The 72089-nt window shown below is 35.5% G+C and overlaps 2 protein-coding genes, 3 long non-coding RNA genes and 1 pseudogene across 6 annotated transcripts; 4 read left to right on the forward strand and 2 right to left on the reverse strand.

Moving 5' to 3' along the window:
• The first annotated feature begins 18165 nt into the window (after positions 1 to 18165).
• LOC133880911 (paired amphipathic helix protein Sin3-like 3) lies at positions 18166 to 19605 on the forward strand. 2 transcript variants are annotated; one of them, XM_062319870.1, is made up of 4 exons: positions 18166 to 18290; positions 18367 to 18432; positions 18505 to 18857; positions 18907 to 19605. In XM_062319870.1, the coding sequence occupies exons 3-4, from the start codon at positions 18743 to 18745 to the stop codon at positions 19326 to 19328; spliced, it is 537 nt and encodes a 178-aa protein (XP_062175854.1). In that variant the 5' UTR covers positions 18166 to 18290; positions 18367 to 18432; positions 18505 to 18742; the 3' UTR covers positions 19329 to 19605. The 2 variants fall into 2 exon arrangements, with proteins under 2 accessions (XP_062175854.1, XP_062175856.1); XM_062319872.1 differs by having other exon boundaries at positions 18512 to 18857.
• A 1889-nt stretch (positions 19606 to 21494) lies between these two features.
• On the forward strand, positions 21495 to 23675 carry LOC133881204 (L-type lectin-domain containing receptor kinase IX.1-like; annotated as a pseudogene).
• A 3554-nt stretch (positions 23676 to 27229) lies between these two features.
• On the forward strand, positions 27230 to 29359 carry LOC133882793 (uncharacterized). The gene is made up of 3 exons (XR_009902725.1): positions 27230 to 27616; positions 27702 to 28474; positions 29102 to 29359. It is a non-coding gene; the product is annotated as an uncharacterized LOC133882793 (long non-coding RNA).
• A 938-nt stretch (positions 29360 to 30297) lies between these two features.
• Positions 30298 to 47558, reverse strand: LOC133881006 (uncharacterized). The gene is made up of 3 exons (XR_009902483.1): positions 47265 to 47558; positions 45515 to 45587; positions 30298 to 30490 (listed from the first exon to the last, which is right to left on the reverse strand). It is a non-coding gene; the product is annotated as an uncharacterized LOC133881006 (long non-coding RNA).
• A 17490-nt stretch (positions 47559 to 65048) lies between these two features.
• LOC133882877 (uncharacterized) lies at positions 65049 to 67807 on the forward strand. Its single transcript, XR_009902745.1, has 2 exons — positions 65049 to 65273; positions 67195 to 67807. It is a non-coding gene; the product is annotated as an uncharacterized LOC133882877 (long non-coding RNA).
• Positions 67808 to 68806: 999 nt separating this feature from the next.
• On the reverse strand, positions 68807 to 71060 carry LOC133882240 (L-type lectin-domain containing receptor kinase IX.1-like). Its single transcript, XM_062321365.1, has one exon. The coding sequence runs from the start codon at positions 71021 to 71023 to the stop codon at positions 68954 to 68956; it is 2070 nt and encodes a 689-aa protein (XP_062177349.1). The 5' UTR covers positions 71024 to 71060; the 3' UTR covers positions 68807 to 68953.
• Between the last annotated feature and the right edge of the window lie 1029 nt (positions 71061 to 72089).

The following is a 72089-nucleotide window of genomic DNA, read 5'->3' on the forward strand; positions in this document are numbered from 1 at the left end:
GCCGAGGAAAAACTTTTCATCCGTGACCCAAAAAATCCCGAGCCCCCAAAATAAATTATAGTTTTGCTCTGTTTTCAAGTTTCAGTTTGTTGATTATAAACATGGCCATCGGGCTTTTCCCATGACGTTAGCTTGATATGATTTTGGATTGTATGGATTGGATTGTTCTTCTTATTTTTGGTGCATTTTCCATTTTAAATCAAATATATTTCGGTTGTTCTTCAGTACATAGTTACAGAGCCATTATTATATGGGGCTCTTTAAGAAATTTGTGGGGCTTTTAAAACCATTATTAGCCTTCAATTCCAAGCAAAATCATATTTTTTTATTTTATTTTATCCTTTTCTGAGGTTGCACAAAAGTCATATTTCTTGTTGAAAGCAAAAAATAAATGTATATCATGTACAAAGAATGTAAAATAAAGCACATATGTGACAATGTTGGAGAAAAATTGAACACTTAATCAATCAATAAGAATCTCAAATTAAGTGTACCTCTTACCAATTTAACGTGTATGCAGAAGCGATGCAGATTGAGAAGTTGTAGAGGATGAAGTGAACAAAGTGGAATTGGTGTAACTATTGCCTGAATATTGGTTTTGTCCCCCCTCATAATTAGTAACAGCACCGGACATAGAAAGTGACATTGCATGTCTATTCACTGCTGGAGCAAGATGTTCTAGCCTTGACATATTTGATGGGAGAACAGGCAATGGAGTCTCAAAATTGAGAACATGAATTGTTTGTCTTATTGAAGGCCTAAGGTCGCGATGGGGTGAGCGCACCAAAGCCCAACAATCATCAAGCGCTCCATTTGCTGCTCATCAAAATCTCCGCCAAGCCGTGGGTCAGCTGCTTCAAGTACCTTTCCTATTCCATAGAGCTCCCAAACCCACTCCACCAATGACTACTTGATCTTCAGGGGCGTTGTGCTTGATTAGTTTTCTTCTGCAAACAATTTTCAGAGTGACAATTCCGAAACTATAGACATCTGACTCCTTACTAGCCTTCCCAGTTGTGACACATTCAGGAGCCATATAGCCCATAGTGCCTGCCAAAACAGTGGTTTGTAACCCTTTCAAGTGGTCCATAAGCATAAGTAGCTCAAAATCTCCAAGTTTAACATTAAAGTTTGAATATAGCCCATAGTGCATGCCGACACTATGAGCCATATAGCCCATAGTGCCTGCCTGCCATTGAACATTAGTGAGTTGTTTCTTCTCTCCAAATAATCATTTCACAAAGAATAATACAAGCATGTAAGAGTAATTTAAGAAAAAAAAGAAAAAAAAAAAAAGGGTAAAATATTAACACAACAGATGTCATACCCCAACATTGTTGTATTCCCAGAGCTTATGAACTCCATAATCCACAGCCTGCACCCATTTCAACAAAATACTATAAGAAACCTCTCAATTTTAACAGTAACATAGACACAGGGCACATTAATTACCCACAAAATTACGCAAGAAAATCATTTTAATCCATTTCTCTTAATGCTGCTATCTCGATCAACACAAACAACCAAAAACGATTAATAATTCTCGAACCTCTATTTGGTTGTTCACAATATGTACGGTATCAAATATTGCAATTTTAAATTTGTAGAAAAATTACCATCAAACAAATCATTCAGCATTTTTTCTTTTGGTTACATTTATAATCTGCGGTCTCACGGCAATCAAAAATAACATAGCCATATAATGGATCTGACCTCACTGCTAGACTTAAATTGATGCAAGTAAACAACACATTTTCTTTTTCTTTTTTATCCATTTGCAACGGACCATATAGATTTCCAATACCGAGATAAACAACATATGTTGATTAGAAGAACAAAATAAGCCCAATAAAAAGTGCATAAGCGGCAAAAAAATAAAAAATAAGGGTGCGTTTAGAATTGCAATTTTGTAGACAATAAGTGCGATTTTAAACCAAATCCCAGAACATAAATCGTTTGGAAACTGCGTTTTTAAAAATTGCAATTCGAAAACCCAGAAAATTCTGCTTTTTCAAATTGCAGATAAGATGATATTTTTTTAAAAACGCAGAATTTTAAAGGCTAAACTGCGATTTTACCAAACACTTAACTGCGTTTTTAAAAATCATTTTTTTTTTCAGATCGCACATTTTAAAATTGTTATTTTAAATCGCACTTTTTGAAATCAAAAACCCAAACGGACCCTAAAAAAAACGTTGAGGCCCAATACAAGCAAAATAAAAAAGATGGCTTAGAAGCAGGTCTCTCCTGACAGAAAAACATAAGAACAAAAGCAAAGATTATTATTCTAAAACCCAAAAGATAGAAGAAGAAATAATTGAAAATGGACCTTATATGGAGAATTTTTTGAAGAACAGCTGCATCTCTTGACCGATTGGACAGATACAAACGAGGGCACTAATTTTTAACTCCTCCATGCTAGTATTTCTGTCTCTTAATAGAGCGAATGGATGAAATTTTTGCGAGAAAATCCAGCCGGCTCTCTGATAGGGTTGGTACTCTGCATCTCTGAAGCATCAATGGATTTTTGATAAGAAATCCCTAAAAAAAAACCAGTAAAATGTGATAATTTTTTTGTTAAAAAAGAAAAAGAAAAAAGTGATTGATGTGATGTAAAGTAGATAGAATTTATATGAAAAAGTGAAAAAAAAAATTGTTTTATAATGAATTTTTTTTATTTAAGTAATAAAAAAAATTATTGATGTGTTAAAAAATAAAAATATTTTGAAGTTGATTTTTTTTTTTTTTTAGAGGCGAAAATAAGAGGAGGAGAAGGGAAGGGTTACTAAACAGGCCATACATTGCTTTAATGTCCTTTTTCTTTGGTTTGGGGACTTTTTTAAAAGGATGTAAATTCCTAAATTTTTTGTAGTGAGGGCAGGTAACCAGAGGTTTTTTTTTTTTTCTTCTATTCGTCCTTGTTTCTGTCGAAGGAGGAGAAGAGAAGCAGATAGAAAAACCAAAAAGAAAGGAGAGTGAAATGTCTAAAAAACCAGGTAAATATCTGATTTGAATGAAAACTAATAAGGGCAAAAATGTAAACACGCGAGGGATAAAAAGACCAAAATATTCCTTAAAAAAACTCAGCTCTTTGCAAACTCAAATGGCAAATTGGTAATATTAAGTAAAAGTCCAAAATACCCAGCAAGTTTTTAGTCAATCGAAGGGTAGAGAAGGGCAACATAGTAATGTCAACAATCTAAGAAAATGCTGAAACACAAAGAATAATCCTGCCTGGTTTACCTCTAAAGAAGAAAGAATAAGAGCAGAACCGTAAATTTGAATGAAGAAAGACATAAATAACCCTGCCTGGTTTAACTCTGATGAAAAAAGATGAAAGGCATAATGGTAAAACTGCATGTGTCTAAGAAAATGCACTGCATGTGTCACTTATTTACTTTTAGTGCGGTTAAAAGCTTCTGCTATTACATCGATGCATACTTTCTCAATTTTTGTTTAACTATGATTATTGTTTTTGTAATATGCTTCATGAATGGTTTGGTCCTTTCCTAAAATCAAAAGCAACATCTTACATAGAAAGTTATATTGCATGTCTATTCATTAGGAGAATAGTCAACGGGGATTTAAAATTGTAAACAATAACTTTTTGCCTTAGTGAAGGCCAAAGGTTGACATCAGTGTGAGCTCGCCAAAACCTAACAATCATCAAACCCTCAATTTATTGCTCATAAAATGAAATTCAGACCAGAGAAAACTTATGTTTTTAATTATGAAATTTAAAGATTCGAACCTTATTTATCATAAGAGAAATTAGGACTAATCGAATTGTCGCAAATCATTACACATAGCAAATCTCTATTGTCTCTATTTTTTTTAAATGGCGTGACATTATATATACCGTACCATTAAATGTATCAATTTTAAAAAACTCCGAATCCAATAAGAGATTTTCGGACTGTCTCTATGAACTACAGTTTGCTCCAACTCCTCGTGTAAATATAAAACCCCTTACGCCAAACCTTTGACGATGCTGAACGTTTACTCCCAGATCAGGATTGCTTTAGGCTCATCAAAGAGGTACTTCTCCGAGCTTCCATTCTTCCAAGTCCGCTTCAGTTGGGGCCATGGGGCTTGCTCGATGGGAACAATTCATGCTCAAACCCTCAAACAGCTAACTCTTCGTCCTTCTTATTTTTCTAAAACAAACACTGTTTATTTTCTCCCGCGCGTCATGTTGTTTGAATAAAAATAAATCTTGACCTTTGAAATTTTAAACAGCAGATGTCTGGTTATTTAGTTATTTACAGCATACAAGTTGGATCCAGATTCTTTACAATTTAATTGAAATTGTAAATTTTCAAATTATGTGAATTTATGTCGGTTTTTTTGCATTGAATGGCTATTAAAAATTGGACACATTACCAAGGCCAGGCATTCAAAAAAATAAAAAAAACATTTCAAAATATTTTTTCCTTCACTTTTGTAGATACGCTTTTTTTTAAGTAAATCAAAATACAACTTTTTGCTCAAAACTTTTCTATGACATAAAGAGTAAGTAACCGATAAAAATATACTCAATTCTCATTAGTAACATTTCATATTTTTAATAAGTAGCATTTTTCACGTTATTCGATGAGACAAAAAAAACATAAATTCACGTAATTTGAGAATCTACAATTTTTACGGGGGATCTTATCCAATCAACTTACCATTAGCTGGCTGTTATATGTAGCATATGATATTGTTATGGTTATGATGTCCAATCCATCACAAAGTTCACAATTTGGGACTGTTATGTTGTGTATATATGTTTTGTACGAAATTTACATTTAAGGCAGAAAACACATTAACATGTAGATCATTTACACTCTAAAACATTTTGAGCATTGGTTAAACAAAAAAGTACAATGAACAACAAAAAAGTGATAACATAAGAGATAAATTGAATACCTAATCAAACAATAAGAATCCTAAGTTTAGTATACCTCTAACAAATTTGGTACGAAAGCAAAAACGATGCGAATGGAGGAGCTACATCGTATGAGGTAAACAATGAAAAATTGGTGTAACTATTGAAGAATCCATATTCAAGCAATTCCTCCCTCATAGTTATTAGAAACACTAAAAATAGAAAGTGACATTGCTTGTTTATTTACTGCTAGAGCAAAATGTGTTGGCCCCGGCAAATCACAATGCCACAAAAAAAACGAGATAAAAAATTTCTCTTAATTAAATAATTAAAGTAAACAAAAAAGTCTTCGGCCAATCATGATGCCACAAGTTTCTCTCGAATAGATTTTTCCACATTCTTATCCTATTTCAATTTAATTGACATTAATCTATTTGACTTGACTGTTTCAGCCTATGGCGTCCCCCTGTTTAGACCTGTACAGATCACCAAACTAACGAATGGCAATTTTTTTTTAAGCAACAGCCTCTAATTAGAGACAAACAACAAGCTCGAAGCCTTCACAGTTTGAGGTAATTATTTCTTTCTTTTTATCAATTTGTCAGTCATCATCTAATGGAATTCAGATCAGATAAAACTTATGCTTTTAATTATGAAATTTAGAGATTCGCACCTTATTTGCCAGAAGAAAAATGAGGACAAATTGAACTATAGTAAATCATTACACATAGCAAATCTCTCTTCTCTAGGCCACTTCAAATTGAAATAAAATCATTTTTTTTTAAATGACGTGACATTATGTATACTATTAAATGTATCAATTTTAAAAACGTGTCAACATTAACTTTAATTACAATATTAAATACACCAATTTCAAATCTTAACTATAAAATTAATGTTCTTCATTTTATTTGAAACGAAGACTATCTTTCCCTTTCGAAGTGGAGCTAAAAACCAATTGAAAACAATTGGAGAAAAATAAATAAATAAATAAAAAGAAATAGGTCAGCAAATTGGCTTTTTTGGTCTAATGACCGACTCTTGGATTACTTATAGACTACCACATTTAAAAAGATTGAAGGTGAATTTTCATGCGCTTTTGCCAACAGATACGTCACTCCAACCAATTGATCCCTTAATAAATATATGACAATTACTCAGATGGTAATAATCAATAATTTATGATTAAATACTTACCTTTTTGGGTTACAAAATCGACTTACCATTGGTTGGCTGTCAGAGCATCTCTAGCAGAGTTGCTACTTTAACCAGAATTGTCAAATTTAACTATTTTTGGATTTTTTTTCTCCCCAACAGAATAGGCTTTCTAACTTTTTTTTCCTAACCGTAAACAGTGAATAGCTAATAAGGTTGGTTATTCGAGGGCTGATTGGCAGGGGACGGGTTTCCGTCCCTTTTCCCGCCTCGGGCCATCAAACCATACAAGGAGAAAACCCCTACAACAAACCATACAGGGAGGAAACCCCTACAACAAACCATACAGGGAGGCAACCCCTACAACAAACCCGATCATGTCTCTCGGTAACACAGGGGGTGACTCGGTTCAACTCAAACCAGATCAACTCAAAGTGTTGTCTCCCTCGGTTTGAAACACAACCGGCTCGGAACACACACCTTGATCATGTCCCTCGGTAACACTGGGGAGACTCGGTTCAACTCAAAGTGTTGTCTCCCTCGGTTTGAAACACAACCGGCTCGAAACACACACCCCGATCATGTCCCTCGGTAACACGGGGGTGACTCGGTTCAACTCAAACCAGATCAACTCAAAGTGTTGTCTCCCTCTATTTGAAACACAACCGGCTCAGAACACACACCCCGATCATGTCCCTCGGTAACACTGGGGAGACTCGTTTCAAATCAACCCATATCAACTCAAAGTGTTGTCTCCCTCGGTTTGAAACACAACCGGCTCGGAACACACACCCTGATCATGTCCCTCGGTAACACTGGGGAGACTCGGTTCAACTCAAAGTGTTGTCTCCCTCGGCTTGAAATACAACCGGTTCGGGAAGGCAACTAAGTCACTTTGATTATCTCCCTCGGTAATGATTCAAATACAACCGGTTTGAAAGACAACTCAGTCACATATACGAGCTACCTTACTCGGATTGTACGGTACCACGGTCAAATAATCAACACCCTCGGGAATAACTCAGACAACTCAGTCAAATGCCGGCCTTGCAATTTTTCTCGTTGTTTTCAACTAACCTTGAGCTCCTGATCCCAAGTCTCTCTCAGTCAATCCAGAACACTCAGTTCTTGATCCTGAGCCTCAAAAGTCGAACCGACGTTGAATAGCATTAAATGCACCTTATTGCATACGTTAGCCGATCCTGAAATCCGAGATTTTAAATGTGAGAGAAAATTTGAAATTTAGAATTTGAAAAAGTGTGGGCCTCCGGACCAACACTCTTTGGGTGAAGTAACGATTGAAAAATTGGAACCTTCCCAGTAGCATGCACCATACTCAATTTTGGAATCTGCAGTAAGTTAAGGCCGCTTAATTGTTCCTAAATTCCCTTACGAACAAAATTTGCATAAGAGAATTGTGGGGTAACTGTTAGGGAAAATATTAGTTTATCAAAGCCCATCAAAATCATTTGGGCCCAACTGGTTCAACTGACCCGACCACCCGACTCGGGTGGTCGACCCGGATACCTCGTAACACCCGAGTCCTCAAACATCTTGGTATTACCCGAGATTTAAGGGACACGACGCACGATACATAACTAGATCGTGCGCCCGAACTGTCTCGACAAACATGTCACCCATAAAGGATCGTGCGCTTGAGATAGGCGGTCATGGAACCCGAAATGTCCGTGCACCCGAGGCCACGTCTTCCTTAACTACCAATCCTCGTACAAACTGGGAACAATCCTAAAAGCTCCTCAATCTCTATAAATATCAGAGTCTCTTTAGATATTAAGGTACATGTTATTCTATGCTTCTAAAAATTACTGCTTATATTCAAACTATCATCTGACTTTGGCATCGGAGGGGGAACGTCGGCACCCCCCCGGCGCAGTGTTTATTATTTTGCAGATCATAAAGAACAAATCGAATCTTCAGGCGAATCATCATCCGACACGTCACCATGCTGGAAACTGTATCAACAATATCTAAAAACTAGTTATGGGGTTAATAACCAATTTTTAATAACCGAGTAATTGACGGTTGGTAAAAATCACAACCGATAGAACAATTACAAGATCGGTTGCGATTACAATTATTGAAATGAGAATAATCAAATATTTTGATTGTGTTACGGTTATAACCAAATAATAACAACCGCTACCCATTATACACCCTTCGCCCGTACATCAAACATTTTATGTCAAACAAATAACAGAGTGTGTTTTGAACAAGTAGCTTAACTGTACGGATATTTAACATATGCTTGACATCATAGGAATCATTTTGGTATTGAGACCTAATCATTCATGCCTGACTAGGTATTTGGAGCTCGTTTTCTTGCCAATTTGTGTATTAGAGATGTTCAAATTTATCATTGAATATGTAGGACCACATGTAAGTTTTACAAATTTAATGATAAATTTACAAAAAATAAAAAAAGTGCAAAAAAAATACCAAACACATTTTATTAAATTAAATTGAAAGTTGAGGTTAGCTAGTAGATATGTTAGGGATACTTACATCTAGGTAAACTTCCCTAACATATCTACTAGCTAACCTTAACTTTCAATTTAATAAAATGTGTTTGGTATCATTTTTTGCACTTTTTTTTTTTTTTTGTAAATTTATCATTAAATTTGTAAAACTTACATGTGGTCCTACATATTCAATAATAAATTTGAACATCTCTTGTACACAAATTGGCAAGAAAACGAGATCAAACATTTCTCTTAATTAAATAATTAAAGTAAACTAAAAAGTCTTCGGCTAATCATGAGACCAAAAATTTCTCTCAAATAAATTTTTCCACATTCAATTTAATTGGCATTAATCTATTTGATTAGCCCGGAAGGACCGCATTGGAGAACTTTCCATTTTTTTGACTTGACCCTCTCCGTCTCCCTGTTCAGACCTGTACATATCACCTAATCAATGAATGTCAATTTTTTTAAGCAACCGCCTCTAATCAGAGAGAAACAAGCTCAAAGTCTTTCACAGTTTAAGGTAATTATTTCTTTCTTTTTGTCACTTTGTCTGTCATCATCAAATAGAATTCAAATAAAGAAAACTTATACTTTTAATTATGAAATTTAGAGATTCAAAACTTATTTGTCAAAAGAGAAATCAGGACTAATAGAATTGTTGCAAATCATTACACATAGCAAATCTCTCTTCTTTAGGCCACTTAAAATTGAAATAGGTTCATATTCATTTTTTTTTAAATGATGTGACATTATGTATATTATCAAATGTATCAATTTTAAAGACTTGTCAATATTAACTTTATATACACTATTAAATACACCAACTTTAACATTTAACTATGAAATTAATACTATACATTTTATTTGAAACGAAGACCATCGTTCCCCAAGTGCTATAGATCTAGACCTTTGGCTTTTCTTGTCTCATGACCGACTCTAGGATTACTTATAGACTACCACATTTAAAAAGATTGAAGGTGAATTTTCATGCACATTTGCGAAAGTATTGACCCTAAACTGATCTTCTTCACAGTGAAAAATCCATCAATGTGTATGTCGAATTAAATCCGTGCATATACGAGTGACCCTTCACTATGTTAATAGGACAATAATATCGATTTGCATAATCACTGCATGGATATTTTGTCATATCACATACATCTACACATTTAACTGCCATTCTCATGAATTCTTCAACATCTTGTTGAAATTGCTTTGAACAACGGGTAGTATCCCGCATTCAACTCCTATCCATCTCAACGTTCCTATAAAGGTAACTTCGTACTTACATATGTAAACACATGCGTAGGTAGAGAGAGAGAGAGAGAGAGAGAGAGAGATCTAGAGAGAGAGGGATTAAAAAAAATTAAAAAAAAAAATGAGGAAGGATCAATTCCTGCGCTCAAGCGCAGAAGGGATATTTCATGTGCTCACAGGCTTTTTTTTGGGTAAGCCTCACCCTTACAGAGTTAAAATTGTGGGGAAATCTAAACTTGAGTTTCCTCAGCAATTATTGACATAACTACCACAGATGCTTTTAATTACCAATTTATTAGACAAAGTACATATCTAGACTCAGGCTCGTAACACTCTGATCTTGATTGGCTTTACAGTTCTTTTTGAATGATTTTTAGATTCTCAATCTGCTGAGCTCTCCAAAAGCAATTGCGTAATATGGATGAATAACATCTAGTTGACTACAAGCTCACTCTTGATAAATAAATAGAGAAAAATCTTTTGTATGCTAATCCTGGACCACATTCTTATGTTCTTGTACAAACACACCCACACTCACGAGGAGATTGCTTAATTAATTAATTAATTAATGGAAAACCATGTGATGGCCAAGTTATCTTCTGGATAAGCATGATGGCACGTCCTTTAACCTTTTGTTTTTTGGAGTTGTCCCCCACGATATGCTTTCTTGCCTTCTTGTCCCCATGTTCACTAATTTGTTTCATTATCTTTTAATTAGGTAGAATTTTGAACTCTCATCTAACTTTCAACGGCCACAAAATTGTTGGGTCAAGTTAGTTACAGAAATTTAAGAATTTTTATTCATTATTCGTAGTTTTCTAGACCTCCATTAAAAATTAACAAGTAGTTGGAGGAGCACATGTATTTCAAGAAGTACCAAAGAAATGAGGGAGCAAGTTCAGATTATTCAAATTTACCGTGTAGATTTTGGCTTAAACACCACGGACCACTCATGGTCAATCCACCGAAGCTGGGTTGCCGGGAATGATGTAGTGGATGAGAGAGAGAGCGTGAAAGAGAGACGTGATAGTAGAGAGAAAAGGGATAGTTGATCGAGTCGGAAAAAATGAGGAAGATAAGGATTTTGTGCAACAAATAGTAGCGCCAAGAACACCCACCTAATTTTTTTTTTTTTTTTCAAAACAACGTAGTTTATATATGAGCGGTAATTTTTATAATTTTCAATTTTTGCAATTTAAAAATTGTTTAAACCTATTAAGTTTTTGTTAAAAAAAAAAAAAAAATTAATATATATATATAATAGAATCCTATTAAAATTTTAGAAAAATAAAACCTATAAAAAAAGTATTTATCATAAACAAAGTTCATACAATGAAATCACAAATTATGTCTACTATGTTACCTCCATGGACTTAAATTTGGAATTTGTGTGACTATTGCATGTCTATTCACTATTGGAGCAAGATATGCTGTACGGATATATTTGATAGGAGAATAGGCAATGAAGCTTTAAAATTGGGAACATTAATTTTTTGCCTAAGAATCATCAAGCCCTCTATTTGCTGCTCATCAAATGAAATTTGGACTAGAGAAAACTTAATGGCTTGTTTGAGTATGCAATTTTTTTGAAAATATTGCGAATACGGAAAAAAATTGTTTTTTAAAATTATGTTTGAATAGTTTAAAAACTTGTGACAAAATTAGAAAAAATTGAATAAAATCTTAGTAGAATTTGAATTCTAAAAAACTATATTTGTAAAATACTTGTCACCCAAACATGCCAATGTCTTTAATTATATACCATAATTTTGTTCCACAACAGATTTGGACCTTATATACCATAATTTTATTCCACAACTATCTCACAATGTTGACATGGAAGTTCCAACCAATTCTTGATTTTTTTTTTTTTTTTTTTTTTTTTTTTTAAGAACTAATCTAATAGTTGGTTGAAACTGTCACGTCAACATTATGGGATATTTGATGAATAAAAATGCGATTTCTTGCATTACTCTTGTCACAAATCATTATAGATAGCAAGTCTCCCTTGCTAAGAGTATTAGTAACAGCTTCGCTTAGATTTTCGTTAAATTTTGAGAATCAAACTACATTTTGCTTCCCTATTTAAATAAACTCTATAATAGCTTCTCGTATCATTTTTCTATATTATTTAAATTAAATGCTACAAGAAAGCGAGAGAAAGAGAAAGACTTTTATATTAAAATTATGTTAAGGGAAGTAAAAGTACTACCCTAGATTTAGGGTATCACATTTGGTTATCTTGTTTTAGGAAACACCAAAAGAGTCTATTGCATGTAATTTTTTTAAAAAAATTTCTACATTTACAGAAACGGTTACTAATGCTCTAAACCATTTTAAATTAGAATACGATTATCTTTATTTCATAATTAGAATTTAAAGCTATTGCATTTACCACCAACTATCTAATTTAATACTGTTGCAGAAAGTATATTCATTGACTTGACTCAGCGACTCTTGAGGAAGCAAGCTGGTCAAGGTCGGCAAAGTAAATTAAACTAATTATTTTCTTTTTAAAAAAATAGGTCTTCTGATTAATGTAGAAATAAAGATAAAAGAAAGGAAGAAAAATAATAGAGGTCCTTACTCCCGTACGTAGTCTACACGGACAATTGTGAGACCCATAGACTTTGGTCTTTGTCGTCTCTCATGAGTCATGGCCGACATACTTTAGACTCTAGGATTACTTTATAGACGACCACATTTAAGAAGATTAAAATGTCTTTGGGACCATTGATTTATTATTAAAATAAGAGAAAAATTATGTTTAGTCTCTAAATTTTTATTTTATTTTGGAAGGTGAAGCAATCAGTTCAGTTCCTCTTTAATTAATATTTGACGACTGACAAACCAAGTCTCCGTTTTTTCCAAACCAACAAACACGTCAAGCTTTTCTCAAAAGCAGTTCATATTGAAATGTCCAAGTAAATTGCCTAGTCTTTATTATTATTATTATTATTATTATTATTATTATTATTTTTTTTTTTTCTTTAATAAAGGAAGAAGGAAAACAAGAAACATCAAATTAAGCGGGTAAGCCCCGGCCGCTGAAAAAAAAAAAAAAAAACTTAAAAATAATTAAAAATTAAGTGCGAAATAATAAAATAGAGATAGAAAATTTTACGCGTTTTAGTTTATGACCTACGTCGATAGGATAAAGCCCAAAGTGTTATATTATACTCTTATTTACTTGATGAGTTTACAATAAAAAATGATCTATTTATAGAGCTTGTGAAATATAATCCAAATAAAATCACTTAACTTTTGATGATTCAATATCATCAAATCCCTAAATTCAAGGTAATATAATATTTATCAAAAGTAATTACAATTCTCATCAAATCCTTAACTTTAGCGTGGCCTCGTTTGGTTCGCAGAATAGACCACTGGAATGGAATAGCCATTCTTTTGTTTAGTATGGGTCTATTCCTTGAAATAGGTATTCCCATTGAAATACCTATTCCTTTACGAAGAGGAATACCTATTCCTCTAAAAAATGAGAGGAATATGTATTCCTTGGGGTAAATGCAATATTTTACAATATATATATATATATATATATTTATTTTATATTTTATTATTTAAAAAAAAAAACTAAAAAACCAAAAAACGAAACCCTTCATTGGCTGGCTGGCCACCCCAATGGGTGGCTGGCCAGCCAGTATATGGAGTCGGGGGTGGTGCGACCACCCCCGGAACACCTCGCGGTGGACCCCGAAGGCGTTCCGGGGGTGGTGCGACCACCCCAGGCGCTTTTGGGGGTGGCCGGACTGGCTTCGGGGGTGGCCACGACCACCTGCAGAGTCCCAGCCACCTCGGACTGGCTTCGAGGGTGGCCGGCCACCCCGGACGAGTATTTTGGGGGTGGCCGGAGGGTGGCCGACCACCCCATGGGTTTTCTTCTTCCTCTTTTTTTCCTTTTTTTTTTTTTTTTTTTTTTTTAATAATTTGATTTTCTTTTTAATTTTTTTTTTTTAAAAAAAAAATATAGGGTTTTTTTAATAATTTTAATTGAATTCCAATTAAAATATATGTGTTTTTACCAAACTAAAGATTATGAATAGCCATTCCATTCCACCACCTTTTATTCCTAGGAATAACTATTTATTTTCCTAGTGGAATAGCCATTCGCGCAAACCAAATGAGGCCTAAATATACTCTAACATCCACAACCATAAAACCCAAACCAAAAAAAAAAAGAAAAGCAATACAGATAGAAACATGATCAGTAGGTAAATTGTCAAGTCTATTCCCTTGCAGTGGGCCGTTTTTGGTTCACACAATTTTGGCGTTGCAATCTTAACCAACGATTCAATAATAAATTGAAAAGAATAATATTATTTAGTAGACTTTTATAAAATTTATATCCAGCTGGAATAATATGGCATTGAGAACCAACTATTTTATTAGCACATGTAAAAAAACAAAAATTTTAAAAAAACAAAAGTTATATAATAGCCTATTAAATAATATTAAGCAGTTAGGAATCATTATATTTCAAAAGCAAGTAGATTATTGTTGCTTTCTATCAAAAATGTTTTTGCTTACGAGAGATCAATCACAAATATGGTAAAGAGATAAGGGAAATGCTAAATATCCTCCACTCATCTTCCCTTCATCATCTTATTTTCCTTAAAAAAATTGATTTTTATTAAAAAGTTGTCTCTGATGTGACATCGAAGACAACTTTTTAATAAAAATCAATTTTTTTATTATAAAAGCATGATGAAAGGGATGAATGGAGGATGTGTAGAAAGGCTCAAGAGCTAAACCACAGGAAAAGCAACTAATATTGTATGGGTGCCAAAAGGCGGCCAAGACATGGCATCACTCCATACGCCAGTCTCCACCATCCATTCAAATTTATGATGCTGGCGTGTACGATCTGTTAGAAATAAAGATGTGAAAAGTACAGAATTAATGAAATTAAGCAGAATAAAAAGTGTATGGGATGACTGCACTCTAGTAAATTAAAGCCATTATCTATATGTCTCTTAAACAAATATTCCTTTTTACTTATAAAATAAATTTTGTAAAAGAGAAAATAACAATTTTGTGCTCAAAATCTAATACTGTTCAAATAGAGTTTACAAATTATAAATTCTGAACACTACTTTAAACAAACTATTGAGAGTAATTCGACCACTCTGATTTTTTATTTTGTTTCCTTTAAAAGAATGAGCACGTGATGGATCGGAACGACTTCCAAGATGACACGCATGTTGCCGAAGGTTGGGTGGAGGGGTTTTTTTTTTTGTTTAATTTTTTATTTTTAATTTTTTTAATATCGTGGTACATGAACCAAGAACAAACAAAAGAACAGAGAAACACTAAAATCAAGCATAAACAGAGAAAGGATGTGGATCCTTTCAACTGACGATAGGAAGAAAGGAAGCACGGGAAGAACAATGAAAATGCAGTCACAAAAAGATTTTAATACGGCTTAATGTATGACATAATGGGTATGTTTGGTAATTATTTGTGCATAACAGAGTAGTGGGTTATTAATTTTGAAATTAGTAAAAAGTTCTTAAAAAAAAAAAAAATACAATTGTAACTTGTAAGGAAAAAAAGGATAAAAGTGTAAAGTAAAATGCTAAAATATAGGAAGGCCGGAAGGATCTAGAATCAAAAGTCCACGTGACTTTTTCTTGTTCTTCATTTATTGGTTATGTTTACGAAACTGCCCCATATCCTTCTTCTTCTTCATTTACTGGTGTTCTTCTTCTTCTTCTTCTTCTTCTCCTCCTCCTCCATTAACCACTTCTAATCTCCCAGATCGATTCCGCCTCTCTGAGTCTGACTAAGATCGATCTCCCTCCAAAACCTGCAAAACCCATCAAACCCGCACCTGCAGAAACCGCCCCACATCCCCCCCGCGAACCTGCGGCTTTGGTAAACATAGTTGCGGCTACGGGTGCGATGTTCGCAACCCGCAGGGATGCAGGGCAGGGGCAAAAAGGACGGAAATCCGCCCCGCCCCGCCACGTGCACACCCCTAATAGAGAGAGAGAGAGAGGGAATTAGACTTGGTGATTTATGTACCTGGACAGGCTGGACATTTCAATATGATTAATTATATGAACTAGTTTTGCGCAAGCAAAGCTTGGCGTGCTCGTTGGTTTGAAAAAAAAGGGACATTTGCTTGTGAGTTGTCAAATTAAAGAGGAACTGACACATGCAGATTAGTTGGTTACACCTATTCCTTTATCTTCCATTGAATTTGATCGTGGAAATTTATATCTATCACATCCCAACTTGTTTCTACATTTATAGCTATCACATCCAATTGATCAGAGGTATAGTTATGTTTACCTACCTACCTACGCAAATATTTTTTTTCTTTTAAGCAGTCAAAAATGTATTGTTGTTTTAACGTACACTACTCTCTTTCATATATAAATATGTGACATAGGTGTATCGAAAGTAACAATTTAAGATTTTCTTTTTTCTTTGGATAGCTTCAAATTTGGTTTAGGTGCCATAAAAAACATACAGCGTTTATGTTATATACTACAAAAAAAAAATAACATTAATGGCATTTTAAATGCTGGTGTTTATAAAAAACGCCAGCTTTGCAAAAGGTTGCTGGCATATTTAAAATATGCCAAAAAATTTTATTAAAAAGCCTGGCATAAATTCTTATGCAATTAATGAAATAAGAATTGCCAGAATATAATGGTGGTCTCTTTTCTGGCATATGAGTATGTGCCAGGAAATCATTTTTCCCAAGGAGTGAAAATCGCGCGGGACGCTGAAAAAAAAAAAAACCTGCTTCCTTATCAAGTTTGTTTGTTTGTTTGTTTGTTTTATTTTTTTTTATTTTTTTGAATAACACGCGCGAACGTGCAAGACCTCGATCTCTCTCTCTCTCTTTCGATCAAGTATATATCAGTTTTCTTATATAAATGCATATATCTGTCTCTCACAAAAAAATTTCACTACTGCTCTCTCACAAATCTCCTCCTGAAATCCGCTCCACCATCGTTGATCGACGCCGCCAGCCCACCAGCTCGCCTCCCTCTAATCAGTAGGTGTGTTTCTTTAGCTTCAATTTTCTGTGCATGGATTCTTCGGTAGATTTCAACTTATGAAAACCCCTATATTTTCGTTTAGTGAATACGGTTGAATTTGTTTAGTGAATGTAGTGGATTTTAGTTCAATTAGGTGTAATAATTGTTGGAGGCTAGCTCATTTGTGAAAACCCCTATATTTTCGTTTGGATTGGGTTCATTTGTTTTGGTTAATTTTTCGTTATACATAGAAGATGCACATGTTTTATAAACATTAGAACAAAAGGGGTTATAGTCCCTGTTGCTTGGCATTTGGACATGATTTCGTTGTATAGTTTGTTTTGGGTTTACATAGATTGGGTGTTTGCTCTGTATATATACGGGTGTTAGCTTTGATTTTTTTTTTTTTTTTTTTTTTTTTTTTTTTTTTTTTTTTGGCTTTAACGCATCACTATTTGTTACCAACTTCAGATATTTCATCTATTATAATCTGGCGACAAAGTCAAAAAGGCAAAAGGCACTCAATGTTTCATTTTTTATTTTTTTTTTGGAAATCAACTCAAGATGATACAGTACGTTGCTCCCTTTTTCTGTTTTTTTTTTTTTTTTTTTTTTTTTTTTTTTTTTTTTTGCTTTAACGCATCACTATTTGTTACCAACTTCAGATATTTCATCTATTATAATCTGCCGACAAAGTCAAAAAGGCAAAAGGCACTCAATGTTTCAATTGTGTATGGCCCTCAAAATGAAAGGAAATCTAAATCACCTGCTGACTGTGAGTAATTTTCGCTACTTACATATTAGAGCATCAAGCATTGTAGTTGCTTTTAATACTTAGTTTAAAATCACTTGATAGATAGGTACATTAGTCAGTTAACATTTCTAATAAGTGATACAAAAGTTGAATTTTGAAAACCTTGTTTAGGTGTTAATTAGTATGTGGAATGCACAGGGAGCATTCTGCATGAGTGTTACTGTGTTGAACTTTGTGCATTGGTCTATGGTTGAAAATGGGGTTTCTGCAAATGATACTAATGTTTACGGTTAATATGTGTAGGTTCTTGGTCGGAGTGGGATGGAATGTGAAGGACTTGAGATATTATGCATTAAGGACCAAACACTTACAAATGAAAGTATGCTCTATTTTATTAATATCTAGACAAGATGGTTTGCCAGTTTTAGTATGTTTTATTTTAACCTTTTAATCTATTTGTATTGTATTGCAGGTGCAGAGAAAGTAGTTGGATGGGCCTTAAGCCATCATCTATGAATTTGTGAATTTGTTTATGAATTTGTTTAAGTAATTAGTTTATCAAGATTTGTGTATGATGTTTGTTATTTTAGGGGATATTGCTCTATATTGAATCTCTCTCTCTCTCTCTCTCTCTCTCTCTCTTTTTCACACACACACACACACACACACACACATACGCACACACAGTTACTGATCTTCGTTTGGACACGGGCTCGGAAGACTTGGACAAGTTACTTATTAACACTTTGTTTGAGGTAGCTTTTTTTCTCCCTGTTTTGTGCTTCTTTTTTTCATCATCTTCTTGATGACTTAATAACATATTTTTCTCAGGTTGTAACTAGCGAAAGCAGAAGCTCACCTTTCATTCTATTTATGAAAGATGCTGAAAAGTGTATGGTAGGAAATGTAGACTCATATCTTTTTCCAAGGAATCACGTTAATTACATTGATGCTAGTTTCTTCTTGAAGGTTGAAGATTCAGAGGCTAAGAGGAATCTGTGCACTCAGCAGGATTTTCCCTACATGAATCCTTGATTCAGTGTAGTTAGTGGTACATGTATTGGGTTGGAGCTCTATCAGGGGTTAATACATTCCCTGTTTTTCACCTCTTTTTTCCCCCACATCACTATCAATTTGCTTGAATTAATTGCAGTAGTATCGCAGTTAGTGACCTTTTTGCAATCCTGCTGTCAGGTTCGAACTGGACATGTTGTTAGAGTCTGTGAATGGAACAACCAAGCGTGTAGAAGAACTATTGGAAAAAATCAACAATGATACATTGAAAACAGATGATCCAATTCGTATCAAGGAACACTTCACAGGTTATAGCTTGATTAATAACCAACAAAATTCCAGCACTGAATTTTGCAGCACTGAATCTCAGGTGCATTGAACGTTTATATGGTGACCATGGGCTTGATGTGATGGATGTGTTGAAGAAGAATCTTCTTGCTTTGCCAGTTATACTAACGCGCTTGAAGCAGAAACAAGAGTGGGCTAGGTGTCGTTCTGATTTTAATGAAGTCTGGGCTGAAATTTATTCTAAGAGCTATCACATATCACTTGACCATCGTAGCTTCTATTACAAGCAACAGGACACAAATTCAAGGAAATGGTTTCACATGTTGAGCAGAATATCAGAGGCACTGGCCGTGGTGCATGGGCAGATGGTGGGAATAAGCTTGCTCCACTTCCAGCCTATGGAAATGAGTCAGATGTGTTATGTTTTGACAATGCTGGTGCTTGGAGTGGTGAATTGGGTTGTGCTGCCAGCGAGAGTAGTACACTGGTGAAGAGTTAAGGAATGTTGTGGGTGATTCTAAGTCTGCAGGGCCTATCTCTATCGTGGTAGTCAAAGTTTATCATTCCTGATCATTTCATATGTAGTATTACTGTGACATAGCTTTGGAAGTAAGAGCTTGGATGCCTTTGGCATTTTGGTGGATGTAAAGGGGGAAAACCTGTGTCGTGATCAAGTGGTGGTTGGTTGTCAAAATGTTTAGGGTTGGGTGGCAATGACTGATGCTTGTCTTTTTTGTTTGATCGAGTCTGTTGGATTTTTTGAATCGAATGAAGTGATGCTGAATCCTAATTTAATTCATGTTGACTCAATTTTATGACATTTGTTTGCACCAGATAACTTCTTAGCTCATATATTCTTTAATTGTTTGTTTCTGAAGAATGTTATAGTTTTACTAACCCTGCACTAGCCAGAAAAATACAAATTACTGGCCAGAAAAATACAAATTACCGTATAACCAATTTTTTTAATATATTAAATAAAACTGGCGCATGCCCAAAACAAAATGCTTCCTGGCGCATGGGCATGCGCCAGTGGGTTTGTTGCACCCTTTGGCGCATGGGCATGCGCCAGAGGGTGCAACAATGCGCCAGGAATTATTTCCTGGCGCTTGTTGGTTCAATCCTGGCAATAATTTTTGTGCCAAGATATTCTGGCATATATCACATATGCCAGTAACTATACATTTCCAGACACTGCAATTGTGGTAGATGCAACTGCCAGGAATCAAATGTCAGGAACTTGTTTCCTGGCATTTATTGATGCATTCCTGGCATTTTTTAAATGCCAGGAAGTGTCATTTTTTTTTTTTGTAGTATATAATTGTTTCAATAATCAAAATTTAATTTCAAGAGTTTCATGAGATCGAAAAGAAAACAAGTAAAATTAAATTTGGTCTTCAAGAGGTAGCTCAATCGGCTGGAGACCACTCCTCATAAAGCGAATGTCACTAGTTCGAATTATTTTTTCCCTCTTGTGTGGACTAAAAAATAAAAATAAAAAATAAAAAAAAATATTAAATTTGAACTTTAAAAATAATTACAGCATAATCTGTTGTGTTCTTTTAGGGCATCGTAAGCCAAATCTGCTAATGTTTACCGTGTTAATTTGAAGATGTATAATGGTTGGCTTCTCTCTTATTAAGTACTTCCACTCTATTTTAGCTTTTCATGTTACATTGTGGCCTTGTTTGATATCTCCTTCCCCTTCCCTCTTCCTTGAGGCGCACTGATAGGACAGGCTTTTGACACGAGGTTGAATTTTTCTCGATAGGACAGCCATTTTTTCCATTTTATCCCTGTACACATCGTTTATATTGCACAATTTTTTTATCCTGCCAAGGGTAAAATGGGTAAAAAAAAGCCTGTTTTTATCGGGCAAAATACATGCTCTCTTTTTTTTTACCCATTCTACCCTTATATACAATTGTTTAAGCTGCTGATTTTTTTTTCATATCAGGGGTAAAATAGAAAAAAAAAGAAAAAAAAGAAAAAAAAAAAAGGCCAGTCTTATCTTGGAAAATGACTTGGGGCATGTTTTACAAACTATTCCTAATTCTCCCTCTTTTTCTTTTCACTTCTTTCAAAAAAATCAAATAAAAAGCATTCTAACTTTTTTACACTTTTTATATCACACCAATCATATTTTATTACTATTCAAACAAAAAAACTCATTGCAAAATAAATTTTTTTTCACTTTTTTATAAAACATTCTCAAATTTTATATCATATCAATCACTTTTTACTATACAACATACAAATATTCTACAACACAATTACTTATCAAACACAAACAGACCCTTAATTTTTTCAGCCCTCCTGCCAAAATTTGTCCATCAGTGCGCGTCAAAGAAGGTGGAAGGGCACGTTCACGTTCAAACAGAGCCGAGTCAAATCATGACCCAACCTTCCTTCCAAGTTCAAATCACGACCGAGTCCCGGAGAATTTCCTCACACGCACTCCCTTCCGACTGAATACATAATGTACGACTTGACTTGAGTCTCGTGACTCCCGTTTCAGCCTATCGGTCTCCCTATACATAATCTACGGCTTGATTCCCGTTAATGAGACTTTTGTCTTAGAAGACTTTCTTTTAGAGTACTTCCACTCTATATATTTTAGCTTTTTCCATTACAATCTGCAATTTCAAGCTCCAACCATGGCTTCTTACAACTTCAAAATCGAACATTTCATTTTTCCGAAGTCCCTAAGCCTCTTTTATCTCTTGATGATCACCAATTTCTTCTCAGTACAAAGCCCAGTTACCAATGCTATATCCTTCAACTTCCCCAATTTCACTTCTAGTGACTCCCGTATAAAATATGACAGAGCTTTTGCTGAAGGCCAAGTCATCCAACTCACCAACAACAAGGTCGTGACGGGGTCTTTTGGTCGAGCCACGTATGCCAGTCCCATGCACCTGTGGGACAAGGCATCTGGAAGCCTCACAGATTTCACTACCCATTTTTCTTTTGTCATTGATTCGCGAAAGAATACTAATTACGGAGATGGGCTTGCGTTCTTCCTTGCACCTAACGCCACTGGTTCAACAGTAGTTCCTAATAATGCCACGAGTGGTAGCTCTCTAGGTCTCACTAACGATGACCAACTACTAAACTCGACGGACAATCCTTTTGTCGCTGTGGAGTTTGACATCTATCCAAACATACCATGGGATCCGCCGATTTCGCTCGGGTGGCCCAGCGCACATCTAGGTATTGATATAAACTCCATGAAATCTGTTGCTAATGTGTCGTGGCAGGGGTGGTGGAGTAATACTTCTATTACTCAAGGGCTAATCAATGAAGCTTGGATTACTTATAATTCTACTTCTCATAATTTGAGTCTTCTTCTCACTGGTTTTATAAACAATTCTACGGTAGAGCAGTCTCTTTCTTATCAAGTTGATTTGAGAGATCACCTGCCTAAATGGGTAACTTTTGGATTCTCAGCCGCAACAGGAGCTTCTCCTGCAATGCATACCATCTGCACATGGTATTTTAATTCAACTTTGGAAGATACTAATATAACCAAACCAATAGTGGCAACCAGTCCGAGCCCGAGCCCGAATCCGGATCCGGCCCCCAACCAAAAGAAAAACAACAGATTTGGATTAGCCATGGGGTTGGGTGTTGGAGGGTCTTTTTTGTTTTGTGGGTTGGCTTTAATTCTATTTTACATGTGGAAGAGGAGTAGGAGTCACACCGAAGAGGATCTTGCCCTTGATAGCTGCATGGACGACGAATTCCAAAGGGGAATAGGACCAAAGAGGTTCTCATTTCAAGAATTGGCTCATGCCACGAATAATTTTAGTGAGGAAGAGAAGCTAGGCCAGGGTGGATTTGGTGGGGTTTATAGAGGATTTTTAAGGGATTCAAACTCTTTCGTTGCCGTTAAGAGGGTGTCAAAAGGGTCTAAACAGGGGATAAAAGAGTGTGCATCGGAAGTTAAAATTATTAGTCGATTGAGACATAGGAATTTGGTGCAACTCATTGGCTGGTGCCATGAAAGAGGAGAACTCTTACTTGTCTATGAGTTCATGCCCAATGGAAGTTTAGATTCATATCTTTTTACATAAGAAAGCTTATTGATATGGGCAACGAGGTACAAAGTTGCTCAAGGATTAGCGTCAGCATTGCTTTACTTGCACGAGGAATGGGAACAATGCGTGGTACATAGGGATATAAAATCGAGCAACATTATGCTTGATTCAAACTTCAATGCTAAGCTTGGAGATTTTGGATTAGCTAGGCTTGTGGACCATGTGAAAGGGTCACAAACCACTGTTTTGGCGGGCACCATGGGCTACATGGCTCCTGAATGTGTCACAACCGGTAATGCTAGCAAGGAGTCAGATGTCTATAGTTTTGGAATTGTCGCTTTAGAGATTGCTTGCGGAAGAAAACCAATCAACGCCAATGCCCCTCAAGATCAAGTAGTCTTGGTGGAGTTGGTTCGAGAGCTCTATGGAATAGGAAAGGTACTTGAAGCAGCTGACCCAAGGCTGGGTGGAGATTTTGATGAGCAAGAAATGGAGCGCTTGATGATTGTTGGGCTTTGGTGTGCTCATCCTGATCGAAACCTTAGGCCTTCAATAAGGGAAACAATTCATGTTCTCAATTTTGAGACTCCATTGCCTATTCTCTCATCATATATGCTGGGGCCAACACATCTTGCTCCAGTAGTGAATAGACAAGCAATGACACTTTCTATTTCCAGAAGTTCTAGTAACTATGAGGGAGGACGGAATCCATATTCAAGCAATACTCACACCAATTCATCATTGTCTACCTCATACGATGTAGCTCCTCCATCCGCATCACTTTCGCATACATGCTAAATTGGTAAGAGTTACACTTAACTTGGAATTCTTATTGTTTGATTAAGTGTTCAATTTTTCTCCTATATTATCACTTTCTGGTTTTTCATTTTTCATTTTTGTTTAAGCATTGCTCAAAATGTTTTAGAGTGTAAATAATATACATGTTAATGTGTTTTCTACCTTAAATATAAATTTCATAATATATATATATATACACACAACATAACAATCCCGTGAACTTTGTGATGGATTGAAAATCATATTTGGCGCTTAATGATATGATATTAATATTTGGAACCTAAAGATTAAATGGAAATAAGATAAAAATTTAGATCCTAAATGTAGTTTTTTTTATAAATTAAAGGTACGTATTTAATGTTCAACAACCCCGAAGACTTTTTAATCTTCTTAAATGTAGTCGTCTATAAAATAATCCTAGAGTCTAAAGTCTATAGCACCCGTGTAGACTATGGAGTAAGGACCCTCTATTATTTTTCTTTCTTTCTTTTTTATTTATTTCTACATGAATCAGAAGACCTAATTTTTTATTTTTTTTTTAAATAATTAGTTTAATTTACTGCCTGGCCTTGACCAGCTTGCTTACTCAAGAGTCATGTCAATGAATATACTTTCTGCAACGGTATTAAATTAGTTTGGAGCTCCAATTAGAAGGGACAAAGATAGTATCAATTTTTTTTTATTATTAGGATATTAACATATATTTTTTAAAAAAATAAAATGATGTGGCATTACGTACGCTGTTAAATGTAATAACAAATTCTGATCACATGAAATAAAGAGGATCCTACTCTAATTTGAAGTGGCTTAGAGTACTAATAGTAGCTTCTTTAAATTTAGGAAAAACTCTTAAAAATTATATGCAACAAACTCTCTTAGTGTTTCCTATTAATAAGGGAACCAAATGTGATACCCTAAATCCAGGGTAGCACTTTTGCTTCCGTTAACATAATTTTAATGTAAAAGTCTTTTTCTTTCCTCTCACTTTCTCCTAACATTTAATTTAAGAAATATTTAAATCATATAAGGAAAGGATAAGAGAAGTTATTGTAGAGTTTATTTGAATAGGGAAGCAAAATGTAGTTTGTGTTGCTAATGGTAAATACTTTTAGCAAATGAGACTTGCTTCCTATTATAGTAACTACTCTCGTAGATGGTGCAGTGACACAGTGATATGCCATATTACTCAAAGGATTAATTGATGATAGTTAAATTGAAGAGAAAAATGCAATTTAGCCTTCCAAACTACTTCACTTTTTTCAGATGACCCCCAAAACTACCAAGACTTGCACTTTGGTCCCCAAAACTACCAAAATCTTTGAAAAATACCCATTTTGGAGAAATATCTCTATAATACCCCTGTCATGTGTCATTTTTCAATTCAAAAAATTCAAAAATTCAAAAAAATTCAAAAACGAAAAAATTTTATTTCTTTTTTCTTTTCTTTTCTTTTCTTTTCTTTTTTTTTGAAAAAAAATGGGTGTTTAGGGTGGCGTTATTTCCCAACCGCGAGCTGATCTTCCTAACACCTCTTCGATCACCGTCTTATAGCCCAACTCGACGAGTTTCGATTTGCAATCATCAGCTCGCTAATCTCGACTAAGCTTAAGCTCGCCCTAGTCTAGAAAATATCCTCCACCTGAGAGAAAATCTTGTGATCCTTAAGTCCTAAGTGGCTATGGCCAACGTTTTGAATGCCAAAAAATCACAAAGAGGAAAATGGATATGAACATCAACAAACAAGCTCACAACCATTGATTTCTTCGACAAAAACCAATCGAGGTCTTCCACAACGATGATAGACTTGTTCGTCGTTTGTAACAAAACAAAATTCAGATTGAAATAATTCATAATCTTTAAAAGATCAATATCATATACATCGAATGATAGGAAATTAGCCATATCTGCATTCGGAGAGGCAGGGACGAGTTTGCCGAGCTATAGGCGAGCATCGTGCCCAATGATGATGCTGGAAAGAAATAGTACGTTCTCCGGTCGATTGCAATTTTTTTTAAAAATAAAAAATAAAAATGTTAGTTTTTTTTAGTTTTTAATTTTTTTAATTTGTTAATTGAAAAATGACACGTGGCACAAGTATTATGGGGATATTTTGTCAAAATGGGTCTTTTTCAAAGGTTTTGGTAGTTTGGGAGGCCAAAGTGCAAGCTTTGGTAGTTTGGGGAAACATCCGAAGAAATTGTTGTAGTTTGGAGAGCTAAATTGTATTTTTCCCTAAATTGAATCAATGTTCTAGTTACTTAGGACATTAGTGTTGATGACAGAACGAATAAAAGACCATGGTACCATATAAGGTTAGTACCATACATGCTTTAATCGATGAGTCGAACCCATAAAATAGATCATAGTACTATATTAAATGTTGTACCTAGATAAAGAATTGAGAAAATAAAGATGTTATTTTCTTACACCCTTTTGGACAATTAAGAACGATCACCTGTTGAAGTTGAGACTTTAGTTCATGAATAAGATTCACTCCTAAGAATGATAGATGAAATTTCAATAAAAGAGAATAAGATAAAAGACACTAGTAATTAAAATTATGAGGAGATGATTGATAGAAAGAAAATATACATTATTTTCTTACATCATTTTTTTCTCAAGATATTTTTAGATGATTAAGGATGGAATGACCTATTAGAGATTACACTTAAAATTTGTGTCACTAAGTAAAAAACTTAAAAATTAAGTTTTCTTTTAGGGTAAACTTTATGCGAAGCATAGTTTACGAATTTCGAGGACAAAATTCCGTTAAGGGGGAGGGATGTAATGCTCCATATTTTAAGACATAAAATAAGACGTCTTAAATTAGAATTTAAGACCTAATATAAGGCACAAGAATAAATATGAATATTTAGGAAAAAAAATAAATCCATTAATTAAGAAGCGTTTATAGTTTCAATTTGATAAAAATTCAAACAGACCTTAAACTTTGGAATGACGGAAATAAAATCAAACGAACTCCATTTTAGTTGATTCAAAAACTAGGAAGCTCTATTCGAAGTCTTTTATCTACCTTTCGAATTTTGTAATTTTTGAACTTCATTAAGGGCACAAAAAAACCTACGAAACATAATACCCTTGTTTTGGATGAAAATTCGTATATATCATTATTAATTATTGGGCCTTTGATTTTTATCAAAATCATCATTACCCATTGATGATTTTGTCCATCCATGAACTTATCCCCTTAATTTTCAGCTTTTAAAAGTTATGAAGGCTATAGCAAATTAATTGTTTAGTTAGATGTTAAGTACTAGTTAAGTTCTCTAAGTTAGAAATTAAGGATAGTTATAGATAAGAAATATGATAAGGTTAATGATTACTTAAGATTCTTTTGATGAGTCATATGCCTAGGTGAAGCCCTTCACGCATGAAATTCTATTCTCTTCCCTTTCTCTGATTCTTTCTCATATCAAGTTCACGATTACATGGACACCTCGCCATTAGGTGCAGCTCCCTTGTTCACATGGTTCTCTTCTGTTTAACTCTTCACACATGTCATGCAACACCTCACAAAACTTGCTGCCCAAGAACCTTTCTTCACATCAAAATCAAGCTATCCTAGCCATCCATTTGTGTTTACAAGGAGAGCACCCCTCCCTTCACATTTCACGCCAATTCCCTTCTTCTTCTTCCTTATTGTTCTGTTTTCTCTCGGCTAAACTGTAGCAGCCCTATTCTCTCTTTTCTCCCTTTCTGTTTCTCTCTCAGTTGGTATAGCAGCAGCAAGAGCACCCCAAAAGAATCCATCCCCTTCTTTGTATACAATAGCAAACCAGAAACAACAAGCTCTTCTCTTCTCCTGTCTGTCTCTATTTCTCTCTTTAAATTCCTGTAGTTGCAGTGGGTTACCCGAACAACTCTCCTCTCTTTTGTCTTTCCTTACTTCCAGCAGCAGTTTATGTTCTTCATAGAAAACAGTAAGCTTCATCTCGCTCTTTCTGTTTCTCAATTTCCAACAAAAGAGGTTAACAAAGAAAGTCCTTCTCTGTTTCTCTCTTGCAGGAAAAGGGTCCTTGTGGTCCTTCAGTTTCTCTTTTAATTTCAGCAAGATCAATCTCTCAAAACTCACTGTTTTTTTCTCTCTCGGTTGCAGTAGAGAAGAACTCTCAAAGAAATCCCCACTCTTTCTCTGCTTCGGTTTGTAACAGAAAAAGGAAAAGGGAAAGTTCTCTTAAACTTTCTTTTCCTCTTCTCTTTTTCTGTTTGCAGAAAAACAGCAGGCCACCCTTCCTTTTAAAACAGCAAAGCAAAGAAGAAAATAATATCCTCTCCATTTCCTCTTCTGCTCTCCCTACAGCAAACAGGTTGCAGAAACTATGTCTCAACCCTCTCTGTCTTCACGGTAGCAAGACCCAAATAGCAGCAGCAGAAACTCTCACTCCCTAACTTTCACCCACTCGGCCAGCACAAGAAGAGCGTCAACGCTCTCTTATATCCCTCTTAAACTCTCTGTTTTTCCTATGGACAGCAGCTCCTTTTCTTTAAAACAAAAAATAGAAAGAACCACTCGCTTCCCCTCTTTTGGGTCTCGGGCCAAAAGTGCAAAGAAGCTCGGTTCTCTCTTCTCTTCTCTCTTTTTCTCTCCGTGTATTAGGTCTATAGATGGAAAAAGAAAAGAAAAGAAGAGTAGGAATGAAGAAAGCAAAGAAAAGAAACTCTCAGTTTCTCTCACGAATTGCATCTCTTTTAAAAGGAAAATAAAAAAGTTCTCTCTCTCTCTCTCTCTCGTGTATGCAGCAAGGGTGCAATTTCAGCCATTTTTCTAGAAGTCTTTGGTGAGCCTCTATAAACCTAGCTTATGGTTTTATTATTAGGTTGAAAATAAGTGTTTGAAATATATTTGTTGTGAAAACAAGAATATTTTTAAGACGCCGTTATGCTGCTCAAATATTTTAAAACATTACTAGACATTAGATATATTAATTTTGTTATTCTGTCCAATGATATAAAATTATAAAGGTGGGAACATAGGCTCCGTGAAAGAATTAATAATAACAAAACTGGATTTATAGGTCTCTAACATAATCTAATAAGCTTTGAGCTTAGGCTCCTAATAAAAGAAGCATAAGCTTTAAATATATGAAGCATAGACTTCAATTGGACGGAGCATAGGCTCCTGATAAAAGGAGCATAGACTTTAAATATATGAAGCATAGGCTTCAATTGGAAGGAGCATAGGTTCCTAGAATAAGTCGTTAACCGAGCAATGGCTATAACTAGAGGTATGCAAGAAGAAAATGGTTACTAATTAAATAAGACTGTATATATAAAACTATCATTACTTCATTGCATTGTGTATTTCTTAAATAAATCAGGAATTATATTATTATTGAAAACAATTGACTCACTTATGGGTATATGGAATTGTGGTATTATCCACAAACTTATGAATGATGGTGCAGGGACTGAGGACGGGGAATACCAAGAGTACCAAGACTGTTTGAATCTTTATTTAGGTGGATGAGGCTATCTACCGCCTCTTGGGTGTGATGGACTACCCTGCTTAGTCTATCCTTTTATTTATATGCATCAGACTCATTCTTCTATCTTTCTTTGGTGCTGTAACAATTATTACAGGATGGTTGGTATTTTATAACAGTGTTGTATATGGCATATATGTTACTATTTTATGATGTATTTATTATGTGAGAACATCAAGTTACAATTAGAGGTAATTTATTTAGCTTTGATGTGTTATATTCTCTAGTTGTTATAAAAAAATAAAAATAAATAAAAAAATTCCGCTACCAATTCTTAACTCTGATGATGTCTATGACGTAGAAATCGAATTTTTCACTTACACCTTCTTACAAAAGGCGGGGCGTTACAATCAATTCCTTTTGATCTGACCTAATGGTTGAGAACCATTCTTGGGCTCCAAAAAGAATAAGATCTTTGCACAAAATATCAACAAAGAAGAAGCCTGCGTGATTGAGGGCTTCACTTGGGTTGTAACTTTTCTTCAATATGTATATAGACTGCTGGGCTGGTTCCACGGGCTGGGCTGATGGACTGAGTTCATGTAGGAATAAAATGGACCCATTAATTATTAATGTTAAATTTTCGTCCAAATCAAGGGTAGTATTTTTCGCGGGTATTTTCATGCCCTAAACAGAGTTCAAAAATAATGAAATTTGGAGGGTAGCTAGAAGACTTCGAGAAGAGCATTCTCGCTTTTGAATTGACCAAAACAGAACTCGTTTGACCCTATTTTCATTATTCCAAAGTTTAAAGTTCGTTTGAACTTTTATCAAATTGAAACTATAAACACTTCTTAATTAATGAATATTTATTTTTATAAATATTCATATTTATTTTTTTGCCTTATTATTAGGTTATAAATTCTATTTTAAGATATAATATTTTATATCTTAAAATATGGGACATTATAATGGCGATCCCAAGATTCAGTTTCCTTTCCAAATAAAAGGCCCGCAGCTCCAAAACGGCGGTCTCGATCGCTGTTTTGAGGTTGTCTGCAAAGACAACACAACAATAACTCACTTCCCATCTTACAGCGACTTGGTTGTCAGATCCATCTCTTACAACGACAAAAGACTCAATCTTCTCAACCCTAAAAGCTTTGTCCACGAAGTTTTTCTCAACCTCGATCTCTCTCCTACGCCTTTTCGTTATTCCTACGGTGTCAATTAGATAAATGACGAAGAAATGGTAAACCCTGGTTTAAAAATTTTGCAGAAACAAACAACAAAACTTGCTTGGTGCACTGTGTTTCCATATTTAGCTCAGCCCCTTCAGCCTCTCTGGTCCTTCTCTGGATCACACCGACACTGAAAAAAAAGAAAGCACCATTGTTTTTTCAATTCTCTACTTTTATGAATAGCCGTGTGATGTTGTTTGACTTGAATATCTCAAAGCTTGGTGGTTTTGGTGTAAGTGTTTGCTCCAACTATGTTCTTGTATCAACTGGACGAATTGAATACCAAAACAAGGGCAAACAGAGCAACCTTGAAACATTGCAAACAGAGCAACCTGGAATCACTGCTATTCCTAGTTTTTAGCCTAGTCATGGCAAACAAAATTCTATGTGATTCATGTTGTATATCCACAGTGCCACACAACATATTGATCATTATCTTTACTATAGAACAAACACGTGAAACCGAAAAACATGCTAATTTGTTATATGTTCTGCATTTTCCATTGGTTCAGGAATCACTTTTCTAGACATAGTTAAACTGCATTCTTTGATGCGAACTTGTCTTGTGCTATATATCATATGTTGTTTCTAAGATATCCCATGCTTCCTTAACAGTTTCACAATGAGAAATTTGTAAGAATTCTGATGATGAAGGAGCTTGGCATATAGCATTCATGGCTTTGTCATTCACAACACGATTGTATCTTTAAGGAATAGTCCACTCAGTAATTGTTGTCTTTGGTGGAGTTCATCCAGTTTCAACAATTTGCCAAGCGTCTATTGATTTTAAAAAAAATTTCATGCATGCTTTCCAATAGTCATAATTGGATCCATCAAAGAAAGGAACAGAATTTAGAGGAAGAGTCATAATAAGAGGAGTCTGGGATCACACTCAAGAAATTAATCAAAAAGTAGTGAACCCGCTCTGATACCAATTGAAAATAAATTTAGACTCGTAAGTAACTTCAACCAAACAGTTAAACAAATATGCAAAGCAGTAAAACAAATTAACACAGATATTTAGTTATGAAGTGGAAACTATTTGCACCAAAGAGAAAAATCACTCCGGGTAGCCAAACCCATGAAATCAATTGTTAGAAGAAATAACTAATTACAAGAAGTTCGTACTCACAACCCTTTGTAGTAGTCACTCTCTTAAATTCTAACAAGCGTCTATTTGTCTGCCTCTCTCCTAGACCCTTCTGGAGAGTTTTTTTTTTATAAGTGCCTTCTGGAGAGTTCTTCTATTGACTTCCCTAACTGGAGCTCCTCTCCAGTTAGACTTCAACAGTTGAATGGTTACAACAATTAAAAAAAAAAAAAAACCTCTTAAGAGAGATACATAACGTTTATGCCTAATAAACCTTCTCTTAGCACAATGGAATTCTCTACAAGAATTATTAAAGGAACACTTCCTACAAGCCTCTTTAAATAGGCTATGAAAATCCTAAAACAAGTTAGGAATGGATTTCTAGGCGGTGGTATCCGGATAGGTCAACGCATGTCCGGACATCTATCAGTAAGTGAATATTTTGTTGAAGCGTGTCGGGATAGAAGATCTGATCGATCCAAATTTTTACTCCAATCGATCAATCGTCGGATTGAATCTATTGAATTAGTCTGATTAATCATGATAGAATTCGATCGATCAAACTTGACATAGTGAAGGTTTGATTGAACGATCCTAGTGTAGTAGTTGGATCTATCATGATAAAATAATATGATTGATAGACCATCCGATCAATCCTAGTGCATTAGTCTAAACGATCGTGATAGAGTTCCATCAAACAAACTTGATACGATGAAAGTTCGATCAAACGTGCGATCGATCCTAAGTACTATTCTGATCAATCATGACAAGATCATAGGATCGATAGAAGATCTGATTGATCCAAGTATATTACTTTGATCGATTGAACATCCAATCGATCCTATTGCATTAGTCTGATCGATCGTGATAAAGTTCGATCAATCAAACTTGACACAATGAAAGTTTAATTGAGTAACTCGAGCTAGTCTAATCAATCATGATAAAATTAATCGAGCAAAATGATCAAATGATCGATCAAACTTGACACAATTGATGGTTTGATCAAATATCTAATTGATCCTAGTGCATCCGTCCGATCTATTGTGATACGATCAAATGATCAATCAATCAAATTGCATTAATCTAATCGATCGTGATATGATCGTTTAGGGGTATACAACCAGCTGCAGTTGTAGTTACTTCAGTAGTCCGATCGATCCTAGTACACTAGTCTGGTCGATTGTGATAGAGTTCGACCAATCAAACTTGATACAATTAATGTTTGATCTAACGTGCGATTGATCCTAAGTACTAGTTCGATCGATCATAACAGAATCATAAGATCGATAGAATAGTTATATATATATAATTTTTTTTTTAAATCAAGATATGACCTATAGACAATAATTGCCGAAATCCATGTTGTATATTTGAAAGAGGTTGACCTCCTTGAGTTTCCCATATTACAATCATCTTCTCGAGAGAGACAAAATGTGAAAATTGGTGCCAATAGTTCATCACGAAATAAATGACTCACCGAGCCGGGATTGCTTACTAATACTAATATAATAGAAAATACTTATAATATGGAAAAATCATGCCTTTTCTATATAGTGTATACTATCCAATCACTTGTTTTTATTTTTAAATCATATATATATTATATATATGATTTAAAAATAAAAACAAGTGATTGGAGCCGTTTTTGCTAAAAACGGCTCCAAATAGAGTCATTTTTGCCATAAAACGGTTCCAGTTGGAGCCGCATTTAAGAAACTGAAGTCGTTTACTCCCAAAATGTCTCTTTTTGAGGCATGTACGGGGCACAAAGTCTCGCGCCGCACTCCAAATTCTAAAAATTATAATCTCCCACGCTTTCCTTTTTCTTTTTCTTTTTCTTTTTTCTTTCAAAACACATCTCTCCGTCACTCACAGACTCTCTCTCTCTCTCTCTCTGGCATTCTCTTTTTCCGGCCGACCGTCGAAGCATCCCAGAAAAGGCAAGGCAGGCAATGTGTCGTCACCTCTCTCTCTGTGGCACCTCTCTTCCTCCAATTCCCCCTTCCATGTGTTCATCTTCCACAAAGAGAGAACGAACTGGAGAGAGAGAGAGAGCCTCTCTTCCTCCCATTCCCCCTTCCATGTGTTCATCTTCCACAAATAGAGAACGAACTGGAGAGAGAGAGAGAACCGAGAGATTGTGATGTAGGACAATCCGAGGATGCGCCTTGGAACATCAAGGGTATTATCTCGGACAATATCCGAGACGGAGATTTTGGATCGGCACATGGTTGAGATGTGTTGGGAGCTATCTCGGTAAAGAGCCGAGATCCAATCTCGGCAAATAATCGAGACCCATTTTGGTCCCATTCGGCAAATAATTGAGACCCAGCTAGGTGAATTGGAGCAGAAGAGTGGATTTCCTGGGGAAGCAACCGTGCGAATTTCCTAGAGGATTTTGTGCTGATTTCGTGGAGATTTTGTTGACTTTATATATTTTCTTTTTGTTAATTGCCATAACGTGTTTTTCCTTAAATAAGTGGATTTCCTTGTCAAACAAATCTCCTTTGATTAAGGAAGATTTGTTGACACCTTTATTATTGTTTATTTCCTTTACAAGCCTTTAGGGCTTCACTATAAATAGGGAGACAATGTAAGAAATGGATGATTGATTATTGATATTTGAAACTTAGGTTTTCCCCTCTCTATTGACTTGCGAGTTGATTGTCTTGTGTTTGAGAATGAAGTTTCTCTCTCATTGTTTATCCATCGCTTGCACTACGTCAATTGGTATCAAAGCCTTGACTATCTTGGTTTGATGGCGAACGACGGAAACAACGGCAACCGCTCCGATGACGAAGAACGTGGAATGCAAGCCCTTTGGGCAACCATAGACACTAGAGATCAGCAATTTCTTCGCATGGAACACACACTTGAAGTGTTACAACAAGTAGTTGTCGGACTCGGAGTTGACAGCAATAGGAATCATGAACACCCCCGAAATCGTGTCCATGAAGAGGCTCATGGCCATTTCGAAGGAGAACGTGGCCCTGGACCTCGACAAAGGCATTAATCCTTCGAAGAGATATCAAGTAAGGAAGATGACCACTTCCAAGAGGAAGATGGCGGTAGAAGAAGACTGGAAAACTCCCATAGTTTCTAGGTAAAAATTGACTTGCCTTATTTTAATGGTCATCTCCACGTCGAGAACATCCTTGATTGGATTCTCGAAGTAGAGAATTTTTTTGATTATATGTAGACCCCAGAGATACAGCAAGTGAAGTTGGTGGCATACAAGTTGTGCAAAGAGGCCTCTGCCTGGTGGGAACAAACAGAGCAATCGGAGAAGGCAAGGCAAGCAACCAGTTCGGACGTGACTGAAAATGAAGCATTTAATGAAGGCTCAATTCTTGCCCCCAGATTATGAGCAGATGTTGTACCAGCAGTACTAGGTCAATTACGGATTATACCGAGGAGTTCTATCGCTTGGACTCTCGGAATAATCTATCCGAGACGGAGGGTTAGCAAGTAGCTCGGTATATTGGTGGGTTGCGCTTGGCTATTCAAGACCAAGTCTCTTTACATATGGTGTGTAATTTATCCGAGGCAGTAAACCTAGCCATGAAGATTGAGGTGCAAATGGTGTGTCAACCAGGTCGATCACAAGCTTTTAAGCAGACTAAGAAGAAAGTAGACTCGACTGTTGTGCCGAACCAGTAGCAAAGCTCACTGCCCCGAAGGTTCCAGGGTGAGAGCAGTAACACCCAAGTGGCTAAAGGAGTGTCCTTTCCACCTCAGGAAAAGGCTATCGGCGGCAATAGTAGCAATCTATATGCCAGACCTATTCTCAGAAAGTGTTTTCAATGTGGTCAACCGGGTCACCGATCCAACGAGTGCCCGAACTGACACCTAGTGAATATGGTGGACTCAGTAGGAAAGGACGGATGTCAGCAAGAGGAGGTGGGAGATGCCGATGAAGATGATCTAGGTGAATATGCCGGGGGAGAATTTGCCGAAGGTGACGACGGAGAGTTCGTCAATTGCATAGTCCAGAGAATGTTGTTAGTTCCAAAGCTTGAAGAACCGACGCAAGGACACAACATTTTCAAGACCCGTTGTACTATCAATCAAAAGGTGTGTAATCTGATCATTGATAGTGGGAGCTGCGAGAATATTGTCTCTTGGGGATTAGTCACCGCATTGCAATTAAAAATTGAGAAGCATCTGAGCCCCTACAAGATCAGTTGGATCAAGAAAGGAGCTAAGATGAAAGTCATGAACACTTGCCGAGTGCCTTTCTCAATCAGGTCGTCCTACCGAGACGAGGTTACAGGCGATGTGGTAGAGATGGATGCATGCCATGTGTTGTTGGGACGACTGTGGCAGTATGATGTAGACGTCACATATAAGGGTCGAGACAATGTCTACCTCTTTTGGTGGGACAGGAAGAAGATCATATTGGTACCTACCAGGACTAATAACGCACTTCAAAGGAGTACCACGGTGGTCAGACAGTCTTTCCTTACCCTCAGTGAAGCGCAGTTTATGGAGGAAGTGAAAACTGCTAAGATGATGTTAACCCTGGTAGTTAAGGGTGTCAATTCGGATTCAAAGCCAGATATTATGAGATTGATACGGCTGATGTGGGAGGAGTTCAGAGATCTCGCGCAGCCGAGTTACCGACTAAGTTGCCTCCCATGAGGGACATTCAGCACCAAATTGACTTGTTGCCGGGAGCAAATCTTCCTAACCTACCCCACTATCGGATGAGTCCTGAGGAGCATAAGACTCTTCAAGATCAAGTGGAAGACCTGATCCGAAAGGGTTTGATCAAGGAGAGCCTGAGTCCTTGTGTCGTACCGAAGAAGGATAAGAGTTGGAGGATGTGTGTTGATAGTCAGGCCATCAACAAAATCACCGTGAAGTATCGGTTCCCCATCCCAAGGCTAAATGATATGCTGGATATGCTGATCGGGGCCATGGTATTCTTTAAACTTGACCTATGCAGCGGCTATCACCAGATCCAGATCCGACCGGGGGACGAATGGAAGACAGCTTTCAAGACGAATAAGGGTTTGTATGAATGGCTGATGATGCCATTTGGGCTTTCAAACGCACTGAGCGCGTTCATGCGAGTAATGAATCAAGTGTTGAAGCCTTTTATCAGTAAATTCGTTGCAGTTTATTTCGATGACATCTTGATTTATAGTCAAAATACCGAGGAGCATCTGGAGCAGGTACGAGAAGTTTTGAGTGTGCTGAGGGCCAACAAACTGTACCTCAATCTGAAGAAATGCATTTTCCTCACGGACAAGTTGTTTTTCCTCGGATTTATTGTAGGTGCCAAGGGCATACAAGTAGATAAGGAGAAGGTTTGAGACATTCGAGAGTGGTCGACTCCTAATACAGTCGGATATGTCCGAAGCTTTCATGGCCTAGCCACTTTCTACCAAAGGTTCATCCGAAGAAGGGGCAATTCTAATGGGGAGATGAACAAAAGGCTAGCTTTGCTGTGATCAAAGAACGACTATCATCGGCGCCAGTCCTAGCATTGTCTAACTTCGAGAAGCTATTTGAGGTAGACTGTGATGCTTCCATTGTAAGGATTGGAGCAATGTTATCATAGGAAGGCCAGCCAGTCAAGTTTTTCACTGAGAAGTGGATGACCTACGAGCTTGAGTTCTATGCAGTAATTTGAGCCCTGAAGCATTGGGAACACTACTTGATTCATTGGGAATTTGTTCTATATAGTGATCGTCAAGCTCTGAAGTTTGTCAACACGTAGAACACACTAAACCGAATGCACGCCTATTGGATTGCTTTCATGCAAAAGTTTACTTTTGTACTAAAGCACAAGTCGGGAAAGCAGAACAAGGTGGCGGACACCTTGAGCTTAAGAGCGGCCTTACTCGTGATCTTGCAGTCCGAGATAACCAGTCTGTAGCACTTACGAGCTCTATATGTCAAGAATGAAGATTTTAAGGAAGATTGGGAGAAGTGCATGTCGAAGCAGCCGAACGTCGACTTCCACATTCAGGAGGGATATCTATTCCAAGGGAATCCACTTTGTGTTCCCTGAACCTCTTTGCATGAAAAGATATTATAGGAGTTACACGGAGGACTCGATAGTCATGTGGGTCGGGACAAAACTATTTCCTTGGTTTCGAATCGGTATTATTGGCCACTGCTCAAGCGAGATGTCGGCAAGAAGGGGAGTACGCAAAATACCGGGCTCTACACTCTTCTGCCAGTGCTTGAGACCATTTGGGAAGATCTAAGCATGGATTTTGTGCTCGGACTTCTAAGGACCCATCGAGGTATGGATTCTATTTTTGTAGTCGTTGATCGGTTCTCCAAAATTTCACACTTCACCCCCTACAAGAAAACCTTGGATGCTACCCACATAGCCCATCTCTTCTTCCGAGAAATGGTTCGGTTGCATGGTGTGCCAAAATTCATCACTTCAGACCGAGATGTTAAATTCCTTAGCCACTTATGGGGGACTTTGTGGTGGCGGTTCGACACCTCCCTCAACTACAGCAACATTTGCCACCCACAGACGAACAGATAGACCGAGGTGGCCAATCGTACTCTCAGAAATATGCTTAGGTGTATTTCCTGAGACAAACCGAAGCAGTGGGACATCAACATTCCTCAAGTAGAATTCGCTTTCAACAGCATGAGCAACTGGTCCGTAGGCAGGTCACCATTTGAGATTGTCTACACCAAACCTCCGAAGCATGCTCTTGATTTGGTGCCACTTCCGAGGCTTTCAGGGTTGAATGTTGTAGCCGAGCATATGGCTGACCGCGTGTAGTAGATCCATGAAGAGGTGCACCTGAATCTGGAGCAGGCTAATGACAAGTATAAAGATGCGGCTGATACGAAGCAAAGAGTGAAAATTTTCCGCGAAGGTGACTTAGTTATAGCTCATCTACGCAAGAGCCGTTTTCCAACCAGAACTTATGGTAAGTTGAAGAGTCGAAAGTATGGACCATTTCGAATCAAGCAGAAGATCAATGACAATGCATATGTGGTGGAACTTCCCGAAGATATGTCTATTTCCAACACCTTCAATGTGGCAAACTTATTTGCCTACCATCTAGACGATCCCCTATATGCCGATCTAAACTCGAGGACGAGTTTTCTGAAGTGGAGGAGACTGATGTAGGACAATCCGAGGATGCGCCTCGGAACATCAAGGGTATTATCTCAGACAATATCCAAGACCAAGATTTTGGATCGGCACATAGCCAAGATGTGTTGGGAGTTGTCTCGGTAAAGAGTAGAGATCCAATCTTGGCAAATAACTGAGACTCATCTCGGTCCCATTCGGCAAATAACTGAGACCCAGCTCGGTGAATAGGAGCAAAAGAGCGGATTTCCTGGGGAAGCAACCCTGCGAATTTCCTAGAGGATTTTGTGCTGATTTCGTGGAGATTTTGTTGACTTTATATATTTTCTTTTTGTTAATTGCAATAACGTGTTTTTCCTTAAATAAGGGGATTTCCTTGTCAATCAAATCTCCTTTGATAAGGAAGATTTGTTGACACCTTTATTATTGTTTATTTCCTTTACAAGCCTTTAGGGCTTCACTATAAATAGGGAGACAATGTAAGAAAATGATGATTGATTATTGATATTTGAAACTTGGGTTTTCCCCTCTCTATCGACTTGCGAGTTGATTGTTTTGTGTTTGAGAACAAAGTTTTTTTCTCACTGTATATCCATCATTTGTGCTACATCAGGTTAGAAGCCCTCTTTCATGCTCTATTCAAGTACGGATTTTGGACAATCTTTCGCTCTTCTTTTGCCATTTGTTCTCTGTTTGTTGAAATGCTTCTTTTTAGTTCATTACACAGGAACTCTATCAGTTCATTACACGGGAACTCTGCTCAATGGGACCAAGTTCGATTCCAACCGCGATAGAGGGACGTCGTTCAACTCTGCTCGATTTGCACTTCAGCTGCACCAATAACAAATTTTGTATGGTCAATTTAATTTTTTGGGTAAATATTTGATTTCTTACTTTTCTTACCATTTAGGGTTTAGGGAAATTTAATTTGTTAGGTTGAGCCCCATTACTATGTGAAATTGAGGTTCTGATTGGGTATCTCCTGAATACAAATTGATTTTCGTTTCTTTTTTTTTCTTTTTCTTTTTTCTACTTTTTAATTTTAGCTCCTGGTGTTTATTTTGATGAGTAAATAGATATTTGGATGTATAATGAGAATCCAATTTCAAGTCATTTTGTCATTCGGAGTTCATGGCGTCACTTTGATTAGATCTTCAACCATGGGAGATTCCCGTCTTCACTAATGCTTTACTGCTTTTATTTTGGTCTTTTTTTCTTTTTTTTTTTGATTTTCAATTCTTTGCATTACCAAGCGATCTTTTTGTTTGCGGTGTAGGATATCTCATTGAGCATTGGATTCAAAAGTTCCTTTCTTGTGACTTCATCTTTTTGTTTTTTTGTTTTTGTTTTTTTTTTGGTAAGAAAGGTGCGAGGTTTACCTGTGGAAAGATATTAACATTTTGCTTTTTTATTTATTTTTCTTTTCAGATGTCATATGTTATTCTGTTATTTGTTATAGCTGTAAGTTGTTTTTTATGTAATTGATATTGGGCTATCTAATCTTTTGCTTCTCTTGGCTTTACTTTATGGTATGGTCAATGGCTAAGAGGTACACATGGTGCTTGGTGCCATTTTAAAGAACTGGTATAGTTTGCTCTGCAATCTAACTGGATGCTGAAGTTTTGATCTAATTGAGTCCTTTCTCAATTACTAGAATGACTCTGATCACTAACTACATTCAGCTATAACTTTGTGGGTGGTGGTGTTTTATGTGTAGTATCATTGTTATTCTCATTCTAAATTTATGTACTTGTGCTGACCCTATCGGTTAGTTGTTTTTGAATGTGGAGGTAATTTGTTGAGAATGTGTTCTTGCATGCTTTTAGTTTGGGTGTAATTTGGGGTAAAACTATGCTTAATTTGGGGTAATTTCTAGCGTGCATTGCAAAATTTTGTTACCAACTTCTATTTTCGATAAATGTAAATGCTGGGAAAGATAAGGAACTAATTATTTGTTCAAAGGTGGGATGGAGTGGCCTCATTTTAAAGAAAAATAAGGGAGTTGTTTGAATAATTAACAAAGACCGATGAAGACTGATGAATGTGGCAATGAAAAAAAGTGATCTAACTTAAGATGGAGTGGAAAGACGCTAGAGGCTGTAATAACATAGGGAATTGGTGAAAAGGATAGGATGAATTAAGAGGTGATGCAGAGTGCAATCTTAGCTACGATATAATGGCAAAAAGGGTATAAGTCGACACTTACTAGTTGAAAAACGATTGATGAAGCCAACCCCGATTTGATTGGGATTGAGGTTGAGATGAGTTGGTTAACTTCATTTTAAGTTGTAATATTTTAGAGTGTGAGCAATTATTTCCCTCCTTGGTTTCTTTCTAATGATTGTTGTCCTTGCTTATCTAGCTTTGTCACGACCCGGTTTTTTTTAAAAAAAAAAAAAAAAATCATTATTTTTTTATACAAACATAAACGAGTCCTCACAATGACACAACAATGTATTGCAAAGCCAACATATGGCACATACCCCATAATATATATCTGATAAATTAAAGTAACACATATTTAACTATGCAGCGAAAAACATAAACTTGAATATAGCGGAAATTACAATATAAATGATGAGTGCCAAATATTACATATGTGGACCCCTTAATTTGCATTTACTAAACCTTTAGTTTTGTTATTTTTTAATGTTTTTAGTTAGTTTTGGTATTTTAGTATTTTGCAGGTCATTGAGAGAAAACAATAGCTTTAAGGTGAAAGAAAACACACTTTGAGAAGACCTAGATGATGTGGTTATATTCAACCAAATCAAGGAAATGACTAAATTGAAATTTCTCTAATTGGAGTCAAAATCATATTAGAATTCAGATTCTGCACATGTCATAATATTTTGACCATAACTTTCGCTCAAATATCTGATTGAGGTGAATCAAGCGGCGTTGGAAAGTTATCTCAATTTTCTACAAATCATTGTGAAATAAGATTTTCCTAATTCATTAGTCTGATATGCCAAAAGTGTCCCGCAATAAAAGACCGCAAATCTAGACGAATTTTGAGTCATTTTCCATCTTGAATTGAGTTTTGAGTCTCCTACTCAAACTAGAAGACTAACCTCCAATTTTTCTAAAAATTCTAGGGCTTCTAAAATTTGTTTTCTCCCTATAAATAGACCTCTGAGCCTCAAGAAAAAGCGAGAGAAGCTAGAGACCAAATATATTCTTTTCTTTTTAATTTAGTTTTTCTTTAGTTTAGAATTTATTTTTCATAGTCATGTGTAGCTAGTTTTTCAACTAAGGTTGAGGATGAAGCCTCACCATTGAAGAGCAACAATATGTTCATGTAAGTTTATACTATCCGATTTTATTTGGTTTAATTTTTCCAATGTTTTACTTCTTTTCAATTTGTGGAATGATTCTTGGATATCTTTTGTGATTCAAGGATACATTTGATGATTTGAGATAATTTCACATAATTGATTGCTTTGGTTTTTATTTATCAAAACGTTGGATATTCATTGTATTTCGTTCTACGGATACATTTGATGATTTGGTTTAAACCATATATCTTTTGTGATTTGTACAAAGAATTGATTCATTGAATGATTTAATGATTTTTTGAAGCATAGTAGAACATACATAAGAGTTGTATGGTGAGAACTTCGGATGTTTATTGATGAACATGAGAATATGTTGCTATGATTTAGTGGGTTTGGATTCCAAAACCTTAGTACCTTTTCTTTTGTTTTATTTTACTTTATTTAGTTTATTTTTTTTTTATTTATCAAGATCAAATCTTTTTTGGAATTAGGTTAAGATTTAATTAGTTTAGAAACAAAATTGTTTTCAAGAACACAATTCCCTGTGGGATCGACCTCGCACTTGCAAAACCCTTTATTGCAAACGATTCGTGCACTTGCGAGCACAATTAAAATTTACATCAATAAACTCTACTAAAATCTAATCATAACCAAAAACTCATATTATATCTATCAGTTTAAATCTTTCCTCAAATCAAACACATAGTAATTACAAAACAGAACTGGCTTATACAATAACAAGTGACACAAGCGTCACAAGCCATAAACAAAATTTATAAAATAGTGAACACCTGTGGTCCAACAATTATAACCATCGCAACGAGCTTCAGTCATAACATCCTCAGTACACTGCTACCAAACCATCCACTATACCAGAGTACCTACAGTCACAACATCAGAATCTACACGGTTGCAGGGGTTGTCGCATCCGCACATGTGTAGGGCTGGCAAAATGGGTATTCGACACGACCCGTGAAGACCCGCGACCCGTTTAAGCTAGACCCAAATACGACCCGTTTAAGCTAGACCCAAACACGACCCGTTTACGTTAACGGGTCGGAGCTCCAGACACGACACGACCCGACCATTTTCACAGGTCACCTGACACGACCCGTGAAACCCGTTTAGCATAATGGGTCGTTTCCAAGCCCTCAAATCCCAACCCTCTATCCTCCCTAATCCGTCTTCTCATTCTTTGGGCTTGTTTGGCAAAGACATGTACAAAATAGAACAGAACAGAGTAATAGGTTGTTAATTTTGAAATTAGTAAAAAGTGATGATGTGATATAAAAAAGTGAAAAAATTTTGTATTGTAGTGAATTTTTTTATTTGAATGGTAATAAAAAATTATTGATGTGATATAAAAAGTGGGAATATTTTGATGTTGATTGGTATTGGGAAATATTAAAAAGTTAAAAAAAAAAAAAAACAAAAAAAACAAAAAAAAAAAAAAGTATATGAATAGTACACGCATTACTGTGTACTGTTATGTAACTTAACAAACAAGGCATTTATCTCCACCGTAAAACTCAGAAATCAACCACGTCAAGTGTGAACGAAGATGAGCTCTCTGCCAGATTTGTTGCTCTCAAGGGCTCTCACGGAATTCCTGCAGATCCCCAGTTATCTTCCTTCGGTAATGATGATGATGCTGCTGGGGATGAAGAAAATAAAGTGGAGAAGTTGATTCAGTGGGCCAAGGATGCCGCTCGTCTCGAGCGCTCTCCTTCGTCCGACAACGACGATGACAGAGCGATGTTGGCAGCAATGTCGGCAATGAGCGGAGAGCAGAGAGAGAGCATCGAGCGGGAGGAAGAAGAAGAAGAGGGGGTGGCGCTAAAGTTAGGGTTTTTTTATTTTGTTTTTTTTTTTCGGTGTTTTCTCTTCTCTACAGACTCTACCTAGGGCCGTTTGGCCTGTTTCCACACAACACACACCACACGTCGTACGCTGTTCAAAGAAAAAATCAAAAAAAGATTTGGCCGTGCGATCTTATAGCAGGATTGACTATTGAGTGAAGAGTGATGCCTTTCCTCTTCCCTTGTCATTTCTACTTTTGAGAATGCTTTTTCATTTCCTTGAGCGCAGTGGCATTCATTGAATCATTAATGCTTCTCAACCTTCTCCTTCTCGACGTCATAGGCTAAATGGCTAATTTCATTTTCTTTTATTTGGAAAAAAAAAAAAAAAAAAAAAAAAAAAAAAAAAAGTCTTTATATGAGTTTGAATCTTTTTCATTTTCTTGAGCCAAGTGGCGTTCTTTAATGTTTCTTACATCTTAGGCTAATCACATTTTCTTTTGTTTTTTTTTTTAAAAAAAAAAAAAAAAATCATAATCGTGTCTGGCGGGTCACCCGTAGGTGACCCGTGACACGACCCGCCAAGCCTAAATAAACGGGTCATAAACGGGTCGACCCGTCGCCCCGTTTATGACCCAAACCCGTTTAAGGTAAATCCAAACCCACTAATTTCGTATCAGATTGTCGGGTCGTGTCAAAATTGTCAGCCCTACACATGTGAAATTATGAGCCCACCATCTTACCATAAATAAATACACTAGGACCTCTGAGGTATACTATTTATTAAGTTTTCGTAAAGAACTAACTTTTTCTTTTTATTCATACGTACACTATAACAGCCACCAATTTTATAAACTTTTGTTTGAAAACCCCATAGCTAATATAGCAAACACAAACTATTAGAAAACATTTAAAGTATGCTATATAGCTGTGAATATATATAGAAGTTCCAGTCACCCCTCCTTGGAAGCTTTTACATATAAACACATCTAAAATATATTACTTTAGTACTAAGACATCCATATTACTAGAAATAGGCAACACTAAACCTAAACCTCTAAGCCAATTGCCTTGAACGTCAGTGTGATCATGTGAGTACTAAAGTTAGACTCCATTATACAAGCACGTCTAACCTGAAAAACGACAACTTGCGAGGCCTTACATAAACGTTAGCATCCAGTAATACCAGGCCTAAACCTTCTAGCAAGTTGTCTTTGAACGTCAATGTGAACATGCGAGTACTAGAGTCAAACTCCAATATACAAGCACGTCTTGGTTGAAGAACAAGGACAACTTACGAGGACTTACATAGACGCAGGTATCTCTAATTCTAAGCAATGCAATCATCTATGCACTCTCAAACTCAATGCATTTAAATCATGCAACTAATATGTTTAACAAAACTACAATATATAAGCATACAACACATTACATCACATCATAATATATGTATGCATATGCCGATTGAACAGAGACAGGTATCTCAATAGAATAGCTAGGGACCATATCCCAAAGAACAGGGACCGTATCCCAAAAAAAAAGGATCGTATCCCAAGTTAACATAGAGTTCGTAACTCCAAAGAACAGGGACCGTATCCCAAAGTTTGTGTCGTTAAGCATGCAATGCATTATGTCCCAATTTTATAACTCACACTAAAAATCTCAATCATTTACAATGCAACCATAGTCTACAAAATTCCCAACCACCACATACAGTCACACAATTCATTCATATTCCACATTTCACATTCATATTTTCAATCATCATCATAATTTCAAGATACTCAAAAGTACTCAAATCATCCGAAACAGATATATTTAACATACAGTTGGTTCAGATTTGTAAAACAATATATATTTTGCAATTCATCATATATGAAAATAGTAGTTTCTCAGTGAGTAGGATACTTACCTGGACTGCATTGGACGCATGACTCGAACTCTACATTGGAGAACCCATTGAAGTCTCAAATCCGGACACTATCCTACAAACATTGGTATCGTTAGATTACGCTATTGAACTCTACACTCTATAACACATAGACTTCCCGCGTGCTCTCACGTCGCATTACCCGTATCTAAGTCTAGTTAAATACCCCAAACTATTATTAAATTAACACTTAGGTTTAGGTTCATATTATATCACGTTTATTATCACCAAGGTGTGTTTACTATTTTCCTTAGCTTATTTGTTATTGTTGTGTTACATTAATATTACTAACCTTTTTCTAGATTGTCATTTACTTACTAAGTTAACAATATATATATAAGCCATATACATGTGTACACACACACACATACAACACTTAAACCTAATCCATTAGTACACATAAATACTATGTGTATATAGATAGGTGAATTAGTTGCTAGGTAGCAACATAATGGATTTATATCACATTTATATGTTCTATAAGTCTACTAATTTATACTCATTCACTTAGGATTATTTGTATAATTTACCTTTAAAGCATTCCCATTTAATCATTTCATTTAATATTTAATCCTTACTAATTACTAATCATATAAGTAACCTAGGGCCTTAATCTTATTTATCATGTTAACTTTTTTTTTTTTTTGAAACCATCATGTTAACTTAATAACCCTTATTATACTTTGCTTTTATTCACTCATCTTTTCACATAATTACTTGTTTCACTTCTTCTCTTATGCTCTCCCTTCAATTCATCTCAAAGCATTAGCTATGAGCTACCAAGATTAACCTCCAACAATTCCAACAAACCAGCCTAACCAATTTCCTTAATTAGAGTATCATCCGGTACTCAATTCCATACCAAACCCCTTCATTTAACAAGCCTAACACATACTCATCAATTTTCTATAAAATTCAATCCTCAACCAATCTACACAATTCAACCCACACATCACTTGGCCATAGAAATCACTATTTACTAAATCAATACCAATATACCCATCAATCAACCATAAGCAATAACACTTCCGAAATAACATAAATTCTTAGCATTAAAATATATATCCATCAATATCGTTAACAATATCCTCAAACCAATAATCTCACAAGATCACCATCAAACCCATAACAAATCAACACAATTAATCCACTTAGCACTTCAAACCTACAAGTTCACAACAAACCCCAAATCAGCCCATACAATCCTCAAAGAAACACTCTTTAACTTAAACTAGCAACCACCAAGTAAGGCCCCAAAACACCAACATTCACACTGCCAATCGGCCCACAAAACCAAGCCAATCAACCCACAAATCCATTATTAACTTACAAAAATTTACTCCAAAACATCCCATGAATTTCTTCCAATTTAACTAAACCAATCAAATACAAATACAATTTCTACAAACACACATATAATCAGCACCGCCATAATAAGAACCCACCATTCGGTCAAGTCTCCATAGAACCCAACAACAATTTCAAACAACTAGAAACAGCAAGCATCTAACAATAACTCATAAAGTTCACCATCAAACCCCAAATAAATCCTCATGTACCGAAAAAACTCAAGAACCCAAGAGAACACCCAATCGGTTGCTTCAAACAGACCCAATGAAACTCCAAAAATAACCTAAACAAGTGATAATCCAACCCAAAGAGACCCATTCGGTTCTACAAAAATCCAAGCAAATCCAAGCAAAATCAAAGAAAAGGAAAAGAGGAATCTCACCGGATTAGGGCCGGAATTCATGGTCCTAGCTGCTGCCTCCATCCCCCGATAGTGACCCAGCCACCAAAGCTCCAAAAATCGCACCCCCACTGGCCAAAAACCACCCTCCACACTCGGGTTCTCTCTCTCGATTCATCTCTCACTCTCGGTTTGTTGTGGGTATAGAGTGAAAGGATAAAGGGAGAAATGGGAGAGGTGCTGCGTGAGGAAGGGAGAAAAGAAAGGAAGAGGAAAGAAAGGGAGAGGGAGAGATCAGGCGTGCGAAACCGGAGGAAGAAGAAAAGAAAAGGAAGTGGAAATGGGGGAGAGAAAGGGCGTGCTTGAATCTGCGACCAAGAGAGGGGACAGAAAATAAGAATAAAAGAAAAGGAAAGGAAGAGGTAAAGTGTGACACGTGGTGCTTGTGGGTGTTTAGGAGGGAATAATGAATTTCTCTCCAACTGACAGGGTAATGCCGCGTGATAAAGGGTATTATCCTTTCATTTAATGTTCTGTTTGTTTCGACGTAAAATAGTTTCAGGGAAGTCATTTTTCAGGAAACTATTTTTCGTCGAAAGTATTTTTCGGTGTTTGGCGCGTACGAAAAATCGTAAATATTTGTTTATATTTTTATTCAATCATATTAACTTATAAAAATCAATTTTTATTCACAACATAAAAATATTAATGTAAAATAATATAAAAATCATCGATGATGAGATTCGGTCACTTACCGACAAGATTCTGACTATTTTTACCTGATTCCGGCTAATATAACCAGAATTCGAGATAAAGGCCGGATTCCGGTCAGATTGGTCGCCAGAATCTGGCTGACCGGATTCCGGTCAGATTGGTCGCTGGAATCTGGCTGACCGGATTCCGGCGAAGGTGGCCGGATTCCGTCGCCAGATTCCGGCGACATTAACCGGATGTTGGATTCCGATACCGGCAATATTTCGATGGTGGTCGACTGTGCCGTTTAAAATAGATCGACTGCGTCTGGCGTCTTCGGAAAATGATTTACGCTTTTAAAAAGTGTAAATCATTTTCCGAAATTTACTATGCATTTTTTGTCAAACAGAAATCATTTTCCGGTTGACTATTATTTTCGCCCCTACCAAACAACGGAAAATGCCGAAATCATTTTCCAGAAATCATTTTACGCCGAAACAAACAAAGCATAAAACTCTTAATTTGTATAAATTACAGTAGGGCCTAATAATATTAAAATTCTGTTTTTTTAATAATTAACACATGACCCTACATTTATTTTAATTACTCATTATTCATTTAATTAATTATTTATTCTATAAGGACCTACTATAATAATTGTTATTCTAATTTTACTATTTTATTTTACACTTATTTTATTTTCTTACCATAAATACTATCACCTAAAATATAATTATTAATCCAATCATTTAACAAATACAATTTATTAAATACTGAATTCCTATTAATTTTTCTTGGTCTTTACAATCTTCCTGCGCTTTGTAAAGGGAAAGTCCGTAACATAGATAACCATTGCAGTGGCTTTTGTTAGAACTAATCTCATAATATGGTTTGTTTTTTTCAGGTAGGATCTGTCCCTTCACTGGGATGAAGGCAAACAGAGCAAACAAAATTTCTTTCTCACCCCATAAGACCAAGAAGTTGCAGTTTGTGAACCTACAAAACAAGAGGATTTTGGCAGGAAGTTGGTAAGCGCTATGTCAAACTGCGGTTATCAACCAAGGCATTGAAGACCATAGAGAAGAATGGCCTGGATGCTGTTGCTAAGAAGGCGGGGATAGATCTCCGCAAGGAGTAAAAATGCAGCCATTGTTACAAGCCTTTGGATGTGTTGGTAAAGCGTGTTTAGTTACTTATCTTTGTTATAATTTTTTTTTTTTTTTAAAAAAAAAATTTTGTGTTGCTTTTCTGTTGGATCTTCTGTTTAAATGAAAGTTTCATTGCTATGAGCCTACAAGTTTTATTTGTTTCTTCATTGCCCGCAATCATGGGACTATGAATCCATGATTTTGAATTGCTTTGAGCTTTGTGAAGATTTTTCTATTGGTAATGCCCTCATGAATTTCTCCTTGTTGCTGATGCCAAACCAATATGGTGGATAAAATGTTGTATAGCCTTCTGAAAAAATTGTTGTATTGGCCTTTCCATGTTATGCTATCAAGGAAAAAACTGGACAGTACTGAGCATCATTGATTCATTGGAAAGAGAACATTTGATTCCACAGGTGGAAAAATCTGGGTCATGTGTTGAACATGAGGAGGGAAGGGATTTGAAAGGGAGAGGGCTATTTATTGTAGCCTACTATTGTCATTTGACTCATTTCATTGAACATATGGACATGCTACCACTCATTCCTGCAAAAGTATTTATGACTACATTGGTGTTGAACCCACATCGACAACAACATCAATGTGGGTTTCTGTTCTGCATTTAACCGGGAAACGAGGATGTATCTTTATTCAAAGGCAGCAAATAGCTTAAAGGGATGAAACCAAAAAAGAAAAAAAAAAATTAATGATTTTTTTTTTAAAAAAAAAAAATATTTTTTATTTTGAGCCGTTTTAAGGACACTAAAACATCTAAAAAAAATGTTATATTTTGGAGCCGTTTTAGTGCTAAAACAGCTCTAATTAAAGCCATTTTTACTAAAACAACTCAAACCTTTTTGAGCAATTTTAGTTAAAACGGCTCAAACCTTTTTTAGTCGTTTTAAGTCCAAAACTGCTTAATTAGAGCTGTTTTAGCACTAAAATGGCTCAAATCAGGTTTTAATATTATATAGGTTGAGTCGTTTTCAAAACGGCTCCAAAACCTGATTGTTTTGTAGTTTGTTACAAATTACTATTGAATTTTGATCTAATGATAATTTTAAAAGTTATATCAATCTTAAGATGACTAAAGGACTGCAAGAGTCATCCTCATAGCATTACTCGTTATCTAATGACATATGTTTGGTGTCATTCTATTACACATCTTTTGTGCAAATTCACTATTGAATATGTGGGTCACACATTCATTGGTAGATTTGGACATCTCTTATACTTTAGATTGACAAAAGATATGAAATAGAATGAAACTAAATATTTCTCATATCTAATAATGTTGGTAGATTATATAAGGTGTTGTATTGTAAACGAAAATGATTAATGAAGAAAGTTATATTTTTACTCCAAGTCCGCACTACAAAAAATAAGGGATTTAGTGTTGTTTGGGTTAGAGTCGTTTCACTTACAAAAATGGCTCTATTTTTTTTTTTTTTTTGAAAAATAAAACCCCTCTTTCCCCCAAAATTCCTCCCACCTTCTCTTCTCCCTAATTTCTCTTCTCATTCTTGTTTCTTGTGCACAACTCGAGAGATCCAGCCCAAGAGAAAGAAGAAAAAAAAAGGGTTTTTGGCCATGGGTTGTACGAGCTTCCCTTTGCATTTTCTTGGCACCCATTGTTAATAGAGCACGAAAATCATTTGATTGGTTTGGGTTGTAGGTTAAAATGTGAATGTTTAAATTAATTATGCTTGAAATTAGTGTTCTAGGTTTTAATTGTTCCATGGATTTTTAACTCTTTTTTACCTTTCCCACATAATTCCCGTGTACCCAGCACTGGAGACTCCTGCGCCGGGTACTCCTATACTGGAGCGCAGGAGCCCTACGAAATTCTTGTAATTTTTTTTTAATTATTTTATTCACATTGGAGTCTTTTTACTGTGTTACTGTTCGATCAAACGACTCCAACCTGAAGTCCAAATCCTATGTGTTAAATTGTTTTCTAACCGACACTATTCAAACGACTCAAAATGAATGGTGTGGTTTTTTTTTTTTTTTTTCCTTCTAAAAAAACAGCTCCAAACAAGCGACTCAAAACAATAGGTTTTTTTTTTTTGGTAAACTTCGTTGCTTACTGTTCATTTTATTTTCTTAAGGTTTTGTTGTGCTGCGTCACATATACTACCGATTGCCATGACACAGTACTACCTCATTCAACTACCAATTGTACGCAAAAGGCCATTTTATTAGCCTAGTGTGTTAAATATCACAGGAAAATTCACACATGGCATGCAGGTGCTAATTTTTACTTGATTTTTTATTATTTATTTATTTTTGAAACAAGGAGAAACCTTTGATATAATATGAGATTCAAAGGGCCAGAAACAGTAATTAGGAGTACAAAGACTCCTAGAAACAAAGTTCATGATTGAATCCTGACTTAGAGAGCAGCTGTCCAAGCAAATGGACAAACAATACAAGCATCTCTTTACACATGAGTTCCACTAGAGGAGATAAGAGAGTGCAGATTCTGATCTAAAAAAACTATTACAGCCCAATTTAGATCTAATTAAATCTACCGTGGCAGGCTGCTTTTTAAAAGTAACAACATAACACAAACTTAAAAAACTAGAACAATAATAAAACGACACTGGCCGGCTAAAATAAGTACAGGGAGTCGCCGGTGATGGCGCGTGTATACTACGCGCCCGCATCAGAAATATTACTTTAAGTAAAAAAAAAAATATTAAAAATAAAATCTAAAAGCTAGCCCAAAAACACTTGAAACTAAAAAAATAAAAATAAAAAATAAAATAAAAAATAAAAATCATCCTTGGGTGGATCGGCTACCCTCTGATCGTCTAATCACATATGGTGGCTGAACAAACCCAAGCATACTTGGAAACGAGAGGGGGGAAGGCTAGGGTGCCTTGGGAGTTGCTTCGGTCCTCAAATCACATAAACCCAGTCGTGTTTAGGAGTGGCTTGACTACCTTAAATGGTGGATCTCCCTCCCATCCTCGAAACACATGGGGTGGGGTGGCTAACCACCAATTTTTTTTTTTTTTTTTTTTTTTAATTATTCTTTGGTTTTTTCTATTTGCTTTACCTACCTTTTAACGTTTTTTATAGATTTTATTTTATTTTTTTTCATTTTTTTTTCCAAACTTTATTATTTATACAGATTTTATTTTTTTTATTTTTTTTTAATTTTAGGCGGAAGGGGGTCATTGAAACCTATTAAGAATGGTACATTAATACAAAAATTGAAGCTTGGGGAGAGGAGGACATTGCAAATTTTAGTAATTTGGGGATAAAGTGTAGTTTTCTTTTCTTCTTCTTCTTCCACTTTTTTTTATATATATATATATATATAAAAAAAAATTAAAAAATTAAAAAATTAAAAAATTCTCAACGAGTAGTTTCATCATTTCATCTTAAAATTGAAACGTGCATGTCATATGTTCAATTTTTGGACTGATTTAACACTCAGCTAATGAAACGATTTTTTTGCCAACTATTGATAACTAATGAGAGTATGTGTCACGGTTGGTACGGCGTGGTAGAAATTTGTAAATGAGTTGTAGTTGAGGGGTATTTGTAATTTACCCATAAACATTTTATATTCTTACTACCTGTTATTATGATATCTTTCTATTAAGAGGAAAAGTACACATATCCCCCCAAACTACCACTCAATTGTCAATGTACCCCCAAAGCTACCAATTGTGTTAATATCCTCTCTAAACTACCAGAAAATGTCAATATTCCCCCTAAGACAAAAAAAAAGACAAAAGTGACCCTATATTTTTTTTTTGAATAAGACAAAAATGTCCTCATAAATTCAAAAAATTAAAACTAAAACTAAAAAAATTTATTTTAAGAAAATTAAATAAAAAAGGAAAAAAAAAAAAGGAAAATAGAACATTTTTTTTTTTTTAGAAAAAGCAAACAAAAAATAACTGAAATTTATTTTTTTTAAAAAAAATAAAACAAATGAAAAAAAAAACCAGTTTTTATTAAATTAAAAAACGAAAAAACAAAAAATAACTGAAATTTATTTAAAAAATAAAAAATAAAACCAGTTTTTATTAAATTAAAAAAAAAAAGAATTTTTTTTTTTAAGAAAAGAAAAAAAATGAAAAAAAAAAACTTAATTTTTTTTTAAAAAATAAATAAAAAATAAATAAATAACAGTTTTATTTTTTAATTTTTATTTTTCTGGAATAAATTTATGTTATTTTATATTTTTTTAATAATTTTTTTTAGTTTTTATTTTATTTTAATAATTTTATGAATGACATTTTTGTCATTAGGGGGACATTGACAGATTTTGGTAGTTTAATGGGGGACATTGACACAATTGATAGTTTATGGGGTACATTGACAATAAGGTTGTAGTTTAAGGGGGTTAAGTGTACTTTTCCCTTCTATTAAATATATGTTATTATGATTATGATGTCCAATACATCACAAGTTCACAATTTGGGACCGTTAAATATATGACCATATCTTTGAGAAGGAGGGAATTGAAAATACAGTGCTTTGAGGTAGTTGAAGATAAAGGGACAGACAACTTTGATCTAATTGAGGTTTAGTTAGGACATGTGTCCATTAATATGTGGAAAACACATGCTATTTTAATAGCATGTGCTTTTCACATTCTTTTTTAATAGCATTAATAAAAAAAAAAAAAATATGTGATTCACATGTTTAAATGATACATGTCATTTTTATATGTGAATTGTACAAAATTTTATACAAATCGGTTTGTAGGAAATTTTTGTGTATTATTTTTAAAGCCCAGATGGGGACAAAAATTTCCAATAAATTAGGTTCGAAGAATTTTTCTTCAATTCAGTCTTAAAAAGTGACGTGTTCATAAGCATGTGAGAATCATGTCTTTTTTTTAAGAATAATGATTCAATGCCACTTAAACATACAACTTTTCACCACCTTGCCTATGTGGCAAGATGGTCCCCCACTACTTTTTGAGTTTTTTTATTTTTTAAAAAGAGTAATGATTCACTACCACCTAAATATACAACTTTTCACCAACTTATCTATGTGGCAAGGTGGTCCCCCACCTTAATTTATTTTTAAAAAATAAAAAAACTCAAAAAATAGTGGGGGATCACCTTGCCACATAGGCAAAGTGGTGAAAAGTTGTATATTTGGGTGGCATTGAATCATTATTCTTTTAAAAATAAATTAAAGTGGGGGACCATCTTGCCACATAAATAAGGTGGTGAAAAGTTGTATATTTAGGTGGTAGTGAATCATTACTCTTTTTTTAATAGCATATGCTTCTTGTTAGAGTATATTTGGATTACTTTGAAATTACAGATTTGATGAGAATTGTATTGTTTAATAAAGATTAGTTTACCTTGAATTTAGGGATTTGATGATATTAAATCACCCTAAATTAAGAGATTTTATTAGGATTATATTTGATCTATAAGCTCTAAAAATAGAGCCTTTTGTATTGTAACCTTTTTAGACTTTATCTTATTTTATTATTCCACTATTTGTCTCTTTTATTTTTTTCCATTCAATTATGGTTTCTTTTACTTCTTATATGCTTTTTTTTATTAGAATTAAAAAAAAAAATGTTATTCTAGTATTTTCAAATGACAAAGGTCACATATAGATATTGAGTTAGAGAAATTCCTCAAACTCAGTTTATAAGAATTTTTTGTCCTCCTCACAGTGCATAAAATCAGTTTGTAGGAATTGCCGAGGATAATTTTTCATCCGTGACAGAAAAAATCCTGAGCCTCCAAAATAAATTATAGTTTTGCTCTGTTTTCATTTGGTTTTTGTTTAATGATAACTCATCCATCCATCAATTTATTGATTATAAACATGGCCATCGGGCTTTTCCCATGACGTTAATTAGCTTGATATGATTTTGGGTTGTATGGATTGGATTGTTCTTGTTATTTTTGGTGCATTTTTCCATTTTAAATCAAATATATTTCTGTTGTTCTTCAGTACATAGTTACAGAGCCATTATTATATGGGCCTCTTGAAGAAATTTGTGGGGCTTTTAAAATCATTATTAGCCTTCAATTCCAAGCAAAATCATATATATATATTTTTTTTATCCTTTTCTGGGGTTGTACAAAAAGTCATATTTCATGTTGAAAGCAAAAAATACATGTATATCATGTACAAATATTGTAAAATAAAGCACATAAGTGATAATGTAGGAGAAAATTTGAACACCTAAACAATCGATAAGAATCCCAAATTAAGTGTACATCTTACGAATTTAACGCATATGCAGAAACGATGAAGATTGAGAAGCTGTAGAGGATGAAGTGAACACAGTGGAATTGGGATAACTATTGTCTGAATATTGATTTTGTTCTCCCTCATAATTAGTAGTAGCACTGGACACAGAAAGTGATATTGCATGTCTATTCACGGCTGGAGCAAGATGTTCTAGCCTCAGCATATTTGATGGGAGAACAAGTAATGGAGTCTCAAAATTGAGAACATGAATTGTTTGTCTTATTGAAAGCCTAAGGTCCCAATCGGAGTGAGCGCACCAAAGCCCAACAATCATCAAGCACTCCATTTGCTACTCATCAAAATCTCCGCCAAGCCATGGGTCAGCTGCTTCAAGTACCTTTCCTATTCCATAGAGCTCCCAAACCCACTCCACCATGACTACTTGATCTTCAGGAGCGTTGTGCTTGATTGGTTTTCTTCCGCAAGCAATTTCCAAAGCGACAATTCCAAAACTATAGACATCTGATTCTTTACTAGCCTTCCCAGTTGGGACACATTCAGGAGCCATATAGCCCATAGTGCCTGTCAAAACAGTAGTTTATGACCCTTTCAGGTGGTCCACAAGCCTAGCTAGCCCAAAATCTCTAAGTTTAGCATTAAAGTTTGATTCAAGTATAATATTGCTTGATTTTATATCCCTATGCACAACGCATTGCTCCCATTCTTCATGCAAGTAAAGCAAGGCCGACGCCAATCCTTGAGCAACCTTGTACCTCATTGCCCATATCAATTAGCTTTCTCCTGTAAAAAGATGTGTCTAAGCTTCTATTGGGCATGAACTCATAGACGAGTAAGAGCTCTCCTCTTTCGTGGCATTAGCCAATGAGTTGCACAAAATTCCTATGTCCTAATTGACTTATAATTTTAACTTTTATCCCTTGTTTAGACCCTTTTGACACCCTCTTAACAGCAACGAAGGAGTTTCAGTCCTGTAAAAATCCTCTATAAACCCTACCAAATCCTCCCTATCTAGCTTCTCTTCATCATTGAAATTATTGGTGGCATGAGCCAATTCTTTAAATGAGAACCTCTTTAGTCCTATTTCTCTTTGAAATTCGTCATCCATGCACCTATCAAAGGCAAGATCCTCTGCTATATAACTCTTATTCCTTTTCCACAAGCAAAACAGAATTAAAGCAAACTCACCAATCGAAAAAGACCCGCCAACACCCAACCCAATGGCTAATCCCAACCTGTTGTTTTTCCTTGGTTTGGTTACAATATCTTCCAAAATTAAACTAAAATCCCATGTGCGAATGGCATACATTGCAGCAGAAAGTCCTGTTGTGACTGATTGGCTGACGTGAGTGGCGTGACGCGGCATCGTAGAACTAGCTGGGCGTGGAGGCGCGTGGGCTCGTGAACCTCAGGTCCAGAACTTCGATCGGCGCGTGCAGGCGCGTCAGAGGTCCGATGAAGACATTTTGGACGGCGCTGGACAGGTTTGCGGTGGACTTGTCAATTGTTACTGTGATGGAGGGAATTGGCTTTGGCTGGAGGCACGTGGTAGCAAGAGCAGAAAGTTTGGATGGCACGTGGAGGCATGTGCGGCTGTTGTCGGTGGCAAATCTTCCCCAGATCAAAAGATCTGTACCTTGCAGGCCTGATTCTGGAATTATTTTTCCAAATGTGGCTGCGATAAAGGCGTGGAGGAAACTGACAGCAATTTTACAAGCGTGAGGCGACGTGCGGACGACTGGAATTATGAGACAGCCGCAGAACACATGACGGGCACCTAGAAAATTGAAGGCCACAGGAAAGTGGCTTTGATACCATATCAAATAAATATATGAAATATCTCATATATGTGAAAGAGAGAATGAGCGGAAGAGAGAGAACAGAAATATATTAAGGACTACATTGTATTGGCTTTGATACACATAACATATTACATGAGACCTCTATATATAGAGAGGCTATGAGTAATGATCAAAAAACTCTAAAATAATTAAGGTAGGGAATAAACTCTAATAGAAAAGACAATAAACATAAAATAATATAATATAAAATATTCTAACAGTTTTGAAGACGTAGAAAGCCATGATTGGAATTTGGAACTTGGAAGGGGAGGTTTGGTCTGAGAAGAAATAGCAGATTGGAACTTGGAAGCGTCCCATTTATTCAATGGGAAGAAGCTACTAATCAAGAACGGGTCTTTTTTTTTTTTTTTTATATGATATTCTATTTTTATTTTAAATATTTTCTTGTAATATTGAATAAAGAAGCTATTAATTAAGACATTTTCCCATATAAGGCTTCAGTTCAAACAAAAACTATATGACAACTGAACAGGCTAGGGTAAATGTATCGTTTTGGATTATAATGAACCTTACAAATGGCAACCAACTAATTAAAGTCATTAGCCAAACATGCATGCACGCGGATCCGGCTACTGCATAGAAGCTGTAATTTATTCTAACGGCCCAGATTCAATCAAGTCATTTTAAAGCCAAAAAACAAGAGTTTGTGGGTACAAAGCCTACCCACGTCATCAGATGGCCGGCACAAGGTACTTGCTAACTTACTTGGTCAATTGGGATAATCATATTCCTGATAATGCCGGGAGATTTAACTTTATTCATCTTTTTGTTTCAAGGTAAACTATTTTCAACGAAATTATTTTTAGAAAAAAATGATTTTTTTTTTAAAATATTTTTCAATATTTGGCTCATATGAAAAAATCACAAATGACGTAAAATGGAATCCGGCGACGTCCGGCTGCTGTTGCCGTATTCCGGCGAACCAAATTCCGGCCATATTAACCAAAATTTGACCAGTACAGCCGAAATCCGGCCATATTCTAGCTAGTTTCACCGAAATCTGGCCTAATTTGGCAAGAATCCGGTCATATTGGTCAGATTCCTGCCAGTTTGGTCGAAATTTGGTATGCCGAAATCCTGCAGAAATTTTCAGCTCGAAATCTCGTCGCCAGATTTTGGCACAGGCTGAATTTCGGCCTATTTTGCCAGAATCTGGCTTGTTGGATTCTGGCAATCGAAAATCAAAATTTGGGGATCTTTAGTGGTAGAGTCGGATTACTAACAAACTCAAATGCCCGACGATGGCGAATTCCCACAAACGTGCGTACAAGAATGAAGAGTTTAAATCCAAAAAACGATTTATAAATTTTAAAAACGTTTTTCAAAAATTAAGTAGGCTTTTATGGTCAAACTAAAAATAATTTTTATTGACCATTATTTTTGCCCTCATCAAACACTAAAAAATGTTAAAATTATTTTCTAAAGCACATTTTACGCCGAAACAAACAGAAGATAAACATGAGAAGTATAGTTGATGCAAATAGGTTTTTAGAAGAAAAACCAGTCAAGTTTTTTTCTTTTTTCTTTCTCTCTCTTTGCTACAGGTTTGTTTTTGTAGGGATCCGGCTTTTATGTGCATCCTTTTAGCAAATGCGTGGACAGTAGCAGAGAAAAAAAATCTGATGGCATGGGTAGGCTTCGTACCAGCATAAAAAATAAAAAATAAATAAATAAAAAAAGAAAAGAAAAAAGGACGAAGTGAGGTTGGTTACTAGACGACCTTTCCCACAAACTCTTGCTTTTTGGCTTTAAAATGACTTGTTTGCATTGGGCTGCTGGAACAAATCACAGCATAGAAGCCGGATTATATATATATAAGTCAGATGTGTTTGTCTTATTTTCTACCAAAATTCTCAAAATATCCATGTCATTATTTTTTTAAAAAAAATTATAAAAATTTTCAAAGATTCAGCAGGCATAGGTATTTTTGCAAATTTCGTAAAATTATTACCAATGCCTAAAGGACATAAATTTCCTACAAACTGGTTGTGGTAAATTTCATACAACTCATATATAATAATGACATATGTTCTTTAAACATGTGAAAAACACATTTTATTTATTTATTAATACTATTAAAAAAACACGTAAGAAACACATACTATTAAAACAACATATGCTTCTCATTTGCCAATGGACACATGTCAATCTTATATGTGGGTTGAATAAAATTTCCTACAAACTGGTTTGTAAGAAATTTATGTCCCTAGCATTTTTTTTCCTAAAAAAATAAGAGGTATTTTGAAAATTTTGGCTGGATTTAATAGCAAATCTTAACGAAGTACCTTTTATTGAGACGTTTTGAAGTTCAGTACCTTTAAGTTAAAAAGGGTGATAGTTCGGTACCATTAAACAAAGTTCTCCCAAAAAAATGAGATGATAGATACGACCTTAGTAATCAATGCTCATAAAAAAACACCCTTATTTTTTTTTTATTTTTTTTATCCATGATTCAATAAATATAACAACCAAGCCAATATCCAACAAAAATTGGCAAGTCAATGTTGCAATGAAAATATATGAATAAACACTGCAGACTGCTAGCCCCAATATTTCCCATGACAGGTATATGGGTAATTACCCAATGCCAACATGAACCTTGCAGCTACTTAATAGAAATAATCCATCAAATATTAAAAAAATATATAAATTACAAATACAACAAACATGAAAAAATAATATTATAAATTCAAAACATAAAAAATATAATGAGAGTACGAGATATGAGAGGATCAACGACGATTAGCGAGAGGAAGAAGCTTACTTTGGGCTCTAGCGGTGAGTGAATGTGGACTGGGAAGTGAGGAGAAGGAAAAAAATAACATAAAACTTAAATACTAAGTAAACATAACTGATACTTAAATACCACATCGATGTCGTTTTTATAAATATATCAAATGCAATATATATAAAAATATATATTATATATAAAATGTATGCGAATGCAGTTAGTAACCGCATGTACATACATTATAGTCGCTATCCGTAGGGGCGGTGCCACTTGAGGCTTTGGGGGGCCTCCCCCCCCCCCCCCCCCCCCAAGCCCCAAGTTTTCCTCCAAAGAAAAAATAATAATAATAATTTAAAAAAAATTTAAAATTTTACCCCTTGGCTATTCACATTTGCATATATGGATAGTTATTTTTACTAACTGCATATGTAGATAGTAAATAGCAAGTAGTTGCAGATAACGAATGTTTACAGTTAATAATCGTTCACATGTACACCTTTAGTCTGCATGATCGAGATTCTCATTGTTGAAATATTTGGAGTTATTTTGCTGTTGAAGTTTTTTGAGTTCTTTTAGAAGTCTGTTGTTTTTGCTATGAGAAATCTGCTGATTGCTGCTAATAGGAATGTTACATGTCCAGTGTTTTTCTTGATCACATATTTTTTGTCTGTTTCCTATTCCATTTATTATCCTTACTTAGTTGGTCAGTTGTTGGTCACCATTCTTTTGCTCGTGATCATTACCGTGAAGTTTAGATTATGCACTACAAAAAAAAAAAAGCAAATTCTGGACGGTTTAAAACCGTCCAGAAATGCAAAAAAACCGTCTGGAATCAATTCCAGACGGTTTTTTCCAGACGGTTTTAAACCGTCTAGGATATAGTGTCGCTAAATGAATTTCTGGACGGTTTGGGAAAAACCGTCCGGAATTCCAGACGGTTTGACATAAACCGTCCATAAGTAGTTCTAGACGGTTTGGGCAAAACCGTCTAGAAAATTTTGGACGGTTTTGCCCAAAACCGTCCAGAAAATTCTAGACGGTTTTGCCCAAAACCGTCTAGACTTTATTCTTTTTTATAAAAAAAAAATTTCCTGTTTCCATTTATTTCCTTTTGTTTTATATATTAATATCCATTATTTCTCTCGTTGGTTTTTTTTTTTTCATCGCCGGCATGCTCTGGTTTTTTTCAACTTCCCCTGCTGCCTTCTCCGATCTGCCTTCTCCGGCATGCTCTGGTTTTTTTTCATCGCCGCACGTGTGGTTTTTACACGACATATGCCAAAGCACTTCGACTTGACAAATTTTTTCTCAATCGTTCGTATCCAGCCCTTCGTAGTTCGTACTGGAGTGTCGAGACCAACTACAAATCCCTTCAAGTTCAAGATTACGACCCAAAATCTGAAAACCCTAATTTCGACCATTTCGCCATGGACCCGAAGATCGCGAAGACCCAGGAAGAGCGGAGGCGTATGGAGCAGCAACTGACTTCCTTGACCTCCGTCACCTTCGACACCGACCTATACGGCGGCAACGACCGCGACGCCTACGTCACGTCCATCCCCGTCAACGAGGATGACGAGAACATCGATACCATGGACAACGAGGTCGCCGGCGATTTCGGAGAGCACTGCTCCACTACGATGCAAAGAGTCGCCAAGACCGTGGACGCGTATCTGGGTCGGGTGAGATCGCCACCTAGTGAGAAGGATCAGAGAGACGAGAGAGAGAAGAGAGATTTGGGGAGAAGAGAGTTTTCTGGGGAGAAGAGAGTTTTGGGGGAAGAAGAAGACTGAGAGATCAGAGAGAGCAAGAGAGAGAGAGAGATCGATGGTTCTGATTTTGTTTGGGAAATAAATCTGACGGACGTGGTGAAATAAGAGGTATTACACGGATTGATGACATGGCGTGGGGGAAAAAAATTCCAGACGGTTTGGTAAAAACCGTCTATAAATTCCAGATGGTTTGGTAAAAACCGTCTATAAATTCCAGACGGTTTTAACTAAACCGTCTATAAATTCCAGACGGTTTTAACTAAACCGTCTGGAAATAAAATTTAACGACGGTTTTTATAAAACCGTCTGGAAAAGAAATTTTTTAGACGGTTTTAACTAAACCGTCTCGAATTTTATAGACGGTTTAATCAAACCGTCCATAATTAATTTTTTCTAGACGGTTTCAAAAAACCCGTCTGCAAATTTTATTTTCTAGACGGTTTTAGAAACCGTCTAGAAAAAAACCGTCCATAAATGTCTTTTTTTTAGTAGTGATGCTTGTGTTATATAAGAGGAATGGTATAAGGAGGATATGAACAAAATTGACGTGCTTTTTAAAACTGCTATTAAATGTGCGCTAGATTATTATTGAATTTTGATCTAATGATAATTTTAAATGCCACATAAATCTTAGAATGACTCAAAGACAACATGAGCCCTGCTCATAACATTACTCGTTATCTAATGAGATACATTTGGTGTCATTCTATTGCACATCTCTTGTGCAAATTTACCATTGAATATGTAGGTCACACACATTCATTAATGGATTTGGATATCTCTTATATTTAAATGGACAAACGATATGAAATAGAATGAAGCTAAATATTTCTCGTATCTAATAATGTTGGTAGATTATATAAGGTGTTGTATTGTAAAGGAAAATGATTAATGAATAAAGTTATATTTTTACTCCAAGTCTACACTACAAAAAATTAGGAATTTAGTGTTGTTTGGATTAGAGTCATTTCACTTACAAAAAAGACTTTTATTTATTTATTTTTTTTTGAAAAATAAAACCCTTCTTTCCTCTTACTTTCTCTTCTCCCTCATTTTGCTTCTCATTCTTGTTTCTTGTGCACAACTCAAGAAATCCAGCCCGAGAGAGAGAGAAGAAGAAAAAAATGGGTTTTCAGCCATAGGTTATATGAGGTAAAATTTATAGCTTCCCCTTCGCATTTTATTGGCACCCATTGTTAATAGAGTACGAAAATCATGCGATTAGTTTGGGTTGTAGGTTAAAATGTGAATGTTTAAATTCATTATGCTTGAAATTAGCTTTCCCACATAATTCATGTGTACCCAGCGCAGGAGACTCCTGCTTCTGAGAGTAAGAGTCCTGCGAAATTCTAGTAATTTTTTTAATTATTTTATTCACATTGGAATCGTTTTACTATGTTACTATTCAAACAACTCAAAATGAATAGTGTCAATTTTTTTCCCCCAAAAATGACTCAAAACAATGATTTTTTTTTTAGTGCCGGACACAAGTAAACTTCGTTCCTTAAGGTTTTGTGGTGCTGCGTCACATATACTACCGATTGCCATGACACATTACCTCATTCAACTACCAGTTGTACGCAGAAGGCCATTTTATTAGACTAGCATGCTAAGTATGACAGGAAAATTCACACATGGCATGCAGGTGCTCATTTTTACTTGAAATAATTAAAATTTATTTTAAGTAAAATATATTAAAATAAAATTTAAAAACTAGTCCAAAAAAACTTAAAACTAAAAAAAAATAAAATTAACCATTCTTGGGGCGGATCGGCCACCCTCCAATTGTCTAATCACATAAAGTGGCCGAACTACCCAAGCATATTTTGGAAGGGGGGGAGGCTAGGGCCGGTGCCTTGGGAGGTACTTCGATTACCCTCAAATCACATAGACTCAATTGTGTTTGGGAGTGACTCGGCTATCCTGAATGGTGGATTGCCCACTCACCCTTGAAACACATGGGGTGACTAACCACCATTTTTTTTTTTTTAACGATTCTATGTCTATACTTATCACTTCAAAATTATCACCAATTTGTATTGTCCCCTTAAAATGTTAATTTTTACAATCTATTATGCTTAACTACAAAAGGGGTTGCAATGTCCTCTTTAGAAAAATGAAAAAACAAAATAAGAAAAAGAAGCAAACAATTCAGAAAAACAAAAAAAAAAACAAAACAAAATTGGAAAAAACAAAATTTTAGATAAAAAAGAAAAAAGGAAAAAACATATTCTGAAAAGCCAAAAAAAAATAAAATGAAGAAACAAAAGCCAAAAAACACCATGAACCATAGGTCATTTTCAAAACTTTTCGGTTTTTTTTTGTTTTTTGCTTTTGTTTTTGTTTTGTTTTTTTTTTTTTTTTTTTCGTGATTTGGAGGCAAAAGGGGGACATTGAAACTGGCCTATTAAGAGGGTACATTACAAAAATTGAAAGCTTGGGGAGAGGAGGACATTGCAAATTTTAGTAATTTGGGGTAAAATGTAGTTTTCTTTTCTTAATTTCTTTCTTTCTTTCTTCTCTTCTATTTTTTTTTCTTTAATTTAGATTCTTAACTTAAAGTATTTTCCTCATTTCATGTTAAAATTGAAATGTGCATGTCACATTTTCATTTTTTGGACTGATTTAACACACTCGGCTAATGAAACGATTTTTTTGCCAACAACTGATAGCTAATGAGAGTATGTGTCACGGTTGGTTTCTCGTGGTAGCAATTTGTAAATAAGATGTAATTGAGGGGTATATGTAATTTACCCATAAACATTTTATATTAATACTAACGGTTATATCTGTAATGATATCTTTCTATTAAATATATGTTATTATGATTATTATGTTCGATCCATCACAAGTTCTCAATTTGGGACTGTTAAATATGTGACCATATCTTCGAGAAGGAGGGAATTGAAAATACAGTGCTTGAGGCAATTGAAGACGAAGGGGCAGACAACTTTGATCTAATTGGGGAATTTATACTATTTTTAAGGCCAAGGCGGGGACAAAAATTTCCTGTAAGTTAGGTTCGAATAATTTTTCTTCAATTCAGTCTTTAAAATAGAATTTAGCAACCGTCACCGGTATTCAGATTTTGACAGAAATTTCTAGATTCCAACCAAATTTATTGGAATCCGGACAAAACGGCAGGAATCCTGGTGGCCGGAATCTAAAGTTATAACACCCCCCCAAAAAAAAAAAATGTTATTAGAAGAGGTTAAAAGAGATTTAAAAGATTTTGTTTAATATTAGGTGTTTTATAAAATTTTGTATAAATAATTGTATAAATTTTTTTATATGATATAAATAAGACCAAAAAAAAAAAAAAAAGACTGGTAAAACGTGGCACCTAAAGAAAACAAGTCTGTAGAAATAAAGCCTTCTCCTTAAGCTAAAAAGAGCCTCAACGTGTCTCAGAAGATTTTTTTTTCCTTCACGCCCCTTACCTGCTACACGTTGCAGCTCCCTCTCCCCCATCGCCACTTCTCACTTTCCCTGCTACACGTTGACCTGCCCACTGTTTTCAGAGAAACACTGCCACGCTGCCTCTCTTCTTCTTCCTGTAAAAACCAAGCTGACATTCCCTCCTCTCACCTCCTCAGAAAACTAACACTCGGGTAGAATAAAAAAAAATACAGCAGGTATTTCTTTCTCTGTTTTCTCTTAAGTTTAATTGCTTTGTTCTCCTTTTCATTTAAGTGAATTTTTCCGAAATTGTTTGAATTGAAAACAGGTTGGGTGTTTTAGATTTTTTTTTTTTTTTTTTTTTTTTTTTTTTTTTTTTTTTTATGCTGAATGGGTATTAGTTTTGGGAATTCTTGGATTCTTTTTGGGTTGTAGATGTTGAGAATTTCTGAGTTTTCTTTTGAGATTTTTTGGTAGAAAACAGAATGGGTATTTTGATTTGGGTCATTTTGTGAAGAAAATTTTTTAGAAACCGAATGGGTTTCTCCATAATTTGGGTGATTCCGATTTCGTAAAATTCTGGGTTGTTCAATTTGGAGAGTTGCTGTTTTTCTTTGTTTTTTTTTTTTTGGAAGATTTTCTGTGGGAAGGCCGAATGGGCGTTGTGAATCTTTGGGTTTCTTTTGAGGGAAACTGAACGGGTATTCTTGAATTTTCTGCTGACTATGGGTTGGTTGAATTGAGAATAGTTGTGGTTGTAATTCTTGGAGATTATTTTTTTTTTTTTAATCGAATGATGTTCTGATGGGCATAGGTTTAGTTTTCCCATTTTTGGTTGCTTTGGTCCTCTGAGCTTAATTCTAAAGGGTTGTGGTGTCTCTGTTTTGAGGATAACCAATGGGTCTTTGGGGTGTTTTTTATTTTTATTTTTTGATGGCCGGTTGGTACTTTGTTTTGGGTAAGCTTGCTTATACCGACAGCAAGTCGCTTCCTCAATCAGTAAAGGAAAATGTTAGATTTACAACACCAATACAACAACTGTATAACAATCCCTCACAGGAGGGTGGGTCCCACATACTGGGGCCCACCCTCATGTGAGGGGTTGTTGTACTGTTGTTGTATTGGTGTTGTACAAAAATCAAATCCCTTCAGTAAATATATTTAGCTCCTGTAATTATGATCTATTGTGAAGATTCTTAAGTGTTTTCCAGCTTATGGTTGAGAGGATTCTTGTACTAAGAATCAATACTTCAAATCCAATTCTTTTCCTTAACTTGAGCTCAGCCTTCCATTCTGATTTAATTTTACCCTCTTTTGCTGGATTTATGAGCTACGTTTTATTCCCATTTAGCTAATTATTTGTAATTAATTGATGGAATAGAGGAACCAACTATTTATTTTTGAACTTGTCATCTTTTAGTCATAGAGTACCTTTCCCTTGCACACTCTTTTTATGAAAATAAGTTGTTGTCTGCTGTCAAGGTTGGAATAGAATATATATAGTATTCAGCTCATATATCTATTGTTGGTTCTGGAATTGTTTTCCTAAAAGAGTTTACTGCCACAACCTACATACATAAAGCAAAAGCTTAGGTTTTGTAGATTACACTTGTGACAGAAAAATAGGAAGCTTTGTAAAAACATAACTTAGTAAAAATACAACTCTATTCAATACGAGTAGATGGAATAAATTAAGAATAATACTACTCTCTCTAGTCTTTTTAGCTAAATAACCTTCTTATTCATTCTTATGATCTAGATGAAAGGTAGCCAAACTCGACTCAAAAAATACCTGGTAAGGGAACACTACCTCAAAACCTCAACAAAGTTTTTAATAAAACTTTTTCAAAAGAAAGTCGGAGATTTTTTAAACTCTTTCAACTCTTTTAATATTTCTAGCATTTTTATATTACCGGCCATTATAATAATGTTATTGTTATATGATGTAATTGAAATTTCATGTGATCATACTTAGTTTATATTTGATACATGTGCACTATATAAATAAAGTTGGTAAAATGATAGTTCAAAGTTGGTGAACTCAGAGTTTTCAATGTATGTGCACCATATGAATAAAGTTGATGATAGTATGTGTTACATGTGCATCATATGAGCAAAGGTTGATGATATCATAGCATATGTTACATGTGTACACAGTTTTACCCCCGTGGCACCATGTCATAGATGATCCGGATCATATACGTGTTATGTGGGTAGCATGGCAACTACACAAAAGGACGAAAGTACTGGCTATCGGCCAGGTGGCCTTCACTTGGAGAAGTTTCCAACCCGGTACAGCTCTCCTTTGTGACGACAGGATAAGCCTATAGTCGTTCATTGGGACGAGCCAAACGTGCGCCGCTCATGGTTAAAAGCGGAATTGGTCAAAGGGAGGTTAAAACTTACACGCTATATAAATGATACATGCATTTAATCTAATTATATTCTATTTAACTGTTTTTTTATTTGTATTTGAACTTTATTTAGAATTCCTGAAAAGAAAATTTCACTTATGTTGTGTTTTCTTTACTAAGTTGTCGAACTCACTCTTTTTTTTTCTCAAATCTTTTTAGATGACACTGTAGACCAATTTTTTTTCTTTATGGATGGCGTAAACCCCACCCCTAAGAGCAATAGATCAATAAAAACCGACCTAACTTTTATATTGTACATTATTTTTGAAATTCTTGGAAATATGATGTAATAACTCAAGAACTACTATAAATATATTTATATAATGAAATATAGTCATGTGCTATTTTTGGAAAAATGTGTGCATGCTTTAAATTTTATGGATGTTTTATAGCTTACGTTCGCATTCTCCTTATATCCCAAAATGGGGGCGTGACAAAAGTGCCGGAATTCAGCACAGTCGCTGGATTTTGGAAGAAATTTTCGACTGGAATCCGGTTGTACTGGTCAGATTCCAGGCAGTTTGGTCGGAATCCGGCTATACTTGCCTGATTTCGATCGTACTGACTAGAATCTAGTTCTTACGGATTCCGGCTAGTGCCACCAGATTTCGGCAATCCAATACTAAAATTCGGAGATATTCGGCAGTAGAGTCAGGTTACAAGCAAACACTAGTGCCTGGCGGTGTCGGATTTCTACAAATCATAAATCATTTTTCAGAAATTGAAGAAGATTTTATGGTCAAGTTGAAAATGATTTCCTTTGACCATTATTTTCGCTCCCACCAAACACTAAAAAATGCCGAAAACATTTTTCAAAATACATTTTACGTCAAAACAAACAGATCATTAATAATAAAAAAAAAAAAATGTGTTTCTCGTATGTTCAAATGACAAAAGTCACATGTAGATATTGAATTAGAAAATTTTCACAAACTCAATTTGTAAGAATTTTTTGTCCTCAGTGCATAAAATCAGTTTGTAGGAATTGCCGAGGAATAATTTTTCATCCGTGACAGAAAAAATCCTGAGCCTCCAAAATAAATTATAGTTTTGCTCTGTTTTCATTTGGTTTTTGTTTAATGATAACTCATCCATCCATCAATTTATTGATTATAAACATGGCCATCTGGCTTTTCTCATGAAGTTAGTTTGATAAGATTTTGGGTTGTATGGATTGGATTGTTCTTGTTATTTTTGGTGCATTTTTCCATTTTAAATCAAATATATTCCGGTTGTTCTTGTACGTAGTTACAGAGCCATTATTATATGGGGCTTTTAAAACCATTATTAGCCTTCAATTCCAAGCAAAATCATTTTTTTTTTTTTTTTTTTTATCCTTTTCTGAGGTTGCACAAAAAGTCATATTTCAGGTTGAAAGCAAAAAATACATGTATATCGTGTACAAAGAATGTAAAATAAAGCACATATGTGACAATGTTGGAGAAAAATTGAACACCTAATCAATCAATAAGAATCCCAGATTAAGTGTACCTCTGACCAATTTAACGCGTATGTAAAAGCGATGCAGATTGAAAAGCTGTAGAGGATGAAGTGAACACAGTGGAATTGGTGTAATTATTGCTTGAATATTGATTTTGTCCCCCCTCATAATTAGTAGCAGCACCGGACACATAAAGTGACATTGCATGTCTATTCACTGCTGGAGCAAGATGTTCTAGCCTTGGCATATTTGATGGGAGAACAGGCAATGGAGTCTCAAAATTGAGAACATGAATTGTTTGTCTTATTGAAGGCCTAAGGTCGCGATCAAGGTGAGCGCACCAAAGCCCAACAATCATCAAGCGCTCCATTTGCTGCTCATCAAAATCTCCGCCAAGCCGTGGGTCAGTTGCTTCAAGTACCTTTCCTATTCCATAGAGCTCCCAAACCCACTCCACCATGACTACTTGATCTTCAGGGGCGTTGTGCTTGATTGGTTTTCTCCCGCAAGCAATTTCTAGAGCGACAATTCCAAAACTATAGACATTTGACTCCTTACTAGCCTTTCCGGTTGTGACACATTCAGGAGCCATGTAGCCCATGGTGCCTGCTAAAACAGTGGTTTGTGACTCTTTCAGGTGGTCCACAAGCCTAGCTAACCCAAAATCTCCAAGTTTAGCATTAAAGTCTGAATCAAGCATAATGTTACTTGATTTTATATCCCTATGCACAACGCATTGCTCCCATTCTTCATGCAAGTAAAGCAAGGCCGACGCCAATCTTTGAGCAACCTTGTACCTCATTGCCCATATCAATAAGCTTTCTCCTGTAAAAAGATGTGTGTCTAAGCTTCTATTTGGCATGAACTCATAGACGAGTAAGAGTTCTCCTCTTTCGTGGCACCAGCCAATGAGTTGCACTAAATTCCTATGTCCTAATCGACTTATAATTTTAACTTCTGATGCATATTCTTTTATCCCCTGTTTAGACCCTTTTGATACCCTCTTAACAGCAACGAAGGAGTTCAAGTCCCGTAAAAATCCTCTATAAACCCCACCAAATCCTCCCTGGCCTAGCTTCTCTTCATCATTGAAATTATTGGTGGCATGAGCTAATTCTTTAAATGAGAACCTCTTTGGTCCTGTTTCTCTTTGAAATTCGTCATCCATGCACCTATCAAAGGCAAGATCCTCTAGTGTATAACTATTATTCCTCTTCCACAAGCAAAACAGGATTAAAGCAAACCCACCAACCAAAAAAGACCCGCCAACACCCAACCCAATGGCTAATCCCAACCTGTTGTTTTTCCTTGGTTTGGTTACAATATCTTCCAAAGTTGAACTAAAATCCCATGTGCGAATGGTATGCATTGCAGTAGAACTTCCTGTTGCGGCTGAGAATCCAAAAGTTACCCATTCAGGTAGGGGATCTCTCAAATCAATATTATAAGAAAGGTACCGCCATACAGTAGCATTGTTTATGAGACCAGTGAAGAGAACACTCAAATTATGAGAACTAGAATTATAATTAATCCGAGCTTCATTAATTCTCCCACCCATAATAGAAATATTACCCCCCAACCATGAGACATTAGCAACCGATAGCATGGAGTTTATATCAATACCTACATGTACGCCAGGCGGATCCCATGTGTTTGAATAGATGTCAAACTCCACCGCGACAAAAGGGTTGTCCGTCGAGTTTAATGGCTCGTTATCGTTGGTGAGACCCATAGCGCCACCTTGTGTGACATTAGGAATTGTTGAACCATTAGGTGCTAGGAAGAACGCAAGCCCATCTCCATAACTAGTTTTCTGTTGAGAATCAATTACAAACGAAAAATTGGTAGTAAAATCTGTGAGCTTTCCGGATGCCTTGTCCCACAGGTGCATAGGACTGAAATATGTGGCTCGACCTACTTGAAACACTAAATTGTCCTTGTTGCCGGTGAGTTGGAGGAGTTGTTCTTCAGGGAAAGCTCTCTCATATCTTATAGGGGAGTCAACAAAGTTGAAACTGGTGATGTTGAAGGATATAGCAGCAGTACTGGTAAATGGGCTTGGTACTGAGAACAAACCGGTGATCATTAAGAGAGAAAAGAGGCGTTTGATTCTGAAGATGTAGAAAGCCATGATTGGAACTTGGAAGGGAAGGTTTGGTCCGATGAGAAGAAATTGCAGGTTGTAATAAGGAAGGCTAAAAAAGTGATTATGAAAGCTGTGGTTTGAGTAGGGAGACCGATTGCGTGTGAAAAACTTCTCCAGGACTATTTAACCATTTGCGTGACTATCTAGACATAAAAACTAATTTGTAGACATTTGCGTGGATTTGTGTGTAGAGTGTAGATAGATCTTTTGTGGATACGACTTACAAAACAAAGCAGGTTTGAATATTATAGGCTGAAACGTACGGAACTCAAGTCGTAGATAATGTCACTACAAAAATTTAAGTAAATTGTGACTAATGTTTAGTGGCCTTTCAGGCACCCTGAAAGGCCACTAAACATTAGTGACATAGGGTTAGTGGCGTTTTTAGAAGGCCACAAATGAGTCAGTCAGTATTTCTGACTTTGTGACGTGTTAGCCAATGACACGCCACAAATTTGTGGCGTGTCAGTAGGACACGCCACTATATATTATAGTAGCGTGTCCCTCTGACACGCCACTAATTGTGGTATTTTTTTTAAAAAAAAACCTAAAATCCTGCAATCCAAAAATCCTGTAATCCGAAATTTGGTATTGGCTTACAACAATTCCATCAATCCATAATCAACACAATTGCAACAATTTGAACTCATATCAACAATCACAACTAAAAAAAAAATTATTCCAAAAATTTCACTAAACATATATACATAACATAGATTCATAATACTCAAACTAAAACTTACAACAAACAAAATATACAATATTATCAATCTTTGTCCTAAATTAATCCCAAAGAGTCATTCCAAAGGTTTCAATAAACAAAATATATAATCAATCTTTGTCATAGATTGATAACAAAACTGGAGCAAAAAAAGGCAAGTACATATTTGCCAACCAAAATAAACCTAAATGTTACCCAATATCAATCGTCAGCAAGATTTTCATGATCGGGTAACTGCATAGCATTTTCCGTAGGATCTGTGAATGATAAAACAAATATAGTATGTTAGCAAACAATATGATCAAATTATATAAAGTCCTAAGCAGTTAA

Source organism: Alnus glutinosa, chromosome 11, assembly GCF_958979055.1.
Source record: "Alnus glutinosa chromosome 11, dhAlnGlut1.1, whole genome shotgun sequence".
Lineage (NCBI taxonomy): Eukaryota > Viridiplantae > Streptophyta > Magnoliopsida > Fagales > Betulaceae > Alnus > Alnus glutinosa.

Bases quoted from the DNA above. Each gene is read 5' to 3' on its own strand.
- LOC133880911 (XM_062319870.1), top strand. From the start codon at position 18,743: ATGTTGTTAGAGTCTGTGAATGGAACAACCAAGCGTGTAGAAGAACTA. The intron at 18,858-18,906 runs GTTATAGCTTGA...TGAATTTTGCAG, and splicing joins TATCAAGGAACACTTCACAG to CACTGAATCTCAGGTGCATT.
- LOC133882240 (XM_062321365.1), bottom strand. From the start codon at position 71,023: ATGGCTTTCTACATCTTCAGAATCAAACGCCTCTTTTCTCTCTTAATG.